Source organism: Globicephala melas, chromosome 1 (genome assembly GCF_963455315.2).
Source record: "Globicephala melas chromosome 1, mGloMel1.2, whole genome shotgun sequence".
Lineage (NCBI taxonomy): Eukaryota > Metazoa > Chordata > Mammalia > Artiodactyla > Delphinidae > Globicephala > Globicephala melas.
In genome coordinates, this window is record NC_083314.1 from 35,840,838 (window position 1) to 35,901,785 (window position 60,948).

Below are 60,948 nucleotides of genomic sequence, written 5' to 3' on the forward strand. Positions count from 1 at the left end.
ATGTAACTAAATTATTCTCCAAAGAAGTTCTAATTTAGTCACCCACCAGCAGGGTATGAAAGTTCCATTTGCGTCACAGCCTTATCAATGCTAGACATTGTTGCCAATACGAACTTTAAAATTTTGCCAATCTAATGAGTGTAAAATAATATGGGTTTTAATTTGTAATTCCTTTGTTACTAGTGAGATTGAGCATCTTTTCATATGTATTGGCTATACAGTTTTCCTTTGCTAGGAAACAAGAGTCAAATATTTTTATCCAGCGTAGAAAAACTTAATGATCTTTTTTTTATTTGTTCTATATACAATGGAACTTGAAATGACTACTAATTACCAGTTAAAATTATATGTTAACTGGCAAGAATTTATAGACTTTCTGGGAGATTTACAGTTTGGGGGATGACAGATTGTCTAAGTTTCCTATTTGCTGTCACTGCTGATTTTATGGATCTTTGCTCAATAAAAACCAGAATCAAAAGTGAGATTGTATACGTTGTGTGCTTTAGTATATTGACCCTATTGTCTTGTGATTACAAGCTGTAGACCCTTTATGAACTTTGACTTTTTCATCTACTTGCTATATGTGCAGATGTCAGCTATCTATTTCTATCAAATATGTATAAAAATACTATAATCCCAAATTGTTTTGTATTACCCAATGATCTAAGAACTTTAAAAAGGGATTTTTCATAATCTCTAGGTCCATGCCAATCACATTATTTCATTCTTTTTTATGGCTGAGTAATATTCCATTGATATACGTACCACATCTTCATTATACATTCCTCTGTTTATGGACATTTATGTTGCTTCCGTGTCTCGGTTATTATAAATAGTGCTTCAGTGAACATTGGGATGCATGTATCTTTTTGAAATATGTTTTTTCTGGATATATGCCTAGTAGTGGGATTTCTGGATCATATGGTAGTTCTGTTTTTAGTTTTTTGAGGAACCTCCATACTGTTCTCCATAGTGGCTGTATCAAATTACATCCACCAACGGTGCAAGAAAGTTCCCTTTTCTCCACACCCTCTTCAGCATTTATTGTTTGTAGACTTTTTGATGATGACCATTCTGACTGGTGTGTGGTAATACCTCATTGTAGTTTTGATTTGCATTTCTCTAATAATTAGCAATGTTGAGCATATTTTCATGTGCTTTTTGGCCATCTGTATGTCTTCCTTGGAAAAATGTCTATTTAGGTCTTCTGCCAATTTTCTAATTGGGTTGTTTGTTTTTTGATACTGAGCTGTATGAGCTGTTTGTATATTTTGGAGATTAATCTCTTGTCAGTTGCTTCATTTGCAAATATTTTCTCCCATTCTGTGGATTATCTTTCCATTTTGTTTATGGCTTCCTTTTCTATACAAAAGCTTTTAAGTTTAATTTGGTCCCATTTCTTTATTTTTCTTTTTATTTTCATTACTCTAGATGGTGGATCCAAAAAGATATTTCTGTAATTTTTGTCAAAGAGTATTCTGCCTATGTTTTCCTCTAAGAGTTTTATAGTATCCAGTCTTACATTTAGGTCTTTAATCTATATTGAGTTTATTTTTGTGTGTGGTGTTAGAGGATGTTTTAGTTTCGTCCTTTTACATGTAGCTGTCTAGTTTTCCCAGCACCACTTATTGAAGGGACTGTCTTTTCTCCATTGTATATTCTTGCCTCCTTTGTTGTAGATTAATTGACCATAGGTGCAAAGGTTTATTTTTGGGCTTTCTATTCTGTTCCATTGATCTATATTTCTGTTTTTGTACCAGAACCATACTGTTTTGATTACTGTAGCTTTGCCATTTACAGCAACATGGATGGACCTAGAGATTATCATGCTAAGTGAAGTAAGTCAGACAGAGAAAGACAAATATCACATGATATCACTTATACATGAAACCTAAAGAAATGATGCAAATGAACTTGTTTACAAAACAGAAATAGACTCACAGACTTCAAAAACAAACTTATGGTTACCAAAGGGGAAAGGTGGGAGGAGGGATAAATTAGGAGTTTTGGATTAACACATACACAGTACTACATATAAAATAGATAATCAACAAGGGCCTACTGTATAACACAGGGAACTCTACTCAATAATCTGTAATAACCTATATGGGAAAGGAATCTGAAAAAGAATGGATATATGCATATGTATAACTGAATCACTTTGCTGTACACCTGAAACTAACACAACATTGTAAATCAAATTTACTCCAATATAAAATAAAAATTAAGTTAAAAAGGAGATCTTTCAAACTGTTTATAAAATTAAGGTTTTATCATGTTTATTGCTGCTACTGCTTTTTATTGTTTTTGAGTTTAGAGGCATTGTTTTTATTTTAATTTTCAGATCCTATGAACTCAAGTGAACATACTGATTTAGAGCTTTTACAGAGGTGTTAAAATTGCTGTAATAAGCTTATCAACTTTTTATGTATATAAGTATTCTTGTCATGAACAAGTTAAAATTTTCACTGGGTTAGTTATACTATATGTCATATTAATTACTAATTTTACAGATTATAGATTTTGACAGAAATTCAAAACTACTTCACTTGATTACTCTTTGTCTTATTTCCGATGTTGAGAATAATTCTTTCTAATTCCTCTTAATACACAAACTGAACTCCATCTTATAAAAATTTGCTTCCTGTTAGAATACCAAATACTCTTGGGCTTATAAAGATGCCTTTATAAACTCATACTTTGCTCTTTGTAAGCTTGTATATATATTTCAACTAACTACTGATAAACTGTATAATTTGGCACTGTCTTTCCTCAATCTTCAAATCTTCAGCGAAAAGTTTAAAAAATACACTTGATTGCTGAGTGAATTAGGGAAAGTGATTTTTTGAAAAATAAAATTATGTCTTAAGTGTTTGGAATTTAAATTAGTGTTATCAGTAAATTAGTCTGTTAAAGTTATTTTTAAAGTGAACTCTCTGCAAGGAACATCAAATGAGGATTTCTTCACATGTCAGGCAGAAATGCGAGACAATGAGCTGTGAGATTCCTGTGTCTTCTTGACACCAAAGATCTTTGTTTAAATGAAAATTTGGATAAACCCCAAGTAAGAGAAACAAAGGAACCATTAAGAAGGTTGGAGAAGTCTGGAAGGAGTGTGAAAGGACACTTTCCTCCACTACTTACTGTCCCCTCACTGCTCTTCTTAATCAGGCCTCCTCAGGAGGCAAGATAGGATGACAAAAAGGACAGCAGTCAGTCTCCTTTCCCAGGGCCTTCACGAGGATCAGGGGTTCTGCACTTCTGAAAACTGTAATTGGTCAAGCCTTTGCTTCAATAACCTATAAACACAGGATCACAGGATATAAGTTAAATATAGAAAAATATGATATGTAAATTCATGAGTTTTGCAGGTAGGTAGATCCAAATGGTAGGAAAATCTCTTCTGCCTTGACTTTAAAGGAATGAAAACAGAAATGGCGATGAAATGAATGTTTATAAAGAGTTAGGCAGCCTGCAAAGCCCCTGTAAATGTCCCTGTCCCCTAGTCTCCTGACCACCCCACACCATTATCACCACTAGCACCACCACCTGGCCTCAAGGCTCTGAATTAGAAATTGATGTTTGACCACTTTCGTGGACATTTCATTCATTGATTAACATTATGTGATAGAAGTATTCTGAGGCAACTTAGTATAGGAGGCGCTTGTTTTAAACTGGCCACTCACTGAAATAATCAAGCAGTTTGGGAGGGGGAAGGAATTGTCCTAGCCAGAATCTAGACACTGATTCTACTCAGTCTGAAACTACATTAAATCTGCTTTCCAAAAGAGAAAGAACATTCTTCCTTAGGTGACTCCTGTATGAACTTTTTAACTATTGAGGTCCAGCATTCCACACCCCCAAGCCAGTGTGGAAACTCCCCAAAGGAGCAGTTCCTCTTCTGCTTTTTAAATGAATTGACCATATCTTTTTTCCCCAAGAAATCCCTAGGGATTCTTTCCTTCTTTCTTTCACACACATTACTTTTGTTGTATTCAAGAGACCACATTCCAAGTAATGTTAATGTTAATTAATTAGATGGTAAAAATATTGCAGTTCTTTTAAAACTCCATATCAATGTCATGATAGGATTAGTGTCATGATAGATTTTTTTTAACACTATTTATTTTAAGTTGTGAAAAATTAAATTTCATGGAGAATGATTTTCCTCTCTTGTAGCTATCTGGGTGCTCTCTATCATGCCTATACACCCCCTATACATATGTGTTCTTGGCAATACCCCAGGAGGTTTGTGTCCCAGATCCTGTCACCACTGAACATCACAATATGCAGATGTGGTAGCCCCACTCTTATAATGGTGATTGCTCCATGCTGGAGCCATGTGCCCACCCACAACCTATGGTAACCTAAGCGTAAATATAATTTTGTCGTAGGAAAGGGGGACTGGGGATTATTTATGATGACTTGAAATCAATCTCCTTTATAATTCACCAGAAGTTTGGAAGTTCCAAAACTGCTCATAGTCATAGATAAATATCTTTGGGTAAATCATAGACTGGGAGGCATTTTGCGAGGGAGTTCTGGGTTGATTCATTCAACAAACTTAGCATGACTTTTTTTTTTTTTTGTGGTACACGGGCCTCTCACTGTTGTGGCCTCTCCCGTTGCGGAGCACAGGCTCCGGACGCACAGGCTCAGCGGCCATGACTCACGGGCCCAGCCACTCCGCGGCATGTGGAATCTTCCCGGACTGGGGCACAAACCCGTGTCCCCTGCATCGGCAGGCGGACTCTCAACCACTGCGCCACCAGGGAAGCCCTAGCATGACTTCTTGATCCATCTGCAGTAATGACCCTATAGATTTCCCTATTGTGGATTTTCATATGAATGGATCATATAATGTGTGAAATTTTGTGACTGGCTTCTTTTGCTTAGCATGTTTTCAAGGTTCATCCAACTGTAACATGTATCAGTACTTCATTCTTTTTATTGAAGAATAATATTCCATTGTATGGTTGCTTATCCTTTCATCAGTTGATTGACATTTGGATTATTCCCACCTTTTGGCTATTAAGAACAATGCTACTATAAACATTCGTTTACAAGTTTTATTATGAACACATTTTCATTCTCTAGGGTATTTACCAAGGAGTGGAATTGCTGGGCTTAATCATTTGAGAAATTCCCAAACTGTTTTCCAAATAACCTGCACAATTTTATATTCCCACCAGCAGTGTAGGAGAGTTCTGATTTCTCCATATTTTTAAAGCACTTTTGTTATCTGATTTTGTTATTTTAGTCATCCTTGTGAGCCTTGATTTCTGTTCTCCGTGGCTCAAGAAACTTTTAGAATCAAAGCTCAAATTCTCCCACACCCCGCAAAATACCTAACTGGCTTCCCTCTTTCTCTTTTATTTTGCCCTGATAATTTCACTTACATATTCTGGTTACATATACTTAAATGGATATCTAAATAGATAAATAGATCCATACACACACACACACACACACACACACACACACACACACTAGCACTTAGAATTGTTTTCAGTAGAATGATTTGTCTAATTTACCTAGGACATAATATAACTGAAAGTAGAAATTTGTTCTTTTGTCCATTTTTTATTGGGACCTTTTTATGATTGATAGTAGGAGTTCTTTACATATTCTGCATAATAATCTTAATTTTAGTTATATGTGTTGTAAATGTCTTATGCAGTTTATATTATTTTACTCTTAATACTGTCTTTTAATGAACAAAATTCTTAATTTTAATATAGTTGAATTCATCAATCTTTTCCTTTAGGGTTTTCATTTGTATGTCTATTATAAGAAATATTTCTTTACCCCAAGGTCATAAAAATACTGCCATGTATTTTCTTTTAAATATTTTAATGTCTTTCACATTTAAGCCTTTATCCATTCGGAATAGATTTAGTCTGTGAGGTTGGGATCCAATTTCATTAATTCATTATGTGTAACTGACTGTCCTAACAGTGTTTATTGAACAGTCCCATCTTTCACCAGTGATATACAGTGCCACCTGTGTCATATAGCTCTCTTCTATATATGACGTCTTTTTCTTTTTTTCTCATTAATTTGCCTGTGTATTTATAAATACCACACTGTCCTAAATATTAAGAATTTATGTCTTGATACCTAATAGAACAAGTTTCACCAAGTGCCACATTAACTGTTTCTGTCATTTTGCTTTTCTTGTATATTTTAGAATTATATTACCAAATTCCTTGAAAGCTGTTATTAAATTTTGACTATAATTGCATTTAATCTATAGATCAGTTTGTAGAGAGCTGATATATTTTCTTTGTCAAGTTTTCCTACCCATGGGTGAGCTTACTTATCCACTTATTTAGGGCATATTCAACTTCTCTGAATAATATTCTATAATTTTCTTCATAAAGATTATTCACATATTTTGCTAAATGTAGTAAGCGTCTTGTCTTCTTTGGATTTAAAACGGGATGCTTCTAATAGTTCACCATAAAAAATGGTATTAACTGTAGGGTTTTTTTGCAAATACCTTTATCAGGCTAAGGGAGTTCCTCTAAATTCTGATTTATTTGAGAGGGATTTTTTTAAAAAAAATATGACTTAAATTTTATTAAATACTTTGATTATGAGTTTATATTTGGTTGATCTTAATCTCTGAAAAATCTGATAGCCTCCATCAAGTATGCTTCCTCTGAAGGAATGTGTTTCCTGCAGTCAGAAGCTGGAGAATCACAATAGCCCCCTTTTAGGTTACTCAGCTTAATTCAAGAATTTTAGATGGGGACTTCCCTGGTGGTCCAGTGGTTAAGAATCGACCTTCCAATGCAGGGGACATGGATTGGATCCCTGGTCGGGGAAATAAGATCCCACATGCTGCGGGGCAACTAAGCTTGTGCACTGCAACTACTGAACTCACGCTCTCTGGAGCCCGTGTGCCACAACTAGAGAGGAAAGCACGCCACAACAAAAGATCCAGCATGCCACAGTGAAAATCCTTCATGCCACAACTAAGACCCATTGCAGCCAAATAAATAAATAAACATTAAAAAAAAAAAAGAATATTAGATCAAATTATCTACCTTTTGCAAATCCTTACATGCAAACCTTAGTCCCTTGATTGCAGTAAAACTTGACATTTGCTCTCAGGGAACCTGCCTTTTGTGAATACCTATAATTCACTGTTACAGTTTCAGTTCCATTTAGATTTTTTAAATTGGCCCCACAGGCAAAAACATATGTATTCTGGATTTTGTTTATTAATAATAATTAGAAAATCCTCCCAATGCATACCTAGTGTCTTAAGTGCAGTAGAGGAAGAAAACCCTGTGCAGCATCCTCATTCCTCCATTGGATTCATATATTTTTTAAATTCAACAAATTTCTATTGAGGGTCCACTATGTACCAGACAATATTCTTGGAACTAAGGAGTTTGGTCATGGATAAACAAAGAGACAAAAAAAAAAAATTCTGCCTTCATGAGTCTTACATTATAAACACAGATAAACAAGATCATTGTAAAATATATAAAGCATTCAATAGGATTAAGTACTAAGGAGAAAAAATAAATAAATCAAAGGGAATATGAATGGAAAAGTAGGTAAAAACATGAGCTAGGCTATCCAGGGAAGACCAGGCTGAGAAGGTGTCATAGAGTAAGACTAGAAAGAAATGAGGGAGCTGGCCATTGGGATATTCAGGATAAGAGTCTTCTGGGCAGAGCACACAAGACCCTCTGTGGTCAAAAAAGCTTAGTTAGAGCATTAAGGGTCTACTCTAGAGCAGCAGAAGTCTTTGCGATCAGAGGGGGGAAAGAAAGGGAAGTTAGCAGAAGATATACTCAAAGAGGTTAAAGGGAACCAGGTCATATAGGGCCATATAGTTCTTACTTTGAATGAGACAGGAAATTATTGGAGAGTTTGGAGCAGGAAGAAGTAATTTTTTTTCTGCCAAAGGTTTAAATAGAATCACTGCAAAACACTAGACACTCAGCACACTTACCTGCTGAGAACTTGGGTTTTGGTGTTGGTGAGAGGTGTTTATTTGCAAAAGAATATACTTTGGAAATCCAGGAATGAGCACAGGAGTAAACACCAAATGTATCATGGATTTACCTGTAAAATCAAGAAAATGATACAAGTGCAAGAACACATGGATGAATTACTTTATAACCTGGGTGTATTGTACATAAAGCTTTCTCACTATGGCTCATAATCCAGATACAATAAAAGAAAAGATTGATCAACTTTTGATAAAAGTAAAAGAAAATGTTTACAAGGCAAAATCAACATAAATACACATCACTTGCACACCCCTCAGAAGGGCAAAAATTAGGAAGTTGGATAATGTCTAAGACTGGCAGGGATATGGAGGCAGAAGAAGCCTGATTCAGCTGTTGGTAGGACTGCAGACCGATGCAGGGGGGCCAATAGTAGCAGTGTGTATGGTCGAATAGTACAGGCACTCTGTAACCCAGTAACACTGCCCCGAGGTAAATTTCCCAATGAAATTCTTTTATAATTCCATATGGTACATATATAAGGATGTTCCTAATAGCATTGTAATAGCAGAGAGTTAAAGGCAATCTAGGTGCCCAACATCACAGGGAGTAGGTAAGTGAAATGTGGTACATGTAGCAGTCAGAAGTAACAGATTAGATGTACATTTAGCAAAATAGATGGATATTAAAAACATAGTGTTGATTGAAGAAAAGAAATAGAACAAGGCCTATATGATGATAGCATCTATGTAAATTCAAAGCAGATACCCATAAAACTATATATTTTGCAAGAACATATGCAAATAAAGGGATACACATCAAACACATTAGAATGGTTATTTATGGAGAGGAAGAAGAAGCGTGAGAGTGAAGAAGGGAAATAAAAGCAAATGTCATGGAGTCTTCTGAGGCTCACCTATAGGTAATTCTCCTTTCCTCCTAAATGTATGAGAGGATAGCACTTCCCTTCCCCCCTCCACCCTTTACTTGGGCAATGTCATGGGGTTAGTTCTGTCTTAAGAGTTGTAGGTGGAATTCATGTGTGTCAGTTCTAGAACAGAGCATTTAATTTCTGGTGGGAGATCATCCAGTGCTCTAGTCCCCTACTGCAAATAATCATGAAAGCACACATTGCGAAGAAACTTCCATCAGCCTGGATCTCTGAGCGAATACAAGGAGCTGAGCACTCCTCCAGGTTCTAACCCACTAACAGTCATTGGACAGGTAGTTTTAGTGAAAGATATACTTTTGCTGTTTTAAAATTCTGGGATTTGGGGGTGTTTGTTAATACAGCATAGTCCTAGCCTATTCTGATTAATACAGGGAATAATCAGTTAAATAAAACCAGAGGGGGGTCTTTCAGGGACCAGTGATGCTGAAGAGAATGACTAACTCAAATGTATACACCTGAGCTTTCCCCTACCCCACCCCAAGTGAGATGGAGAAAGAAGACAAGGTAATTGCCTAAGATCACACTGCCTTGAATTAGGGCATGATAAAAACCCTCAAAAGAATGAACAAGAATAAATGCTTCACCAGCCTAGAATTCAATGAAGTTTTCACAGAGTTCCCTGTGCCATTTCCAGAGATAGGATAGAGACTTGTAGGCTGAGGAGTATGGCTACTGGTTTTCTCAAGGATGAAAATCCATCTTACCCTACAAGGGCTGAAGAGTGAATCCATGTTAGGCTGAAGTTTCACCCCATTCAACCTTAAAAAAATAAATAAACAAAGTCAAAATATAACTGACTTACTGGGAGAAAATATCTGCAAAAACTGATAGAAAAGTGGACAAAAGCATGAACAGAGAATTCACAAAAGAGCAAAAAATTAATTGCTATTGAACCTATCAAAATATGTTCATACTCACTCATAATAAGAGAAATGCAAATTCAGAGTACACTGAGATACAATTTCTCACCTATTAGTTTGGCTAAAATTAAAAACTATGATAACAACATATTTGTTTAATGAGACTGTGGAGAAATAGAGTGCTCGTATGCAACCCAGGTAGAAATGTAAATTGATACAACTCTTATTAGAGAATTTGGCAATATCTAGCAAAACAAAATATTTGTTTACTTTTTAAACCAAGAATTCCACTTTGAGGAATTTGCACTGAAGATAAACTTCCAATAGTAGAAAAATAAATACATACAAAGTTATCTTTTATAGCATTATAGAGAATTACAAAACATTAACTACAACCTAAATGCCCATATATAGGAAAATGCTTGAATAAACTATGGTTATCTACATGAGGTCCTATAAGCTATAAAAGAATGAGGAATACCTCTGGACTTATGAATTCCAGCATATCTCTTAAGTGGGGGAAAAGTGCCTAAACTATGCTTTTTTTATGTAATAAAGAGAGATAAGAAGACATACGTGGTCTGCTCATTTGGGCAAAATTTAAAAGATATATCCAGAAACTACTGAAATTGGGTACCCATAAAAAGTGGGTGGAAAGGAAGAGGACAGAGTAGAAGTGGTGGGCAAAAGGAACATGTCGCTGATCATATCTTTTTATATAGTTCTGACATTTGAAACTATATTAATGTTTACTGATACAAAAATTAAAAAATAAAAAAGGATGTGGAAAAAAACTAAAATGGAATACAAAGAAAAACAAATACATCTATCAGTATAACATACCCACACTGCAGGGAGGAGGTAATTAATCTAAGCAAATTTTGGACAAAGCAATGTTATTTTTATGCTCTCAGGCTAAAGGCAAAACAAAATAATTTTAAACTAATAGGTTTTATTTCCACCATGGTATAGGATTAGCAATTCCAAAACTTCTTTCTGTGTATTCTAGGACTGAGTAAATAAGTTAATAGATTGTGGATAATGGGAACTAGGTATCTCACTGCTGGAAAGGGAGTTACAAATAAGGAAAAAGGGAAGGTTAAAATAACATCCATGGTATTGACCTTGAGTTTGAAGAACTGATATAAATTCATGACTTATACATAAATATGAATAGAAATAGATTTAAATAGGTATAGGGATATGTATACAAACATATGTTTCCCAGCTCTGCTTTCTGAGAGAGTCTAGAAGCAATGTTACTCCAATGGCAGTGAACACACTTAGTATCCAGATCTTGGTTTTCAAATACGTTTCTCTACCAAAGGAACCAGAATCCTTTGGAGAAGTGACAAATTCTAGTGCTGGGTCTGGAAAAACACAAGGTGAGCCTGGGACATCTTGTTTTGCCAGAAAAGAAATGTTCAAAGAATGAGGACAACCAGTCAAAATGACACAGGAGCTACTTTGAGGGCTCCCACCAGCCATATCAAGGGCAATCAAAATAAATAATGATAGTAATAGATTATGACTCATTAAATAAATGAAGTCTATATTGATATAGATATTGAGTCTGTGTTGATATAAATAAATGAATAAACAAATGGGAGAGAAGGGAAATCTTTTCTTTATAGTGGAATGTCAATAATAAATATAGAAGTAATGACTGAATGAGAAAAAAATACAGTTTGGCAACCATCATGGTAATAATCGATTTAGGCAAGAATCATAAAAATATTAAAACTAAAATTAGTGGGTAAAAATTTGATGAAAAATGGGATATCTACATAGTTTTAAAGAATCTCTTCATAAAATGCTTATTAATTACAAAAGGAAAATATTAACTTTACACTAGAACAACTGAGCAGACACCACTTTAACTAAGTGATCAAAATTAACACCATCCATAACAAGACAAATAGATAATATATGCCTCCTGCTATAATGTACTGAAAAGGACATAATCTCCCTTCTGTGATGTTCCTGAAAAAAATGCATAATCAGAATCTAATCTGATGAAGAAACATCAGACAAAACCAAATTGAGGCAAGTGCTGGACAGCCTCCAGGATGGCTCTGAGTGATCCCTGCTTCCTGTTATTCTCATCCATGTATAATTCCTTCTCACACTGAAAGGGGCTGATCTGTGTGTCTATATTAATCAAGGTTCTCTACAGAGAAAGAGATATAGAGACAGAGACACAGAGACTCATACACAGAGACAGAGAAAGAGACAGAAAAAGTGACAAAGAAAGAGAGACAGAGGCAGAAACAGAGATTTATAATAAATAACTGGCTCACACAATTATGGAGGCTGATAATCCCCAAGATCTGCAAGGTGAGTTGGCAAGCTAGAGACCCCCAAGAGCCAACAGTGTAGCTCTAGTCCAAAGGCCAGCAGGCTTGAACCTCTGGAAGAGCTGATCTTCAGTTCGAGTCTGAAGGCAACATAAAAGCCAATGTCCCAGTCTGAGGGTAGTCACACAGGAAGAATTCTCTCTTACTCAAGGAATGTTCAGCCTTTTCTTCTATTCAAACCTTTAACTGATTAGATAAGGCACATTAGGCAGGACAATGTGCTTTACATAGTCTACTGATATTACATGTTAATTTCAAGGATTCCAGTCCAATATGGTGACCTGGGAGGCTCCTGAACTTACCTCCTGCCATGGACATGCCAAAACACCCATTCCCTGTCTTTCTCTGAAAGAGGCCTATTTCCATATCTTAGAAGATATAACCTGAAGGTCAAGCTTCTATTTTAACACATATCTCGAGGTGGATTGCAATCCTCTCCAGAGACCAGGGACACTTGCAGGCACTATCTTCATGTTCTCCCCGTGGCCAGCACCAGGTTGCTGGTGTCGTCCTGGAAAGAGCTTATGTACACATCTGGCATCCTGGCTTTTGCGACTGCCATCCAGGGGATGTACACCTTGGATAACCTGGTTCTGATGGCCAGCACTGCTTGAGGTCCAGTTCCACCGGGCTGTAATGAACAAAGAAGCACTTCTTAATCAGCTATCCCTACCCCAACCCTCCAGGCTTAGTCCACAGGGAGCAGACAGAAATGGCCATCTCCTAGTCTTTCCCTAAAAGAGGTCTATTTGCCTGCTTTAAAAGGTGCTGCCCAAGTGTCAGGCTTCTAATTTAGCAGACACCTAGCAGACTGTGATCCTCCCTGGAGACCAGGGATGTTAGCAAGTGTCATCTCCATGTTCTCCCTCTGGCTTGCTCCAGGTCACCAGTGTCTACCTGGAATGAGTTTGAACACATGTCTGTCACCCTGGCTTTTGTGGCTGCCACCCAGGGGCCTTTTATCACCTGCTTCTGGTGGAAAGCAGGGCTTGTGTTCATGTTACCACAGACTGTAGCAAACAAAGAAACAGTTTTTAACCATCTATCTCCCCAGGGCTCAGTGCAGGGGGAGCAGACAGAAATGCTCAGCTCCCAGTCTTTCCTTGAAAGAGGTCTACATATACACTTTAACAGCTGCTTCCTGAGGTTCCAGCTTCCAATCAGCATGCTTCTAGGTGATGACTGAGATCCTTCCCTTTGGGACACTGAAAGATCTTGACACACCCACATCTATTGGGAGCCTCTGAGAACAAAGAGGTGGCTTGGGCAAAAAAGTTTGAGAAACAACCAAGAGCTAGGGCTGGCATGAACAACATGATTCATTTTCTACATAAAACCACTCTGTCAAGACTGGAAGAGGTACCTGTTTTCTCTAATGCACAGAAATCAACAGAGAGAATAAAGAAGATGAAGGAACAGGAATATGTTATAAACAAAAGAATAAGATAAAGGTCCAGAAACAGAACTTAATGAAAGGGAGATAAGTGATTTACCTGGAAAAGAGTTAAAAATAATGATCATAAAGATGCTCACTGAGATCAGGAGAACAATGCATGAACAAAGTGAGAATCTCAACAAAGAAATAGAAAATATATGAAAGAAGAAAACAAAAATCACAGAGCTGAAGAATACAATAACTGATATGAAAAATTCAACAGAGTGGTTCAACATCAGGCTAGATCAAGCAGAAGAAAGGATCAGTGAACTAAAAGCAATTCATGCAATGAGTAAAGAGAAAAAAGAATGGGAAAGAATGAAGGAAATTAAGGGATTTGTGGAACACCATCAAGTGGATCAATATTCACATTATAGGGGTCCCAGAAAGGAAAAACTCGAGAAAGGGACAGAAAGCTTATTCAAAGAAATGATAGCTGAAAACTTCCCTAACCTGGGGAAGAAAACAGACATCCAGATCCAGGAATCCCAGAGAGTTCCAGTTAGATTAATCCAAAGAGACTTATACCAAAGTACATCATAACTGAATGGTCAAAAGTTAAAGACAAGGAGAAACACTTAAAAGCAGAAAGAGAAAAGCAATGTATTATGTATAAGGGAACCCTCATAAGACTAGCAGCAGATTTTTCAGCAGAAACTATGCAGGCCAAAATAGAGTGGCATGATATATTCAATGGCTGATCAAGAATGTTGTATCCAACAAAATTGTCCTTGAGAATTTAAGGAGAAATGAAAAGTTTTCCAGATAAGTAAAAGTGGAAGAAATTCATCACCACAAGAACAGCCTTATAAGAAATGTTAAAGGGACTTTCTCAACCTGAAATAAAAGGGTGCAAATTAGTAACAGAAAAACATATAAAAGTATCAATCTCACTGGAAAAGATAAATATATAATTAAATTCAGAATACTCTGATGTTGTAATGGTGGTGGATAAAACACTTATAAATCTAGTATGAAGTTTAAAAGATAAAAGTAGTATAAATAACTATAACTACAATAATTTGTTAATGGATATAATAAAGGTGTGAATTGTGATATCAAAAACAAAACATATGGGTGGGAGAGTGTGAAAATATAGAGCCTCAGTACGTGCTCAGTCTTAAAGTGTTATGAGTTTAAAATAGACTATTATAAGTACAAGATGTTTTACACAAGCCTTGTGGTAACCACAGCACAAATACCTATAACAGATGTACAAAAAGTAAAGAGAAAGAAATCAAAGCATAACATTACAGAAAGCCATCAAATCACAAAGGAAGAGATACAGAGAAGAAAGGCACAAAGGAATTACAAAACAGTCAGAAAATAATTAAAATGACAAGAGTAAGTCCATACTTAACAATAATTACTTTAAATGTAAATTGACCAAATTCTTCAATCAAAAGACATAGAGTGTCTGAATGGGAAAAAAAAAAAGAGCCAATTCTATGCTGCCTACAAGAGACTCATATCAGATTTAAGGGCACATACACAGTGAAGGAAATGAATGAAAAAAATATATGCCATGCAAATGGAAACTAAAAGAAAGCAGGGGTAGGTATACTTATATTAGACAAAATATATTTTTAGTCAGAGACTATAAAAAGAGACAGATGGTCAATATATAATGATAAAGAGGTCAATCCAACAAGAGAACATAATATTTGTAAATATTTATGTCCCTAACATAGGAGCACCAGAATATATAAAGCAAAGATTAACAGAGCTGAAGGGAGAAACAAACAATACAGTAATGGTAGGGGATTTCAAAACCGCACTTTCAGCAGTGTATAAATCATCCAGACAGAAAATCAGCAAAGAAACATTATACTTAAATGACGTTAGACCTGATGGTCTCAACGGAAATTTATATGTTCTATGTAACAGCAGCAGAATACACTTTCTTCTCAATATGGAACATCTCCCAGGATAGATCATATGTAAGCCAAGAACAAGTTAATAAATTTAAGAAGATTGAATTGATATCAAACATCTTTTCTGACCACAAAGACATGAAACCAGAAATCAATTACAAGAAGAAAAACTGAAAATTCCATAGGTATGTGGAAATTAAACATACTACTGAACAACCAGTGGGTCAAAGAAAAAAATCAAAATGGAAATTAAAAAATATCTTGAGACAAATGAAAATGGAAATAAAAATACCAAAACTTACAGGATGCAGTAAATGCAGTTCTGAGAGGGAAGTTCATAGTGATAAATGCCTATATCAAGAAGAAAGATCTCAAGTAAACAATCTAACCTACACCTCAACAAATTAGAAAAAGAAAAAACACAGCCCAGAGTCAGCAGAAGGAAGGCAATAATAAATATCAGAGAGGAAATAAATAAAAGAGAGACAAAAAAAAAAAAAAGAGAAAAGATCATTGAAACAAATAACTGTTTTTTGAAAAGATAAAAATATTGATAAGCCTTTAGCCAGGCTCATAAGGAAAATAGAGAGAGGACCCAAATAAATAAAATAAGAAATGAAAGCAGAGAAATAACAACCAATACCACAGAGATACAAATATCATAAGAGAATACTACAAAGAATTATATGCCAATAAATTGGACAACCTAGAAGTTGACAAATTTTTAGAAACATACAACCTTCCAAAATTGAATCAGGAAGAAACAGACCATCTGAACATGCCAATCACTAGTGGTGAAATTGAATTTGTAATTTAAAATAACTTCCAGCAGACAGCTTCACAGGGGAATGCTACCAAATAGATAAATACCTACCCTCCTCAAACTATTCCAAAAAATTGCAGACTACAGGGCACTCCCAAGTTCATTCTATGAGGTCACCATGACCCTGATACCAAAACCAGACAAAGACACCACAAAAAAGAAAATTACAGGCAATATATTTGATGAATATAGATGCAAAAATCTCAGCAAAATATTAGCAAACCAAATTCAACAATATATAAAAAGGATCATACACCATTATCAAGTGGAATTTATTTCAGGGATGCAAGGATGCTTCAATATTCATAAATCAGTCAATTTGATACACCACATTAACACAAGGAAGAATAACCACATCATCACCACAATAGATGCAGAAAAAGCATCTGACAAAATTTAACTTCCATTCATGACAAAAACTCTCATTAAAGTTGGTATAGAGGTATATATCTCATATATGTTGGTACATATTTCAACATAATAAAGGCCATTTATGGCAAACCCACAGCTAACTTCATACTCAATTGTGAAATTGAAAGTTTTTCCTCTAAAATCAGGAACAAGACAAGGATGCTCACTCTTGCCACTTCTATTTAAACATAGTATTTATTTAGCAACAGCTACAGCAATCAGACAAGAAAAAGAAATAAAAGGCATCCAAATTGGAAGGGAAAAAGTAAAACTGTCACTATTTGCAGATGACATGATACTTTATATAGAAAACTCTAATATCTCCACCAAAAACTATTAGTGCTAATAAATGAATTCGGTAGAGTTTCAGAATACAAGATTTATATACAGAAATTTGTTTCTTTTCTATATACTAATAATGACCTATCAGAAAAAATAAGGAAACAATCCCATTTACAATTTTAAGAAAAAGAATAAAATAGCCAGGAATAATCTTAACCAAGGAGGAGGAAGACCCATACTCTAAGAACTATAAAACATTCATGAAGAAATTTGAAAATGATACAAGGAAATGGAAAGATGTCCCATGTTCCTGGATTAAAAGAATTAATATTATTAAAATGTCCATGCTACCCAGAGTAATCTACAGATTGAATGTAATCCCTATCAAAATACCTATGATATTTTTCACAGAACTAGAAAAAATATCTTAAAACAAATTATATGCTAAATCTTGAGAAAAAAGAACAAAGCTGGAGATCTCATGCTCCCTGACTTCAGACTATACTAAAAATCTACAGTAATCAAAACTTCATGGTACTGGCACTAAAACAGACACATTGGTCAGTGGAACAGAATACAGCGTCCAGAAATAAACCCACACACATATGATCAATTAATCTACAACAAAGGAAGCAAGAATATGCAATGGGGAAAAGACAGTCTTTTCAATAAGTGTGTTGGGAAAATTGGACAGCTACCTATAAAACAATGAGAATAGAACATTTCCTGACCCCATATATGAAATAAACTCAAAGTGGGTTAAAGACCTAAATGTAAGACCTAAAACCATAAAACTAGAAGAAAACATAGGCAGAACACTTTTTGACATAAATTGGAGTGATATTTTTTTTGGATCTGTCTCCTAAGACAAAAGAAATAAAAGCATAAATAAACAAATGAGACCTAATTAAACCTTTTTCACAGCAACAAAATGAAAGGACAGCTTACTGAATGGGATAAAGTATTTGCAAATGATATGACCAATAAGAAGTTAATATCCAAAATATATAAACAACTTATACAACATGATATTTAAAAAAAAAAAATCAAAAAATGGGCAGAAGACCTGAATAGACATTTTGCCAAAGAAGATGTACAGATGGCCAACAGGCACATGATAAGATGCTCAACATCACTAATCATCAGAGAAATGCACATCAAAACCACAATGAGAAATCACCTCACGCCGTCAAAAAGTCTACAAGTAAAAAAGTTTGGCAAATATGTGGAGAAAAGGGAATCCTAGTAAACTGTTGAGATTGTAAATTGGTGCAGCCACTGTGGAAAACAGTATGGAGATTACTCAAAAAACTAAAAATAGAATTGCCCTACGATCTAGCGATTCCACTGTTGGGTATCAATGTGAGGAAAATGAACACACTAATTCAAAAAGATACATGTGCCCCAATGTTCATAGCAGCATTATTTACAATAGCTAAGATATGGAAGTGCCCATCTACAGATTAATGGATATCATTTCAAACATTTAATGCCATAAATTTCTCTCTACATGCTGCTCTAGTTCCATCCTACAATTTTTTGTATATTATGCTTTTATTATCATTCAGTTTGAAAATTTTAAATTTCTCTTGAGATATTTTTTCTTTGACACATGGGTTATTTATAAGTATTTTTTATAGGTATCTAAACATTTGGTGATTTTCTGGGTATCAATATTTATTGATTTCCAGTTTAATTTCATTGTGATCAGAGAATATATTTTCTAAGGTATCAATTATTTGACTTTTTTGAGACCTACTTTATGGATCAACATGTGCTTTATATTGGCAAGTGATACATGTGTGCTGAAAAAACTAATAGATTCATTGCAGTTGGGTTATTTAGCAGTCACTTGGTGTTGTGTTCTTTGTTTTCACTTTTGTGCTTTTCATTAAATGCATGCACATTTAGAATGTTTGTTTTCCTGATGATTGTTTCTTTTAATATTATGTATATTCCCTCTTATGCTCTTGTGAAATTCTTTGCCTTGAAGTCTACTTTGTCTGATATTAATGTAGACATGCCAGTTTTCTTGTTGTTACTGTTTGCATGTTATAACTTTTCAATTATTTTACCTATCTTTGTCTTTATAATGCATTTCTTGCAGAAAACATATGGATTTGCAATAAACTGATTTTCTAAGAAAAAAACCAGATGAATGGATAAAGAAACTGAGTAATATGCAACGGAATATTACTCAACCATAAAGAAGAATGAAATTCAGTCATTTGCAGCAATATGGATGGACCTAGAGGGTATTATGCTTAGTGAAATAAGTCACACAGAGAAAGACAATTACTCTATGTTATCACTTATATGTGGAATCTAAAAAAATGAAACTAATGTATATAACAAAACAGAAACAGACTCATACATATACAGAACAAACTAGTGGTTACCAGTGGGGAGAGGGTGGGGGGAGGGGGGAGATAAGAGTATGGGATTAAGAGACACAAACTATCATGTACAAAATAAATAACCTACGAGGATATATTGTATAGCACAGGAAAATGTAGCCATTATTTTGTAATAACTTTAAATGGAATATAATCTATAAAAACATTGAATCACTATGTCATACACCTGAAACTAATATAATATTGTAAATCAACTATTCTTCAATAAAAATAAAATAGAATAAAGTAAAATGAAAAATAACTGTACAAGACACACATAAATGCAAAGATATTCTGTGCTTATGAATTAGAAGACTTAATATTGCTACACTATCCATACTACCAAAAGTGATCCACAGATTCAATGCAATCCTAATTAAAATTCCAATGGTAGTTTCAACATAAATAGAAAAAATGATCCCAAAATTCGTATGAAGCCACAAAATACCCCTAATAGCCAAAGCAATCTTGAGAAAGTATAACAAAGCTGGAGGCATCACACTTCCTAATTTCAAACTATAAAGACAAAAATTCAGCTTTTTACTTTCCGGTGTAGGGAAAACCCCAGTTCTTCCCCACTATGTTTTTCTTTCTTGTGTGTCTCCTTTTCTTTTAATAGAACACTCCTTCTGACACTTCTGGTGACCAAATGTGTGGAGGATTTTCCTCACATCAAGCAATTCTCTGCAACACCTGCTGAGGTCCTACACTACAATTCTGACACTACCTACACAGAGATTGCATTAGATCTCACAGGTTAGGGGCTCAGTTCCACAAAACTGCCCCCTCACCCCAATTCAGATGTCAGTCAGAAACCCAGTTAATTTCCTGTGGCCGTGACCAACTGACTATAGATTGGAGGTTACAAATAACCCCTCCTTGAGTCTGATAAATTTGCTAGAGCAGCTCACAAAACTCAGGGAAACACTTCCTTACATTTACCAGTTTATTAAAGGATATAATAGAAAATACAGATAAACAGCCAGATGAAGAGATACATAGGGCAAGGTCTGGGAGGGTCCCAAGTGCAGGAGCTTCTGTTCACACGGAGTTGGAGTGTGTCACCCTCCTGGTGTGGATGTGTTCACCAGCCTGGAAGCTCTCTAAGGCCATGCTATTGGGATTTTATGAAGGCTTCCTCATGTAGCTATGGTCAATTATTAACTCCATGTCCATCCTCTCTGGAGGATGCGGAGGGGAGGCAAAACTTCCAAGCTTCTAATCATGGCTTGGTCTTTCTCATGACCAGCCTCAATCTGGATCCCATCCAGAGTCACGTCAAGGGAATAAAAGATGTTCCTCGTGCTCTTATCATGGGAATTTACAAGGGTTTTATGATTCCTGTGTCAGGGGTGGGGTCAAAGACAAATATCAGAACAAGAGATCCTCCTAGTACTCTTAACAGTTAGACAATTTCAAGGGTTTTAGGAGGTCTGTGCCAGGAACAGGGGGCAGAGACCAACATATATATTTTATAGTATCTCCTATGAACTATATTACAAAGCTATAAAAATCAAAACAGTATAATATTTGCATAATAACAAACACAAAGATTAATGGAATAGAACAGAGCACTCAGAAATATACCCACACATATATGCTTAATTAATTTACAACAAAGGAGCCAAGAATATACAATGGGGAGAGGACAGTTTCTTCAATAAAGGGTGTTGGTAAAACTGAACAGCCACATGCAAAAGAATGCAACTGAACCCCTATCTTACACCATACACAAAAATCAACTCAAAATGGATTAAAGACATGAACATAAGACCTGAAACCATTAAATTCCTGGAAGAAAGCATAGGGCCTAAGCGCCTTGACATTGGTCTTGGTAATTTTTTTTTATTTGACACGAAAAGCAAAGGCAACATAAGCAAAAAATAAACAACTATGACCACATCAAACTAAAAACTTCTGCATAGCAAACATGAAAAAATGCTCAATATCATTAATTGTCAAAGAAATGCAAACCCAAACCAAAATGAGATATCACCTCACACCTGTTAGGATGGCTACTATCAAAAAGATAAGGGAAAACAAATATTGGAGAGGATGTGGATAAAAAGGAACTCATATAAATTATAAACTGGTGCACCTACTATGGAAAAAGAGTAGTTCCTCAAAAAATGAAAAATAGAACTGCTATATAATCCAACAATTCCACTTCTGGGTATATATCAGAAGGAAAAGAATCACTATCTTGAAGAGATGGATGAATAAGGAAAATGTGCCATATATATATATATATATATATATATATATATTCAGCCATAAAAGAGAATGAATCTTGCCATTTTTGATACCATGGATGAACTTTGAAGGCATTATACTAAGTGAAACAAGACAAGCAGGGAGAGACAAATACTGTATGATCTCATTTATATGTGGAATCTAAAAAAACTGAACTCATAAAAAGAGAACAGACTGGTGGTTGCCAAAGGTGGGGGGTGGGAATCAGGGAAAATGGGTGAAGGTGATTAAAAGGCACAAAATTCCAGTTATAAGATAAGTAAGTTCTGGTTATACAATGTACAGACTATATTTAACAATACTGTATTGTATATTTGAAAGTTGCTGAGAGAATAGATCTTAAAAGTTATTATCAGAAAAAATTTGTAACTATGTGAGGAGATGGATGTTAACTCAACTTACTGCGCTAGTCATTTGCAGTATGTACATATATCAAATCATTATGTTGTATACCTTAAACTAATACAATGTTATATATCAATTATGTATCAATAAAACTGGAAAGAATTAAAATAAATATATCAGTTACCCCCCAAAATTAATCTCATCCAAAAACATCCTTACAGAAACTCTCAGAATAATTTTTGACCATATATCTGGACACTCATAGCCCAGTCAAGTTGACATAAAATTAACCATCATAGTATCCAACAGGATATTGTGGAAGTAATACAGTGTGAATTCTGAGAATAGGTTTTAAATGACACTGAGGCTTCTGCCTTTCTCTCTTGTTCTACAGGAAGCCAGCTGCCATGTCACAAGACACTCAAATAGTCCTAGGGCAAGGTCCTCCTGGTGAGGATATCCGGCCTCCAGTCCACAACCATGACAGTGAGTCATCTTAGACTTGGATCCTCCAGTGTCAGTCAAACTTTCAGATGACTGTAATTCTGGCCAATGTCTGCACTGCAACCTCCTGAAAGATCCCAAGCCAGAACCACCTTGCTTAGCTTCTTTTAAATTCCTGACACCCAGAAACTGTGTGAGATAATACATGTTTATTCTTGCTTTAAATTAATAAGTTTAGGGTAATTTGTTCCTATGCAATAGATAACTGATTTAAAAGTCATTCTACAAAAATAATTGCTGTGTACTCTTCAAAAATGTCAAGGTCAGGAAAACAGAAAAGACTTAGGATCTTTACCAGATTAAATGAGAAAAAAGATAATCAAGTGCAATGCATGATCCTAGAATGATCCTGGACCAGAATAAAAGGGGGGGGTGTGTGTTCGTGTGTGTGCACCTGCGGGCACCCGCCCGCCCGCACGTGTTTGCTATAATAAGGAATATTAGATGATTGGAGAAATCTGTACAATCTGTCCCTTATGTAATATGTTAATTTCCTCTTTTTGATCATTGTACTGAAATTGTGTAAGACTATGCTCTTGTTTTTAGGAAATACATACTAAAGTATTTAGAAGAGGGGTATCATGCTTGTAACTCATCTCGAAGAGTTCCAAAGTAAAAAATTATATAATTATACTTATGTACACATATAAATTATATGTGTATATATCTAGATCTCTCTATATATATAACTATACTATAGCTATTTATCTAGAAATAGAGATGGAGAATGATAAAGAAAATACAGTAAAATGTTAACATTTGGAGAATCGAGTGATGGGTGTATAGGGATTCTTTGTATTATTTTTGCAACTTTTCTGTAGTAATTACTTCAAAAGAAAAAGAAAAGAGTAGCAGAGCTGGTTGCTGTTCCTAAGTTTCCTTTGTAAATAAACGGTTTTCAAACGGAGGGTTGGAAACATTAATAACTTTTGAAATGAATTTAGCGAATCCAAACCAGAATTTTCAAGAGAGAGGGGGAGGGGAGTGAAGGGGAAGGGAGGGAATGGGAGGAAAGGGGAGGAGTGGAAAGGAAAGGCGTTGATAATAGAATAGAACAGAATAGAATAGAATGGAAGCGAGCGTTGTACATTAGTAAAGCCAGTACTATTTTGTTTCAGTTCTCCAGAGAGACAAAAGTGGATGCACTGGGTGGCGTGGTCAAAAACGTTGGAAAGCCACTGCACTGACGAGTAGAGTCTGAGCCAAAGACTGAATCAGAGTTCTTCTGCCCGCCCGCCCCCGGCCAACCCCTCGCCCGCTCTGCAGCCCTCACCGCGTGGTCCCGCCCCCAGCAGCCAGCAGGTGCGCGCCCAAGCTAGCACGTGGTGCCAGACACTACTTAAGGGCCCACCTTCCCCTGCTTGCAGCTGCCCCCTTCTCCAGCCCTGTCATCCCGGAGCTGCCGGAGGCTTGCGGGTCTCAGACGCATCCAGCCGCTGGGGCTGCAGCCTTGGCATGGGCGCCTCGGGTCCGCTCTGGGTTTTCTTGGCTTTCGCCGTGCCAGGGGTCCTCGGTGAGCTGGGAATGGGAGCACGGAGGTAGGGACGCGTCTGGGGCTGGGACGGACTCTGTGCCGCGATGCAAAGGAGACAGGCAAAAGTTAGAAGGCGGGGAAGTCTTGCATGCCTCGCTCGCTTTGGGGGACCCCGAGATCTCTTGGTCCTGAACGTCCCCGCTCGCTCCTCCTGGGCTGGGACCACTAGAATTGCAGGCTGCATCAGAGACGCACTATGTGATCTGCACTATGTGATCTGCCCAGTGTGGCTTGTGGCGTGGCGTGCCCGCTCTGTGCCCTCCGGGCTCCCCGCCCCCGGGACTCAGCAGGTGCTCAGCGCTCTGGGTCTGGAGGTCTTTGAGCTCTAACGCCCGGACACGTATCCGAAGCCTACTCGTGCTGAGTGCATGCGAATCTGTTGCATGCTCCGCTAGGCGCGGGAGTTTCTGTGCACACTGAACTCCCTCCTGCCTGGTAAAAGCAGCACAGCCTCCTGCTGCCTTCCCAGAATAAGAATAATGTCTGATCCCCAGGCGTGGGTCTAAACGACAAACATCTGGAGTTATTTAGAAAAGTTGATACGTGAATAAAAACTGCAGTTCTTTGTGTTATTTACCTTCTGTAATGGTAAGAGCTCCAGAAGGTGTCATTAAATGTTTATTATAATTTTCTTCCTTCAGACTGGCTTAATTTTAAAGAAGTATTGTAATTTTTAAAGATTGGAGTCTCTAAGTGATAAGATAGGTATAACTTTTTAATAATTTTCAGAGTACATTGGATTCCCAGTTTATTAAGAAGTTTACTGTATACAGACCTCAATACTGTGTGACTTTTGGCAAGTCATTTTGCTCCCTTGCCTCAGTTTCTTCATCGGTAAAATGAAACTAGAGATAAGCAGCCCTACCCTTACTTGGCTGCCCTGAATATCAGATGAAATTAGGCAAATGAAAGTTAGATGTTGGATGTCACTACTAGATGCCAGTAATAAGACGACTGTCTGGACCTGTTTTGATGGAGTCAGCATTTAAGCTTGACCACGCCCAGCTTGTTAAGGGACAGTGCATACGTTTGTTCTATTACAGTTCACTTTGTCTGCTTCCTGACATTCAACTTTATCCTGACCCTTAACTGAACATTTCCCCAAACCATTATCTTCATCTCTCTCTCTCCTGCATGTTAACTCTTTGAACAAACACTTTCACAGCATTCTCTAACACCTCCGTGTGTCACAGTTCCCGACCTGACTTCTTACCAGAATTCCATTCCTTTTTCTAAATTTCAGAGAGGATGCTATCAATTGAAAATAACTTCTTTTCCAGTCCTGTCAATTCATTGTACCCTACAAGGATGCCAGAGCATCCCCTTCCAGTACCAGAGCAGGACCACCCTTTCGGTCATTTAACTCCAGATGCACGAAAGATCAGGTCTACCTTTCTGTCGACTGTCACAGCTAATGTGCTTCTGTTGTTTGTCTTATTCTTACACCAATATTCTAACCATATTCATTATGATTACCTTTGTAACAACCTCCTCTCTTACAGGTAATTCTGATACCAGTCTTTAACTTTTCCAATGGTGAAAACTAAAATTTAAAAACATTTTTTTTCATTATTCCACTCCCTTGCTCAAAAATCTAAAAGGGCTTCCTACTGCCTTTGGAATTAAAAAAAAAGATCTGTCTTCAGCCTTTCAATCCTTTGGTAATTGGCTCTCACCTAAGCATGCCCCTCCTGATTCCCCACTGCTTCCTATCACAAATGCACTGCTCATCTTCTTGCCTGACTGACACCCCAAAGTCCTTTGCTCATGCTATACCCACGCCCCCTCCTGACTTTTGCATGATGGTTTGATTTACATATATTGTGGAATGATTACCATAGTAAGTTTAGTTAACATCCATCATCTCATACAGATACAATAAAAAGAAAAGAAAAATTTTCTCCTTGTGATGAGAACTCTTAGGATCTACTCTATTAACAATTTTCCTATGTATCATAAAACCATGTTAACTATAATCATCGTGTTGGACATTGCATCACTAGTATTTATTTTTCTTATAACTGGAAGTTTGAACTTTTTGACCACCTTCCTCCAATTCTCTCTCCTCCCACTCCCTGCCTCCAATAACCACAAATCTGATCTTTTTTCCAAACTTTGTCTTTTTGTTTTTAGATTCCACATAAAAGTGAGATCATACATTATATGTATGTCTCTGTGTGACTTATTTCACTATTTCACTTAGTATAATGCTTTCAAGGTCCATCCATGTGGTTGCAAGTGGTAGGATTCCCTTGTTTTCTTAATGGCTGAATGATATTCCATTGTATATATTCATCCACAACTTCTTTATCCATTCATCTATTGATGGACACCTAGGCTGTTTCCATGAGTTGGCTATGTTTCCATTTGTAAATAATGCCACTGTGAACATGGGGGTGTAGTTATCTTTTCAAGTTAGTGTTTTCATTTCCTTTGTATATATCCCCAGAAGTGGAATTGCTGGATCGTATGGTAGTTCTGTTGTTAATTTTTTGAGGAATCGTGGAGCCTTTTAAAAATACAGGTTTCTGGGTTCCATCTCACCTTCCAGAGATTCATATGTTTGGGGTGGGGGTGGCCCAGGAAGCTGAGATTTAACAAGCACTCTGGAAAATTCTGAAGCAAGTGTCTTAAAGAGCAAATTTCCTTCTCAGAGTGTTTTCATTTTTCTCCTTTTATCTATTTGCATAAGCCAATTCAAATTTCCTGTGCTCTTAAATTTCACTCTTGCCTTGACTGACTGCCTCACCTTAACCAACACTAAGAAAATAAAATCATCAAGTAGGAATTCCCTTATTTTCCAATCATCTACCTCCATCTGAGATCAGATCTTTTTCTCTCCTCTGGTTAAAACCTGTCAAGGGCTACCCATCACATTAGGACAAAATCCATGCTCCTTAACCTCAACTCCAGGCCTCTGCTTCTCTGAAGTTCTCTGTACTCCTCCCTCACTGATTCTTCTCCAGCCACACTGGCCTTCTTTCTATTCCTTAAGTGGAGTCATGTTTGTTTAGCTATGCACTAGGTGTTCCTCTCTTAAAATGCTCTTCTATGGGTCATCCCTTACCTGTCTCCTCAACATTCAGATCTCAGCTCCACTGACACTTTTCTGCGACGCTCTGACTCTTACCTGAAGCAGTCTATTCCCCAGGTCACTCTCTATCACATAACCATGTTTTATTTTCCACAGAGCACCTATCATCATATAAAACCTTCTTATTCATTTACTTGCTTGTTCCCTCACTGGTATACAAGTTCTATGAGATCAAGACCTTTATCTGTCTTTATTGCCTGATGAATCTCAGTACATGGTATTACCATCAACCAAGTCACTCAAGTCAAAAGCCTAAAAGTCATTACTGAATCCTCTCATTCCCTTAGCCCCACATTTAAGTACAACAGTCACCCATTTCTCACTGTCTCCTTGTGCTCAAGCTTCATTATTTTGGTCTAAGCTACTATAATAGCTTCCAGACTGCACTCCCTACTTCTGAAAGTAAAAGTCCAGTCCATTCTCCATCCAATTGCCAGACTATATTTTTAAAAAGTTAAATCAGGCCATGTGACTCTCTTGCTTGAGCTCTCCAGTGACTCCTACCCAGAATAAGATGGGGACATCCTCCTGTGGACTACGAAGCCCTGTGCAATCCTACCTTCTGGGCTTTTTAACTCGATTCCATTTCACTCTGATCACTAAGTTCCAGCCACACTTGCTTTCCGTTTACCCCTAAAGTATAGTAAATCCATCCCTGCTGTTAGGCTTCTGCCTAAAATGCTTTTATCCAGCACTTTACCTGTCTGGCACCTTCTTATCCTTCAGTCATAACTCAAATGTCTCCTCTTCATAAGCCTTCTTTAACCATCATAACTGAAGTCATATGCCATCCTGCCCCCTCCTTTTTCCATTGCATTACATTTTGTTACATCACCCTGTTTATTTCCTTTACCTACCATCTATTTATTTATTGGTATTTATTTATGGTCCCTCTCCCTCTATTGGAATATAAATTCCATGAATGTGAGAGCCTTGTGTCTAATGTTCACTGATGCATATTCTGTGCTTAAGACAGTATCTGGGTTCATATGCACACCCATCATTCAAAAATGATCAGATAGACAGGAAACCCAGTGTTATGTTATCTGATCATAATAATTCTCATTATCAATAATAATATTTCCTTCTACCTGCTATCTGACCTAAATTTCAGGGTTATTTTGATCATCTTGTATATTTGTTCTTCATTCATTTCAAATGGATTTCTAAGCCAGTCCAGGTAAATCCCCTTAGACACAAATAAAGAGTTAAATGTATTTCTGTTCTCTAGAAAGTCCTTTGCCTTTTAACATGGTTCAAGGGATGTGTATGTCAATGTTTTGTCACTATATTCTATTTTAGATCCAGTCATGATCTACACTGATGTTTACTCCTGATTTTAAAAAGATGTGAAGAGGGTCCAATGACTCTTAAGAAAATTAATGTTACTTAATGGTTCATAGGCTAACTTTCCCTTTTCTGATATGGAAGAGAACATGATTGCTGGAAATTCTGTCTTGTGACCTGGAATTTTGGCCATATCATTACTAATAAGAGCTGGTGTCCCCCGAGAGAGAGATGTCCCTAAGTCTCATTGAAGATAAAAATTTCCCATTGTTTCTCATCCAGAAAGTATGATTCTTATCTCCTTTCACCTTCTACTTTTTTTGCCTCAAGATCTTGGTTACTTCTCGGTCCATGTCATCACTATTGATTAAATCTTGTAAACCCAAATTGGTTTTCAGATTGTGGAAAATTATTTAGGATTGTTCTTATTCACATTGGATAATTACAGGTTAAATCATTTGATTAGGGTGAATTAGTACAAATAATGGCAGGGTCGTGAAGTTGGTCTTCATTGAGGTCAAACCCTGACTTTCCCTATAGAGTCTTGCTGTTTTGAGAAAGTATGCATTTGGAAACATTTGTAGGTGTTAATGGAGGAAACCAAAGGAGTTGAGGAAAGAAATAGGAGACCTACAGTGGGATCTTGGTCCCAACAGTAATGGCTATTCTTAGATCCTGTCCATATGACTTCTCCAACAGAAGTGTTGGGCCACAAAAAGGCTGGGTCTGGCCACAACTTTGGGAGTTCTGTGTTTACCTTTGTGTCAGTTAGTCCATGTTTGTTCTTTGACTTGCACCTGTATCAGTTTCAGATTTGTTTGAAAAAGGAGATTTATAAATTTGATATTCAAATATACCACCATTCTGGAGTTGAAACTTGAACTCTCTTTCATACCTAGAAAAATTCTTTTCCAGGTACATCCTCAAGTATCTGGGTGTTACAGTTTCTTACCCATCTCCTAGAATAAGATTTGTTTCATCTTCATCATCATCATCATAATTATTTTAAGTCACAGAGAAGTGTCTTGAAAAAACTGGCTCCTTTTATCTGGTACCCATCAGGAAGTATTAACTCTTTTGGGGGTATATTACTCTACTAGGTTAATGGAATAAAATAATAAAGAATAAAAAACAACCCTATTTTCTTCTTGCTAGGACCTAAAGGTTTAATGACTAAGATAGTAATGTTAATTCATTAAAGTAATTTTAGAGGATCATGCATGTGATGAGCTGTCAAGGTCTGATATACTTGTTTCCTGTGCTTTTCCAGAAAAGTTTTTACTTATAAGGTTTTAGTTTTTATTTATGAGGTTGTAAGAAGATAGAACAACTCCAGGGCCTTTATGGAATTTTACTAAAAAATGATTTTCTCCAGCTCTTCTTCTGAAGTCTATCCTAAAATGCCTTTGAACTCCCGAGCTTATTTCTCTTGCATTCAATATGCATTCATACCGCAATATCTTCTTTGACCCAGAAAATATTGACATCTTGGGTTTACTGTCTAAAGATCAAAGTTGTCATTGTAACTGGTGACAAAACAAGCCGAATAGAGATTTTAGTCTCTCTTAGTTTTGATATTCCTGTGGTCTTTGTCTCTAGGTCAGTGTAAGTTCCTGCCAAGGTATCCTTTTGCTAAGCCTAAAATTCAGAGTGATCAGTCTGAGTTTGCTGTTGGGACAACTTGGCAATATGAATGTCTTCCTGGGTATGTCAAGAGGTCATTCTTTATCACCTGCCTAGAAACCTCCAAGTGGTCAGATGCTCAGCCAGTCTGTAAACGTGAGTAATCAGTAATAGAAGAATCTTTGGGTCTATAGCATGTCTCTATGGGCTAACCTATTATTTTCAAGATAAAAGATGAGAAAGTTAGTAAGTAATCTCAAATGAAAAGGGCTCCTAGGTTCTCCATGTTTTCTTTTACTCCTAAGGGTATTAAGTATCAGGTATTGGGGTTAAGTCGCACAGCTGGCCAACCCTGTTTATCCTATAATCTTCATGACCTTGTTCTATGGTCTCTGTACTGTGTTACAGTTAACTTAGAAGTTAGTATACAAGGAATATTAGTTTCACCTCATATTAGTTTTCACCCAACTCAATTCAAGAAATATTTTTGAGTAACCACTGGGTATGAAGCGTTAGGCTAGATGGTGGGGCTTGGAAGAGATATAAAAATTAATCTGCTAGTCTCTGTCATTGAGGAAGTCCTATGTTATTTGTAAAGACTGATTTTTAAACAAATACTGTACTATGGTGTAATTTCTTTTATTTATAGAGATAAAATTTTATGATATCATAGAGAAGTAAATAATAAGTACTATCTAGAAGGATAGAGAAATCTAGGCATTACAGACAGAGGAAACAGCATATGCCAACGCATAAAGGTATGGAAGAATATGATGTCTCTGGAAAACAGAAAAATTCAGAGTGGTTAGAATATAAGGTGCATGATGAGGAATAGTAGTTGATTAAGTGTATTGGAGTTTAAGTGTGGTGGGCCATGCATTCTTTTCCAATAAACAATGGTAATCATTGTAAGTTTTTGAAAGTGGGGAGTGGCGTGACCACATTTGTACTTCTGAAAGATAATGTGTGCAGCAGCATAGAAGATGTGCTGGACCAATGGCGACCAGCATTAGAAAGGTAAATTTTATTACTCGATGATCCAATGAGAGATTATAGTGGTGGCAAAATAGTTGGCTTGGAGAGAGATTTCTGGAATCCAGTCATGAAAACTTGGTGATCTATTGAATTAAGGACAGGGGGTAGAGAAAATGAGTTACAGATAGGAAATGATGACTGTGAGCTTTTTTTTGTTTTAAGCCATAAGACTTGGTAGATGTTGCCATCAACTGACAGAATATAAAAAGGGGAAATAGAGATTATAAATTATGGCTGACTACAAATAATGTTTGCATCCATGCTCAGAAACATACACTACATGCATTAAACAAATAGTGTTATGGTGTTGACTGATCCTTTGGAAGACAGAAGTTTTGTAAATGCCCCAAATTTCTTTGAATAAACATAAGTAGACTACTCAGCAAGTCCAGTCAGGTTGGAATTTAATGTAAAACACAAAACATCCCCCAAATCCCAGTCCCAAATCCTGTTTTGTCTTGTTCTCCCTTATAGGTAAATCATGTGTGAGTCCTAGAGAACTCCTCCATGGCTCTGTCCTTGCACCCAGGGGTATCGTGTTTGGGTCAACAATTACATATTCTTGTGATAAAGGGTGAGTCGCCAGGAGACATCTCCAGAGTACATGGATATTAGAACACTAGTTTCAACCCGAAATCACCCATCTTCCAAAAGAGAGCTGAGTAATTGCCACCCACCCTTAACCATAGATAAGTAAAAAGAGAATCACCTCTCTGATTTGCTCCAGAGGCAACTCTTCAGGATTACCTAGTAGAGAGGATCCCTAGAAGAGAAAAAGATTTGGGCTATTCTTCTTCCAATTTTAAATCTTCAGTGTTACTGACCAGGAGGTCAAGTTTCATTTGTCTTTAGGTTGTTGAATCTTTTGTATGAGTCCTTAATCTGTCACCATTATTTGTCATATATGATATTCTATTCTTTGCCATTCTTTCAGTGGGAAAAGAACTAAGCTTTCCTAAAATGTCCAGCTGGGAGATGATCACTCATCTCTTTGTCTTTAGATATCGACTCATTGGTGACTCCTCTGCCACATGTATTATCTCAGACAATATTGTAACCTGGGATAAGGAAATGCCTTTTTGTGAATGTGAGTAGAATTTTCCCTTTATTGCACCTAGGTAATTCCTCTTGTCCCCCTCCAAAGAGAAAGTGGGCATCTACACATCAAAATAAGTACCCAGGTGGGTTACACTTGGCTTGAGTAGTTCTGAACACAGATCTGTGGTTTATCTTCTTCCATGCCCCCAATCCCATTACACATTCCTTTGCTTATTGTCTTTTGATGATACATTATCTCATAGTGAATAAGTGCTCAAATCTAAAATATGCCACAAGATTACACACTGCCAACTTTAATCCATGCAAAACGTTCGCCAACCTAGGTGCCTTTTTTTAACAGTTTATCTGTACTTTGGGGTTCAGGACTGGTGACCAGATCAGATTTTTGTGGGTTTTTATCAGGCCAGTTCTGTGTATCTTCCTACCTTGCTACTTCCCATTTAGAACCATCTTTGAGATGAGGATACAGAATTTCAATAATAGGGGTTAATTGTAGGCTAAGTGGAAGTTTGGTTTGCAAGAGTTAAGACAAAATTCCCAGAAGGTATAATATTTAAATGCCTTCTCTCTTTTCCTATGTACCCCATCCTCCCCAAGCTATTCCTTGTGAGTCACCCCCAGCCATCTCCAATGGAGGCTTTTACAGCAGCAGTAGCGAGGACTTTTACTATGGAATGGTGGTTACTTATAAGTGCCATGTTGGACAGAATGGGAAAAAGCTGTTTGACCTCGTGGGTGAAAAGTCAATATATTGCACCAGCAAAGACAATCGAATTGGCATCTGGAACAGCCCTCCCCCTCGGTGTATTCCTGTAGTCAAATGCCCAATTCCAGAAGTTGAAAATGGAATTATGGAATCTGGATTTAGACGCTCATTTTCCTTAAATGATTCTGTGATGTTTAAGTGTAAGCCCGGCTTTACCATGAAAGGCAGCAACACAGTATGGTGCCAACCAAACAGCAAATGGAACCCTCCACTGCCAAGGTGCTTCAAGGGTGAGTTGGGCTGAAACTTTGGGGACATAGAAATAAATTGAGACTTTGGGAGGAATAGATACATGGTACCTATGAGAAGAGGAGGATAAAGACAGTGTATGTAGTTGGGTATCCTGGTTAAAGAATTTAAAAGTAAACTTTGAAAGTAGTATCTAAATGTTGAAGAGTTGGGAAATTTACTATATTCTGGGACAGTGCTAGATATGCATTAATGTAGGGGAAATTAGAAGACATTTTAAAAAAATGCAGGTAGTACCAGAGCTAATGATCAGAGATTTTAATATGATTAAAATCATATGTGATTGCCAACAAACACATGAGATTGCCAACAAACACATGAAAGAATGCTCAACATCATTAATCACTAGAGAAATGCAAATAAAAACTACAATGAAATATCATCTCACACCCGTCAGAATGGCCATCATCAAGAAATCTACAAACAATAAATGCTGGAGAGGGTGTGGAGAAAAGGGAACCCTCTTGCACTGTTGGTGGGAATGTAAATTGATACAGCCACTATGGAGAACAGTATGGAGGTTCCTGAAAAAACTAAAAATAGAACTACCATACGACCCAGCATTCCCACTACTGGGCACATACCCTGAGAAAACCATAATTCAAAAAGAGTCATGTACCAAAATGTTCATTGCAGCTCTATTTACAATAGCCAGGAGACAGAAGCAACCTAAGTGTCCAACAACAGATGAATGGATAAAGAAGATGTGGCACATATATATAATGGAATATTATCCAGCCATAAAAAGAAACGAAATTGAGTTATTTGTAGTGAGGCGGATGGACATAGAGTCTATCATACAGAATGAAGTAAGTCAGAAAGAGAAAAACAAATACCATATGCTAACACATATATATGGAATCTAAAAAAAAAAAAAAGATCATGAAGAACCTAGGGGCAAGACGGGAATAAAGATGTAGACCTACTAGAGAATGGACTTGAGGATACAGGGAGGGGGAAGGGTAAGCTGGGACAAAGTGAGAGAGTGGCATGGACATATATACACTACCAAACGTAAAATAGATAGGTAGTGGGAGGCAGCCACATAGCACAGGGAGATCAGCTCAGTGCTTTGTGACCACGTAGAGGGGTGGGATAGGGAGGGTGGGAGGGAGGGAGATGCAAGAGGGAAGAGATATGGGGATATATGTATATGTATAACTGATTCACTTTGTTATAAAGCAGAAACTAACACACCATTGTAAAGCAATTATACTCCAATACAGACGTTAAAAAAATCATATGTGATTAGATTTTATTTAAATGAGGATAAAATAAACTCTCAATCCTATTGGCCAGGCCAATGGGGGAAATGGGCTGATCAGAATTTGATTCAAATTACTATAGGTATTATACATTCTCCTATTGAAAAATGTAGCCTTTATGGAATAAGGCTAGAGTTAAGATCAAGTCACTTCCCCCATTCCCCCTTTCTCCCCTACTCTTATTGAGAAGTGCCTGACTTACTAAAAACCTGGCAACATTGGGAGCGCCTCCCATAAGGCTCAGAAACTTCATCAGTGGTTTGGGAAGCAGGAAGAAAGAGGAGATTTTTGGTGGTAAAAATGCATTATAATAGTTTGATTCCCTTGGCTACAACATTAATGAGAGTATATCCATTTAAATGAAATGGGAAAATGATGAATGGGAATAATGTTTCCTGGCATAGATCAAGGTACAGAAGGAAGATAGATGCAAGGTTGATCGTGTCTAAAATATGTAACACATGTTAGCCCCACTGCACCTCACCCAAAATAGTGTCTGCCTTATACTTTGGAGAATTGACATGACCACCTTCATCCAACTCCTGCCAACCTCAAGTTGGCTTAGGTTGTAGAGAAGAAAGTTCTTATTTCAGAAATAAAAGGACTCTGGTCCTGTTCTTTTCTCAGGGTGTCTACCACCTCCACATATCTACCACGGTAATTATAACAGATTGGATGAGGAATTCTTTGCAGTTGGACAGGAAGTGTCCTACAGCTGTGAGCCTGGCTATACTCTCATTGGAACTAACCCTATGCAGTGTACCTCCTTGGGAACCTGGAGGCATCCAGCCCCCAACTGTGAAGGTGCCTAAAGGTCTATTCCATCTCAAGGAAACTTAGCTGTTTCCTGACTCTTCATGTGCCAGCCTTGTCTCTTTTTTCCTAGCGAAATCATGTGATGCCATTCCAGACCAACTTCTCAACGGTCATGTGGTAGCTCCTCCTAATCTCCAGCTTGGGGCAGAGGTTGCATTTGTTTGTGATAAGGGGTGAGTGCAAGGTGATGGGGCCTGACTTGGGGCCTATGATCCATAGCTAAGCATTGCAAAGTGTGACCTTTAAAGGTAGTTAAAATTCTTTTCTCTCCTTTTCTTTACCCTTTATGATTAAGAATTCTGTTATTAAGCAAATTCCATTGATTTTCTCCAAATGTGTATATTGTGCATGGCCAGCCAAAGCTGAGAATTATCCTTTCATCATGTGCAAAAGCAAAGTTTGGGCTCCGAAGTTAAGGCTTCTATTATGGAGTCTGAATAGATGTTGGGGGTTCAGTAAGAGGAGCTCTTTGAAGTGAGATTAGGGAACAAAGTCTTTGATGTTTTCTTTACTAGGAACTGAGGTTATGGTCTTCTAATGGTCAAGAAAATCTTGATATTTGGATGCCAAAGAGGAAAGAGAGAATTCAAGAAAAGAACAGATCATTAGGACTGTTTTCTCTGTGTTTTTAGCTGGTCTGAAGTCCTCACATAGCTTGGCTGATTCACAATCTTAGACATTTTCCTTAAGCCAGAAATGCTTATAAAAATAGAGGCCATTAATACCATATACTTGAGAGAAGTGATGAATTCCATGCAACCGAGAATTGTTTTGTTCTGGTGATGATTTGCTGCCCCTTATTGTTTAAGGTACCGGTTAAATGGCCAATCTTCTAGTCAGTGTGTCTCAGAAGGAATGAGAGTACTCTGGAATAATAAGTTTCCTGTCTGTGAACGTGAGTAGAAAGCAAAAATAATCGAGTATGGATCGTGCCTCTTGATTTTTGGTGTATTCTCATGCATTTATCAATTATAAAATCTTATCAATATGAACATATATATGCCACTTTTCTGTATGTTCTAGAATGCAGAACAAAGCTAAATTTATTCAGTTGACTACATATGGTATTGAGTATTCTATGTGTATAAGGATAAAGGCTCTCGAAAGTTACCCCTACTGAAAATGAATAACACTGATGTGCTGAAATGGTTTGGCTGTGTCTTCTTATGCCATTTCCTCATCTGATGAGCAATTCTTGGAGCTAAATGGAAATCAACCAGAAGTTTTGGAGGTTGGCAATTTTTCCTTTATTCTAAGACTCACTCAGGAAAGGTGTGCATATACCAACACAACTATAAACAATTAATATTCTTCATGCCTATTAGGACAAATAAATAAAAGGTATGAGGTCACTATTCCAAACCTCTGATCACTTCCTGTGGGTCTTTCAACTGGGACCAGCATCAAAGGATGACAAATGACTTGCAGTGAGGCTGCAGTATCTTTTGTAACGGGACAGAATGTGGTCTCACTACTTATAGCACCAGCTGTGTGTATGAAACAGGCACTGCACAATTAGTATGTTCCAGGTACTGTACTTGCCCCTTCCAGGTAGTTTTATGTCACTGGATTCTCATTACAACATTGAATTATACTAGACTAGGAAACTGAGGCTTAAAGAGGGTGAGACTTGCCTAAGGTCACACAGCTATTGAATGACTGTGGGGATTTGAAACCAGGTCTAATGAGCCCAGATTTCATTAGTCCATGTGCCTCTCCACGTGTGATTAGTATGTCATTAACATATTATTTTCATGTACTGTTTGCCTTTTGTTTCATTATTAAAGTTGATTGGACACAGAACTATTTAATAAGTTCTGTTTCATTGTTATTGTTTGGTCAAGATGGCTTATAGTCCTATATTGCTTTGTTTGCTGAGGATCAAGAGAAAGGTAAGAATTTAGGAACTTGGGGACAGGCAGGGACTATGAGTAAGAAATAAATTATACAAATTTCTAAGTCTATTTCTGAAAAAGTGACATGACCTATATTTGGACTTTTATCTAAATTTGAATCTTATTGTCATGATCAGTATGACCACATATTTTCTTTTCTACTTTGCAGGGATTTTTTGTGACCCTCCTCCTCGTATCAAAAATGGGCGGAATAGTTATCATCCTAGTCCCATAGCTGTTAACGCTGTGGTGAGGTACAGCTGCTCGAGTGCCTTCCGCCTCATTGGAGAAAGTATTCTTTTTTGTATAACTAAAGACAATGTAAATGGAATCTGGGATAAAGCTGCTCCTATCTGTGAATATTACAATAAAAATTCTATTTGCTCTGAGCCCATAGTACCAGGTGGATACAGAAATAAAATGTCTAGACCACCATACAGACATGGTGATTCTGTGACATTTACCTGTAATGCCAACTTCACCATGAAAGGAAACAAAACTGTTTGGTGCCAAGCAAATAAAACATGGGGACCAACACCACTACCAACCTGTGAGAGTGGTGAGTAGAATGAAAATAAAACTGATTCAGGAGCTTGGAGCCTCGCATTTCTGTGCAGATTAAGTTTGGTATCATTCTGAAGGAAGAACAGTGTGGATGTATGAATGGTAAGGGTGGAGGGAGGAAACAACGGAAAGGGTGAAAATTACAGTTTCCTGGCTTTTTCTTGGTTGTAGAGGGATGTAAATGTTCATTCAACAAACATCAGTAGAGCAAAGAATTTTAAACTGTAATGGAAAAATCTAACTAAACACACCTAATAATTGAATGGAATAAGTCCCACAAGGATGGGGGCCAGAGTTTGTTTGGACTGCGGGAATTGGGTTTTACAGTTTTCAACTGCATATCTGGGTTATTGTTAAAACGAGAAGAAATGTGGGCTCTAATAGCAAAAACACAATGAATAGATTTAAAATTGATCTATAAAAGCTGTTAGTATAGTCTGGCAGAAATGATGTGCTGTTCTCTTTGGCCTCTATAAATACTTTCTGAGTGATCCACTATTTTTCAAACTCATGTCCTAAGCCATAACATTTCAAATCAAGTAACTTTGAAAATAAGAACTACTGTAAGCTCTTCCTTTCCTTATTATTTGGTGTGGTTTATGTTGCTGCTGAACTCTAAATCTGAATTTCAGTTATGTAATTATGGGAACCGGCAATATTTGACAAAAATTATACCATCAAAATAAGGTATTTATTTTCTTAATAAAGAACAATATTGATAAATTCTAAATTGATTAAAGGGTCGAAAAATTATTATTAGAAAAATATGGTTCTATCTGTCTGTAAACAGATATATAATCTTGGAGGGAGGGAAGATCTGAAGATAGTCTCAAGTGGGGTGACCATGCAAAACAATTAAAGATTATAGATAGGATTAAAGATTATAAAGATTTAGATAGGCCTATATATATTGACATGGAAAGATATAGATTATTAAGCAAATAAAGCAGGGCCTAGAATAATATGTATTGAGTATACATACACACCCAAAATATGTGTATAGATATATCACATATAGGATCCAGAAACACTATATTACTAGTATCTGGCAGGATAACCCCATAAATAACAACATGCTACTTTTGGAGCAGAAAATAGGCTTAAGGGTAGAATGAGAGTATGAGTGAAAATGGACTTTTTTTTTGGTAATTGAAGTTTTTCACGCTGCAAATGTGATTCATAAAGTGTAACTAAAAATAAAAAATAATGTACTATTTGTGGTATAAAATGGATATAATTAAACCATACCTGTTTGATCTTTAAAAGACTGAGTTGAAAATTAATGACGACTGCTTAGCATAGACCATGTATCATTTATTTGGATGTATGTACTAAGTCAAAATACAGACTGTGAAGGAGCTATCTGATGACATTTTTCCTAATATGTGTGTGTAAAGATATCTCCCTGGAGTGTCCATCACTTCCCACAATCGCCAATGGGTATCACACAGGGGAGAGCGTTGATTCCTTTGCCCCGGGATTGTCTGTGACCTACAGCTGTGAACCTGGTTACTTGCTTCTTGGAGAAAAGACCATTCGCTGTTTGTCTTCGGGAGACTGGAGTGCTGTCGCTCCCACATGTAAAGGTACCCTAAATTTACAATCAATGTTAAGAATTTGGGCTACTATGTTACTTGCCACACTTTGCTCATCTCTGGCTTGTTTTCTTAGAGGCAGAGTGTAAGCCTCCAGGACCATTTCTCAATGGGCAGTTAAAGAGGCCCACAAGTCTTCGGGTTGGTGCAACTGTGAACTTTTTCTGTAGTGAAGGGTGAGTGTCTAGAGGGCCTATGAGATTTAATTCATTTGACTTATGTGTGCATGGTGTGTACTGTGAAACCTGCAGAAGGTTTCTCTGTGACGGTCGATGGGCAGCTTAAGGTTGTGAGAGATAATGCCAATAAAAGGAGTTGGTGCCCACAAATTAAGTGAATTTGGATTTTAAATAGAGGGTTTTGTTCTGCCTAATAGTTCTGAATGACCTCCCTTTGTCTCCAGGTATCGATTACAAGGTCAACCTTCTAGCCAGTGTGTAATTGTTGGACAGCGTACTTTTTGGACCAAATTTCCAGTATGTGAAGGTAGGTTAAGTGACTGTGGTTTGCAACTAGTTCCTTGGCCAGAGGTTCAACAGGACACCACATTCTCAGCTTAACTGAAAGTTTTCATGCATTTCTTACTATATAGGATCTTATAGAGCAAAGATCTCCCCCAGAGATCTTTAGATCTTTAAGGGATATGTTCTTCACTGAAACATCCTTGAATTACCTCTTTGTCCTTTGCTTACTCAAGTAAAACAGGGTTTCTAAGCTTTTCTTTCTCTGAAAACTATGTACAATTGCCAGCCAGGCCATGCACATAAAGGAGATTATATACTTGGTAAAAGAAATCAAAGGATCAGCAAAGTAGATATATTCAGGAATAAAGTTTTAAATCATACTTTCTGAATTATATTGCTATAGCCACTTTGACAGATTCATTACAGATTCCAATATTACTGTCCCTGAACCCAGGATGTGAGAGTGGCATGTAGCAACACCCAAGACATTCTTTGTTTGTAGTACAGTCGGAATCTTGTCATCTCTCTCTGTAATTTCCTAGAAATTCTTTGCCCACCACCTCCTCCTATTCTCAATGGAAGACATACGGGCAGCTCTTCAATGAATGTTCGGTATGGAAGCACAGTCACTTACACCTGTGACCGGGGCCCAGAGCAAGGAGTGAACTTCATTCTCACTGGGGAGAGAACTATCCGTTGTACCACTGATAGTCAGAAGACTGGGACCTGGAGCGGCCCTGCCCCACGCTGTGAACTTTCTGTTTCTGAGGTTCGGTGTCCACCTCCCCAGATCCTAAGAGGCCAAATATCATCCGGGCAGAAAGATCAATATTCTTATAATGACACTGTGGTATTTGCTTGCGTATTTGGCTTCACCATGAAGGGCAGCAAGGGAATCCGATGTAATGCCCAAGGCACATGGGAACCATCGGTACCAGTCTGTGAAAAGGGTGGGTATTCCAATGCTCGGAACAGGTGCCACTGATTCATCCTTCTGAAGCGTTAGAGAAGGGGTTATGGACTTCAGCAGGGCCTTTTCCAACTTCCAGTCCCCTCAATTTTACAAAATATAGTGAAGATAAATTATAAAGAAGGCTTTTTAAACACTGTCTCTCATTCATTTTGTAGGATTATCCTTGGGGGAAAAAATCATTAGGGACCACTAAGTTGCCTATTTCTTTAAAGGGGAAACAACTGGGAAAAATGTTTGTCTTAACAGTGATTTCTTAAAAGAAAAGTGATTTTGACTTCAGCAAAATAACCCTACAGATAGGTCAGAATCTCCCATTAGAAATGTACAAGATGATTCCTTGTACAACAGAGGAATTGGAGCACCCAGTGGGAATGGAAAAAAAAAAAATCTGCAGCTGCCTAAATGCAGAAAAAAAATTGACAACCACTGGTCTAAAATTACCCAAAATTGGGCTACAAGATTACTTCTGTACTGTACAACTGCCACCAGAGTGGAATTGTAGCATAAATGTCACTTTCTGTGGCTCAGTTTCTTTCTATCATTGTTTACATAAGAAAAATTCTCTGTCTTTCTTTTAGATTGTCAAGCTCCTCCTAAAATCCTCCATGGGCAAAAGGAAGATAGACACATGATTCGCTTTGACCCTGGAACATCCATAAAATATAGCTGCGACCCTGGCTATGTGCTGGTGGGAGAAGAATCCATACATTGTACCTCTGAGGGAGTGTGGATACCCACTGCCCCAACATGCAAAGGTTCCAGGCTTTGAATGTCGATGTTTTTTGGTTTTGAGATTGCCTTGAGTTGATTTCTCATCCTCCTCTCTTTTCTTAGTGGCAGAATGTGAACCTATAGGAAAGCAAGTCTTTAAAAAACCCAAGAACCAACTTATTAGACTAGATGTCAACTCTTCTTGTGATGAAGGGTGAGTGAGGACTGTCTCAGTCTGAACTAGGTCTGGTTTATCAGTTACACTGCAAGCTCTGTGTAGGAGTTTATCTCAAAGACCCCCCTGTCACGTGTTCATGGAAGTGTTGATAACTATGTTTCCATTAACGGAAACCATGCTGTGCAATGAGTGGGTCGTGCTGCTGCTGGCTACGTTTTTGTTCCTATTGATTCCTGTACCGAAAGTAATGTGTCTGCTATTGAGCCAATAGCTCTTGCTTAGGTTAGTGGTCACCAGATGGCAAAATGTCATGACTCTTTGTCCCTAGGTTCCGGCTAAGCGAGAGTGTTTATCAGCAGTGCCAAGGCACAATTCCTTGGTTTATGGAGATTCGTCTCTGTAAAGGTGAGTAGAAAAATAACAAAGGATCTTGAATAATGTGAGATCTATAAATATGAATAACAGAGAGTCTAGAATCCTGTGAGATTTCTGTTTTAGGCATGTTATGGGATTAAGAATATTAGATTCCATTCTATTCACTGTGTCAACAGTTATAGTTGCACAGTTTTGCTTTCTTTTACTTCAAAGCCTAGCAATCACTTAATTTAAATGCATTTAGTTACTGATTCTCTTTTGTGATATGGGAGAATAAGAGTAGTAAGGTCAATGAGTATGTGAGCCACCATCCTTAATTTTGGGTACACTGTAGTTTAGTGGAGAGAAAGGGAACTGGTGTGGGATCTGAAGTCAGGTTCTATTTCTGCTGCTTATTGACCGGGGGCAATTTATGTAACTTCTCTGAACTCTAGCCTCTTATCTGTAACATTAGCATCAGACTGCAGACCTCAAAGTTATTATAATTAAATGGTACTATCCCTCCTTTGCAGATGAGACAATTGCCTGTCAAAAAGTAGATGTTCAATCAACAATAAATATTCTTGGCTAGCCTGTCATATCACCACAGCAAAAAAATGTACCATCTCAAAAAAGTTTAATTCTATCCCCCGTGCCTTTTATTGACCTGCTGGTTATTAAAAAAAGAATTCTTTTCTTAATTAATAATTTGCTATCAGACTTTACTGCCTCACAATATGATATTGATCTACATCTTCACTTTTAACACATTACAAAAATCTTTCCTATGAAATCTTTTAAACTGAATTTTGTGTCATAATGAGCTTTGATAGAATGCATATCATCACATCTCACCCATATCCTTCAAGAAACCTGATAACAAAAGATTCATACCAGCCTCATTTCTCTTCTTTGGTGTTTAATACTGGAACAGAATTGTACAGTAACTTTTCATCTCTCCAGATATCACCTGCCCACCACCCCCTGTTATCTACAATGGAGTACACACAGGGAGTTCCTCAGATGTCCTATATGGTACCACAGTCACTTACACATGTAACCCCGGGCCAGAGAGAGGAGTGAAGTTCAACCTCATTGGGGAGAGCACCATCCGTTGTACAAGCAACGATCAAGAGACGGGCATCTGGAGTGGCCCCGCTCCTGTCTGTAAACTTTCCCTCCCTGCTGTTCAGTGCTCACATGTCCACATTGCAAATGGATACAAGATATCTAGCAAGGAAGCCCCATATTTCTACAATGACAGTGTGATATTCAAGTGTAATAATGGATTTACTTTGAAGGGCAGCAATCAGGTTCGTTGCAAAGCCAATAACACCTGGGATCCTGAAATACCAGTTTGTGAAAAAGGTAAAAACTCAGTGGAGAGGAAAATGAGGTATTTACTTGTTTATTCTTGTTTGTTATCTCCCACCCAAAGCTAGAGTTATGGAAAAAAGCAAGGGGGCACAGATTACTGTCCCATTTCTTCCATTCTGTAACAAAACAGTCTATGTGTGTTGTTGTATATATTCTTTATGCAAATGCTCCCTTGGATCTGGGATACAGTCAGGGTAGATAATTGAGAGGAACTTTTTTAAGGTTCCAGGTTCCTTCAAAAGAGCAGAAAGCATTCAGTAATGAATAAGAGCTTGATGATCTTTGGCTTAAAAGTTTCAGACTGTCTATTGTCAAACGTTGTATACTTAGTGTTCTTGAGTTTTTGTTGGTATTTATGTGGGAAGTTTTTTCTTTAGGCTGTCAGCCACCTTCTGAGCTCCACCATGGTCGGCATACAGGTGGAAATAGGGTCCTCTTTGTCTCTGGGATGACTGTAGACTACACCTGTGATCCTGGCTACTTGCTTGTGGGAAACAGATCCATTCACTGTATGCCTTCAGGAAATTGGAGTCCTTCTGCCCCTCGGTGTGAAGGTACTTTCAGTTCCTGAGTTGTCTTTCTCTTTTATATCAGGCATGTATAAGTAATTCCAACTTTGCTCCTCTAGAAGCACCATGCCAACCTTTGAAAGAAGGTCTTCAAGAGGTTCCAGTTGGTTCACCTGTGGTACCAGTTAATATGTCCTGCCAAGATGGGTAAGTATGATTCATTCTCAGAAAGGGTGTCCACCTTGCTTTGTGCATTAATTCTAGCCTCAGTTTGTCTTGGTGACTCCCTCTAGAGGTTCCTCGTTGTCACACTAACAGAGATTGTGAGGTTCCAAAGGCCTAAGTAGCATCTCTGACTTTTCAGTCCTTTCTTGACATGGAAATGGCTTTGCTGGGAGTAACTCTTAAGTCTAAAGTAGTTTGCTTACTTGAAGGGCCAGGAGTTTTGACTCCTTTCTGCCAAATTTCTTATTTAGAAGTGCTTCTGTATTAGTGGTTTGAGGAGGCTAGGTTTCAGAGATGTGATTTTTAGGAAGAGAAAACGTATTATAATCTCTCTCTAGGTACCGGTTGACTGGACATGCTTATCGGAAATGTCAAGATGATAGGAATAGGGTTTGGTTCCAAAAGATTCTACTTTGTAAAGGTAAGTTAAAAAAAAAGTTGTCAGTGGGTTGTAGGGGGTTAAAGAGAACAGGTCACTACAGAACTAATCTATACCTTAACAGTCGATGTGTTCTAGCTCAGTGTACATAAGAAACATGTTTTAGTGTTTGTATGGTACTAGCATTGGGAAACAAAATTGTCAAGCAGGAAATGAGTACAGTTGGCCCTCTGTATCTGCAGGTTTCATATCCATGGAGTCAGTCGACTGCAGATCAAAAATATTTTTTTTTATCCTGAAAGCTTCCAAAAGCTAAACTTGAATTTGCTATGTTCTGGCTACTATTTACCTAGCACTTACATTTTATTTACAACTATTTACACAGTGTTTACATTGTATTAGGTATTATAAGTCATCTAGAGATGATTTAAAGTATATGGGAGGTTGTGCGTAGGTTATATGCAAACACTATGCTATTTTATATAAGGGGCTTGAGCATCCTCAGAATTTGGTATTGATGGGGGATTCTGGAACCAATCCCCTGTGGATACCGAGGAATGACTGTATTTGCCATATACCTGCTAATTGCTCAAAATTTTAAAAATAACAAATATAGACTATTTCTCTATTTCATGAGAACATAGCTGTATTTATTCCTTTCTTAATACTTTACTGTATTTTCTGAACTTTTTTTGGAATGAGTATGTGTTATTCATGTAGTCAAAAATTTAATAAAGCTTTTTAAAAGAAAGCATAATCTAGCATCTAAAATTTAAATAACTTAATAGCTACATGCACTACATGCAGTTGCATAGTTTTATTATTTAGTTTTATAGTATCTGATTGAAGACTGTCCACCATGGTGTACTAGCTGAAGTAGAATTTCCTAATCTCTTCTGCAGTTATCCACTGTCAACCTCCACCAGTGATTAACAATGGGAGGCACAGGGGTGTAATGGCAGAACACTTTCTGTATGGAAATGAAGTCTCTTATGAATGTGACCAAGGATTCTATCTTCTGGGAGAGAAAAGTATACGGTGCATAAGTGATTCTAAAGGACGTGGATCTTGGCGTGGACCTCCCCCACAGTGCATAAAATCTCCTCCTGTGACTCACTGCCCTAATCCAGAAGTCACACATGGATACAAGCTGAATAAAACTCGTTCTTCATATTCCCACAATGACATAGTACATGTTGCCTGTGATCCTGGCTTCATCATGAATGGGAGTCACTTGATTAGGTGTCATACTGACAACAAATGGGTGCCAGGTGTACCAACTTGTATCAAAAAGGGTAAGATATTTTCAGGACTAAAATATGGGATGTTGCACAGAATAAAGAAAAAGGGTTTTGAACCTGCACTTGCCATGCCGCCTAAAGAAAAGCAAGTAAAAGCTAAGGCAGTCATATTATTTACAAAATACCTGCCTTGCGTTATCTTCTCAGCCCATTCTTTTTTTCCCTTTTCTTTCTAAGCTTTTTGAAAAAAGGTACATGAAAGGATAATGGTTAACTTTGAAACTGATGGAGTCTCCCAAGTTTATTATTTTTATTACTTTAGAATGGGGAAAATGCACATACCATTTTGGGCAAATGTTTGGCAGTAATATTGCTTGATAATTTGATATTTAAGGCTGTGATACCAGCCAGAAAGGGATCTTTGAGTATTCTGGAGAATGGAGCTGGCCTTAAAACTCACTGAATTGTCTTGTAATTTTAGTTATTATCGGTAGTTTTATTCCTATCAGTGGCTATCTACAACAGAGGCTGCCACCTGGCGACCAAGAACTGAGTTCAAAACTGTTTTCTTTGGCTAGCACAGTATTATTTTAAATGAAACCCATCCCCACCATCCAAGGCAAACAGTGAACCTGTGATACAGTGAGGGCCCCCTCTGCTTTCCTGCAAGGTACCATTATCTTGAATTGGGCAGTGGCTGCCATTTTTAGAAGGACAGGTGCTCTGTGACTTACCATATCTGGTGGCTTCACTTCCTGTCTCCTGTAGATATTTGAGGGTGTGACACTTGACTACAGCCTTTTTACCATTTAAAGAGAAAAGAAAAGATTACTATTCTCTGATAGACTACAATTGTGGGCTGTAACCACTGATGTTTCATTATCTTACATTTGACATTTGTCTTCAGATCATATATGATATAGGTAGGAAATGCAAATCTCTGTCCTGTACTGTTTGGTTTGGGCTAAATGAATACTTTTGGATACTGACTATTTGGCTTGTTGCCTGCCTTCTTTCTGTATCGCTATCACCCATTTGCTGGCTATGCGTTCCTCTGTAATAAATTAAAGATCTTTTTAAATTGGTGTCTAAGCTTTCTTAGGATGTCAACGTCCGTTTATGATCCCCCACGGAAATCATACCGGTGGAGACATAGCTCGATTTTCTCCCGGAATGTCAATCCTGTATAGCTGCAACCGAGGCTACCTGCTTGTAGGAGAGGCAGTCCTTCTTTGCACACATGAGGGAACCTGGAACGGACCTGTCCCTTATTGCAAAGGTGTGTTGTTTATTTGTTTTCTTATTTTTTAAATAAAATTTTTCCCAAATAGATATATTCAGTTAGGTACTTTCAACTTAAAGTAGCCAAATAAATGCATTAATTGGATCATTTAATTAAATGCATTTAATTGGATTAATTTAATTGGATTAATAGATGAAATCATCTAAATACTGCAAAATAAGAAAAGTGGCTGAGGCTCTATCTGAGCTATCACTTATGTAGTCATTTAAATATGGAAAGTTGAAGTCTTTATGTAAATCAAACAACTAAAGTACAGATTGAATTTACACTGTGGTTACAGTTATGATAAGTGTGCATTTGACAAAATACTCATAAAAAGTAAAGTTATCTTTTGAATATGTTTCCTCTAAGTGGTGATCGGATTTGGGTATATTTTTATAAAAGTTTCAGAATGTCATTTTCATTAGCAGTGCATATGAAATATGAGTAATGAATTAATACTGAATATTAGTTGAGACTTCTTACCATATGCCAGATTCTGTGCACAGCACTTTGCATGCATTATCTCATTTAATCCTCCTGAGAACCATATCAGTGATTGGTGCCATTATCCCTGTATTATAGATGAGGTCCCAGTAGAATGGAGAGATTTGTAACTTACACAAAGTCCCACAGCTAGAAAATCCTACAGTCAGGTTCAAATCCAAAATCTCACACTATTGGCCCCTACACTGGAAAGATGAAAGAAGAAATGAGGAAGCATTTACATGTAAGAAGAATTGGAGAATAAGAGTCAAAGTTGATGAAACAAAAATTCAGAAGTCTTAATGTTACCCATTCAGCCCTCATCATTTCTCTAAGAATCCATAAAATTTACTCAACATTATTGGTTTAGAAACTAAAGCACAAAGAAGGAAAGTAATCTAGTATGATTACCTGGACGTTCCTGAGGTAGATGGCTGACACTAAAAGGCTATGCCTAGGACATCATTTTGTGTTATTTCAGTGAAGTTTTACTAACTGAGAATAAACTAAATTGGTTCCATAAACCTTTCCATTAAGGGCAGTATCTACGTTCTTGGTAAAATGTCAAAATATGACTCAGCTTCAACTAGATTTCTTTAATTTCAGAGGTGAACTGTAGCTTCCCAGAGCATATAAATGGAATCCAGAGTGGTCTGGAGCCTGGAAAAATGTATCAGTATGGAGCTGTCATCACTTTAGAATGTGAAGATGGATATACCCTAGAAGGCAGTCCCCAGAGCCAGTGTCAGGAAGATCACGGATGGAACCCTCCCCTGGCTGTTTGCAAATCCCCAAGTAAGTGCAAAGGGCTTCACTGCAGCTCCTACTTGTTTCACTGGAAAGAAGAGAGTGAGCAGTATCCCTCAATGTTAGGGACTCCTGGGTTTTAAATTGACATAGGTCTGTGACCAGTGGTATAGTAACAGACGAATTTGAAGTCGGTGGTCTATTGTAGTAAAAGTGAGACTTTCTAAGAATGGGAGAAGGAAAGAAAGAAAATAAAGAGAGAAGAGCACTAACTTAAAAGGTGCAAAACTAACAACCTTATAGAGTTGTCCTTTGGTATCCTCAGGGGGATTGGTTCCAGGACCCCCTTGGATACCAAAATCTGCAGATGCTCAAGTCCCTTATATAAAATGGCATAATACTTGCATATAACCTGTGCATATCCTCCCATATACTTTAAATCATTTCTAGATTACTTATTATACCTAAAACAATGTAAATGGTTGCTGGGCTCGCAGTGTGAGTTTTGCTTTTTGGAACTTTCTGAAATTTTTTGCTTTTTTGAATATTTTTGATCTGTGGTTGTTGAATCCACAGATATAGACTGTATTTTGAAAGGAGTTGCTGCTGAGACTTCTGTTATTGCTGAATCTTGATTTATAAGTGCTTAGCAATATGACAGGGGCCTCCAAAAATATGTTAACCAACCTGTTGTAACAGTTAATGTTTGCATTCTGACCTGAGAAATCCCTGATTATAAAGCTGATTTTATTGTTTTTTTGCATGGATGAACTACCCCAACTTAATTAAGGTGGAAAAAAAATGTAAAGGCGAAGGGAGTTGTTACATAAGAAATGAAGAAAAAGTGGGTAGGGACTTCCCTGGTGGCACAGTGGTTAAGAATCCGCCTGCCAATGCAGGGGACACAGGTTCGAACCCTGGTCCGGGAAGATCCCACACACCACGGAGCAACTATGCCCGTGCGCCACAACTACTGAGCCTGTGTTATGGAGCCCACGAGCCACAACTACTGAAGCCCGCGTGTGCCACAGCTACTGAAGCCCATGCGCCTAGAGCCCATGCTCTGCAACAAGAGAAGCCACTGCAATGAGAAACCCACACACCACAACAAAGAGTAGTCCCCTCTCGCCGCAGCTAGCGAAAACCTGCATGCAGCAACAAAGACCCAATGCAGCCCTAAATAAATAAATAAATACATTTATTAAAAAAAAAAAAAAAGAAAGAGTGGGTATAATTCAGGGTTCCAATATCTCTTTTTAAGTAGACTTAGAGAGGAGGGGGCTGAGATTAATTTCTGGGACATTACCATGGGACTTTGAGATATGTGGAACCATGCAACTAGACTAATATTTTCATGATTTTGTATTCTCCTTAGGCTCACTTGTTCCTCTTATTTGTGGTAAGTTTTCTTAAATACTTGAAGAAAACTTCTAATGGTGATTTATAAAAATGTATGTAAAATGTGAGGCCCTATATCCTGACTGCTAATTTTTTTTTTCACTTTAACTCATAAGAAGTTATCTTTCTTTTAGTGTTCTAAGTATCTTTTAATGTGCACTTCACATCACAAACTGTCACTTTTGGATAGCATGGAATAAATGACTTGAACAGCTATTCCCAGTTTTTAAATTGAAAGTTAAAGTTTACCAAAAATTTAGTTTAACTCTTGATCTTTTGCATGATTTGGTTACTATCAAAATAGGCTGGCTTATTCTGCAGTAACAAAATATATTTCACAACCGAGAGTTAAATGTTGCTATGCAAAGTCATGGGATCCTGGTGTCCTGAGCTCCTAATTTCACCCCAGTGACAAGAATATTACTGATAAAACTGAAAAGAACAGAAAAGCTCAACAGAAACTTGACTGGAGCCCTGTGGTCAAATGGTTGGTCCTTTAGATTAAATATGGACTGGATTGAATCCAAAACTTTAGGCCCACATACGATGATCTAGGAATTCAGTATTTATATGGCTGAAGAAGAACAAGTAGAAAAGTCACGTAACATTTTCCCCACCACTAGGAATAGGCCCCACAGTCACTTCAAAACAAGGTAGGTCACATTTTTCTAGCATTTGATACTCTGATTTGTTTTCTAGGTTTTTCGGCAGGGGTAGTCACTCTTTTCTGCTTGGGTGCTATCACCTTACGCATGATATTAAAACACAGAGAACGGTAAGTTCAACGCATGCTTGATCAAAACGCACAAAAGATTTTGACTTCTTGCCTGAAACTAAACACAGAAGGACAAGTTAAATGAAATAAATACTGCAGTGGGATAACTGCAATAAGGTATCTTGTGTTAAATAGAAGGCCCTTTCTGTAAGAACTTAAAAGATAACAAACTAATTTTATTTGAATGGTGTTTATTCAGATCAGATTACGTTTATTTATACATAATAAAAAATCTGGAAAACAGAAAAAAATCCCAGTCATAACAACTGTAGGTATTTGGTACGTTCCTATACAGGTATGATCATTTTTCTTATATTATTTATCTTTTTCCTTTTAAAACTGAAATTTTGGGCTTAGAGTCTCCTGCCTTAATTTTTTTTTCATTTAGCCTCATGTACAGATTTTTTTTTATTAAATCAGGTTTTCTTCTTACCTACTTAATTGCATATTTTTTCTATTATATGTATCTATATTGTGGAAATTTTAGGTTGCTTCCAGATTTATTTTGATAATAAATAAGATATGAGAAACACCTTTAAAGAAACTTTTTCCACATCTCCTTATTTCCTTAGCCTAGATTCCTAGAATTGCTAGGGATAAGTGTATGAACATTTAGATGCTTAGTAAATATAGCCAAATGACTTTCTAGAAGGTTAGTTCTAACTTGATCATATGTTAACATATGATAACATCAAATAATTAACATATCTGGATGTATTGTGTTTCTGGATTCTTTTGTTGTTGTTGTTGTAGTGATCTGTCTATTCTATCACAAACCACTTTGTGTTTACATAGTATAGCTTTCTACTATTATAATATCTGATAAAGCAAGAACCCCGTCACTATAATTTTTTAAGCTTTTCCTCTCTCTTCTGTTTGTTTTTACAGGAGTATTAGATGATTTGTCATTTTCTAAAAACAGATATGTTGTGATTGCATTTAAGTTTATAGATTAACCGTTGAAAACTGGCACACTTTCTGTAATGCTTTCCCATTCAGAAATTTACTAAGCCTTTCTATTTGTTCAAGTAATCTTTTCTCCCACTTGGTTGTTTTCATGACTCCTTAAATATACTACTAGGTTTCTATATTTTGCTATGTTTTATTAACCAGAAATTAGACATACTTTTACATTTTAACTTATTCTTTTTAGAAAACATTTGTATCCATAAAGTAATGTTGCCATAGTGGGTCATGTGATATTTGGTGAGGACACAATCAAATGGACAGTGCTTGGGAATTTTAATCAGAAAAGTTTCCACAGTGGAGGAGATATTTCAGATGCATCTCAAGAGAGTGTAAACAAGGGGAGAAAGGTATTCCAGGTAGAAGGAGCAGTTTGAGCAAAGACCCAGAGGCTTGTCATTCCATCATATATTATGAGAACTACACAAGCAGTTGACATGACTGGGAAAATAGTATGTGTGATGGTGATTGAAGGTGAAGGTGGCATAGGTTTATGTGGAGGAGTGGCATAAAAGACCCCCCTGACCATATAAACCTTGTGGAAATTACAGAATATTCTGATAGGTGCAAAGGATACATTTTTAGCAAATGATATCATCAGGTATCAGCCTGGAAATGTTCCATGTACTCAGGTTCTTAAGTCTCCATACATGCTAGTGTTAGGGAGGATAATTATGTGAAGTCTTACCAAATCTCAGGTAACTTCCAGTGGGGGATGACCAAGTCATGTCACCCTAAACATGTCACCCACAAACTCCAGCAAAATTACTTTAACATGCCCAGTCACTTGGATCTATCTAAATGATCTGATTACACTGTTCACAGTTCTATAATGCCTAGTGCAGGCATCAGACATGAAGGGGTTACATTGAAACTATGTAATAGTGGCATCTTTGAACCTGAATAGTTTGCTCTAAGCCTGGGAGGGTCTGAGCACAGTTGGTCTTGCAAGGGTCTACATTTGAGATGTACTTTTGGCAGTAGTGTTTATCAGAGTATGTATCACATTACCCTGGTTTTGTGAATGATTTCAGGAGAAACAGTGCTCTCTGATCAAAAAAGATTGGGAAATAATTCATACTACATTTTTCTCATGGTGATTCACAATGACCATGAGAATATTTAAAGTCCTACAATAAAGACGCCTGTTTAATTTTTTAAAAACTAATCTCTCAAACTAGTTGGACTGCAGAACTTTTTTTTTTTCTCATATAATGAATGCTTTTAACATCCCATTGAACTAATGTTTAATTTAACAGTTTTGGGGAAATCTGGAAAGATGGTCAAGAGCTAGATCATCAAAAGCCTTGCATGTGATGACAAGGAATTGGTGTTTATCCTGTAGAATCTTAAGCAAAGAAACAATACGTTCAGATTTGCATTTTTAAAAGAAGGGGCGGTACTGGGCTGTCAAACAAAGCAGCAGTGGTGGGGCTCAAGAGGATGGAATAGATGTAAGAAATACTTTCACTATGAAGAAGATAGGCTTTCCAGGATTTAGTGAATTGATGAATGTGGGGAGAAGGGGACACAAAGAATGAGTCAAGCAGATGTCACTGGGTGGACCCAATGGTTCATCAAAAGAAGGGAGGGACATGTTTGTGGGGAAAGATGATGAGTTCAGTTCTGACCTACTACTTCCAGGCACCCATGACGTAGGAATCAAGAGAGAGGACTGGACTCAGGTAGATGACATTTAAATCACAATTGAAGCCTTGGTACTAAACAGAACATAGAAGATTAAAATAGGGATGAGAACAGATCTCAGAAGGACAGTAATGCTTAAGAGGCAGGAGGGGAAGGAACAGTCAGAAGTAAGATGAAAGGGGAAAATAGTTTCACAGAATTCAAGACAGAAAAATGTCTCAAGAAAACAAAACTAGGGATGTCATTTGCATGGCTTTCCTCACAGGAAGTTAGAAGATAATTTTAGCCAAGGGTAATTTAAATAGAAATTTAAGAAAAATAGAAAATGTGGTCTCTATCTCCTCCCTTCCTGCTTCTAAGTTTGCTATCAGAGCATTGCATGTGTAGGAAAATTTGCAAACTTCAGGAATGCCTACAAGCTCAAACAATTCATAATGTTCCAGTCTGATTATTAAGGTTATTAACATGTTTTTATCAAATACTATATTTAAGTGTCTCAGTTGATATGAACCAAATATATATGTTAAACTAAATTCTTAAGCATCACTCACTTGTTTTATTTCCATTTTCTAACTGACTTCAATTTAGTTTCTGATACTTGATGTAGACATTTGAGTTGCCTTAAATACTTTTTGTAAGTAAGATGAGTAATGAATCATTCGAAAATTGATGTCTAGTAATAAAATTAAATATTTTTAAAAGTCATCCTAACACGTGAAGAAGAGACTATGTTATTTTTTTTCTTGTCTTCTAAGATATTTTAATAAAACCTAAATCTCACATTAACCTAAAAGTTACCATTTTGTAATAATTTTAATGTATATTCCCCTTAAATATGTAAGTTGACCTCTTAAATATGATAGTGAGTGACAGGCTGTAAGTACCCTCAACAGTAATCTTTCTTCCCCAATAATTTTGTATTACTTTATCTCAGAGTTCTACATGATATTACAATCACATTTTATTGTCCTTTGCTAATTTTGGCAAAGAGTTTTAGAAACACAGCAAAGTACATGTGCTTTCAAAGAATAAAAGTAAAAATGTCTTCAAAATAATTTAAAGCTTTTAGTACTGCATGACTATGTAAGGATTTTGAATTAAACATCAAATCTAAAAACTTTCTTTTTAAGTTAGATTGGAAGATTGGTTCCCCAAAGGTAAATTTATGATCATATTATAAAATGAAAGCTTATGACATTTTTTCAATCTGGGAGTCATAGTTATTAGTCATTAAGAGTCCTGCCTAATATCAACTTCTGTCTCGGATACTTAGCAGCTTAGCAAGTTGTTTTTATGGGTCTTTCCAAAAAACGGGGGTTACTTCATAGGATATTTAAGACAATAAAATGAAATCATCCATGAAAAGTACTTACCTGGTGTTGGGAATTATGGAAAGGAAACAACTTTTACACCTTTATAGTAATCATGGCCAATGAGTAAAGAATTTCTTTTTTCTTTTTTCTTCCATTTAGCAATTACTATACAAATACAAGCCGTAAAGAAGACGTTCGTTTAGAAACACTGGAAGTATATTCTGTTGATCCATACAACCTAGCAAACTAATCAGAAGACAAACGGGTATCTAATGAAATTTTAAATATTCTTATTAATTTATATGTCAAAATTTCCTTCAATTTAAATTTATCACTAAGCATAGTACTAAATATATATGGTTCTGTTGCACATCTTTACTAATCATGCACAAAAATTGTTAACATCTATTTCACATTGCCAACTATGTCCCTGTTTTTGTTAAAATTTATTCATCTATTCAACAAATATCTAAATAAATAGCAAAATAATTAAGAATAAGATAAATAAGAACATGATAAGTATTGTGGAGGAAAAGAAAGCAGGAAAGGGGATAGATAGGGCAGGGTAGTTGGAAGAGAAGTTCTCACTAAGAAAATGACATTTGAGCAAAGACTAATGTGAAGGAGCTAGACTTGTAAAGGAAAGAGCATTCCAGGAAGAAAGAACAGTAAGTGCAAAGATCATAATAAGGTGGTGTGTTCCTGCTGCAGTGTGGCCTTGCATGGACTGACCAAGGGAGAGAGTGGCAGAGACGAAACCAGAGAGGTACAGGAGGAGGGTGAGGATGGTGGATCCTACAGAGTATGCTAGGTCATTGTAATGAGCATAGTGTTTATTCTGAGATGGGAACCACTGGAGGGTTTTAAGCAGAGAAGCAAATGATCACTTTAACTGCTGTGTTAAGAAGAGAGTGTAGGTAGCCATGGGTAGAAGATGGGGAATCCCTGTGGACCCTATCACAGAACTCCAATAAATTGTGAGTGGCTACCAACAAGCTGGTGAGAAGAGTTCAGATTCTGCATGCATTTTTGAGATAGTGACAGTAGAGTTTGCTGACAATTTGTATCAGGATATGAGAGAAAGGGAGGAGTCTATGATGATGCCTGGGTTTTTTGGCCTGAGTAACTGGAAGGACAGAATTGCCATTAATTACGACAACTGAGAATGAAAAGCAAGACTGGGGAGAAAAATGAGTTCCACTTTGGAGATGTTAAGTGTGAGATAATCTAATAGACATCCACATACAAGTGCCGGAAAGGTAGCTGGATGTACAGGTCAGCACTTTGGGAATAGGACCAGGCTTGGCATACAAATTTGGGCCTTGTCAGTATATGGATGTACAGAATAATGAAACCGAGTAGGATCATCAAGGGGGTGAAAGAGGCTAGCGAAGAGGAAATGTCCAAGTGCTGAGCCCTGGATCCTCCAACATTAGGAGTCATGGAGTGGGGAGGAGCCAAAACAGGGGTGAAGAAGCAGCTCTGATACAGGACAGAACCCCAGAGTGTGGTGCTCTAGAGTCATGCAAAGAGAGAACTTTAATGAGGAGGGAATGATAGACCCTGTCAAATGCTGCTGAGAGATCGGGAAAGATTAGTCGTGAAAACTGACCATTGTGTTTAGCAGCACAAGATTTGCTGGTGAACTTGACAAGTGCAGTTTTGGTGTAGAGGAAAGAGGCAAATTAGAGCTGATTGAAGTGACCTTAAGAGAGAATGAAAGGAGAGAAATCGGAGATATTAACTCTTTCAAGGAGTTTTTCTATAAAAAGGAGCAGGTAAGTAGAGTAATGGCAAGAATAAGAAGTAAAGGGAAGTATTTTTAAGAGTGGAGGAATAGCTGTTATTCCTGTAAGCTGAAGAGAATATTTAGCAGGAAGGGGGAAAATGATGGCAGGAAATAAAAGGAAGAATTGCTGGAGCAACATCTGGGTAAGCTAGAAGGAGTGGGATCTAGGACTTAAGCAGAGGAGTAGACCTTAGATAGGAGCATGGCCTTAGTAACAGGAGGGAAGGTAGAATATATGGGTGCAGATGAAGGTAGGTGGGGAGATGTGATGATGAAAGCACATGTGGAAGTTCTCTTCTGTTGCTTCTGTTTTCTCGGTGAATAAAAAGAAAAATGATCAGCTGAGAGGGAGATTAGGAAAGGAGATGTTAGAGATTTAAGGAGAAATGAGAAGGTATTAAACAGTCACCATGAGAGTTGAAGCCTGAATGATAGGAAGTATAGAAAGGTTGACAGGCAACATGAAGAGTCCCCCTGAGGTTCCCAGGAGAAAAAGGGTGTGAACATTTGACAGTTTGCTAAGCCCAGGCCGTACGCTGAGGCTCTTTCATGCCTTATCTCATTTAGCCCTCATTATAGCTTTAAAAGGTGTGTATTATTCCAAGATAATACCTAGGTGAGCATATAATATCCCAGCTGAGAAAACCAAGGCGAAAAGGCTCTCTTGGCCAAAGACTTGGGGGTCAGTAATTAGCAAAGGTAGAATTCAAGCTCCAATCTGACTTCAAGCTGCTTTCTCCTACATAATCTATAAGATATAAAATAAAGATACCATCTCTGCCCTCTTGGAACTTATTTTAGTAACAAAAATAAGACATATACATATCATAGTTTAAGATTAAGTGCTAAAAACAAGATACAGAAAAACTGCTGTGGCAGTTGAGGAAGAAAAGCTTCCTTGTTGCTAGTGAGTCATAGCCAAAGAGAAGAAGAGAACAGGAGAGACTACCAGAGTGATCTCTAAATCCAAAGCCGTGGGAACCCAAAGTAAAGTTATTCCCTAAGTGTTTGTTGAATGAATATTTGAATGAGTGAGAATGAAACCATTGCTTCAATTTCTCCCTCATTTATTTTTATTCATATTTATCAGTATAAAATTTAATTATTATTTGCTTTACTTCATGTTATATGAAGAAGGACCACTTAATTGAATGATACCTTCTCATAGGCTTGATGCTCCATTATTTATAGCACTTTTAATTGGTATATATAGAGAGAATGTTAAAGCTCATATTTAAACTTCGAGTTATACCACTGCCTTTCATGCTGTCTCCTAAATAGAAATTCATCTATTTCAGTATGCCTTGTTGCTTGGAACCCAACTGAACATTGGTTGGAGAGAAACCTAATATCAGCAAGTCTGTTGGCATGGTCTCAACATCAGTGAGATTATTTCATAAGTTTTAGCTCCTATATGCACTTAGCCTCAAGCAGAACAAAGAAAATTTGCTTGATGATAAAGATGGAAGCCCAGTTTTACTGCTACGTGCTCTTCAAGGACTTTTTGAAGCCTCACCTGTGACATACTTGGAGCCAGGCTATGGATATAAACAGTTAAATAGCTCTGAAAATTGTCACCTTTTTCAGGAAGGCACTAAAAAGAGCTGTCCTTGTGTCTAGACTCTTCTTTTTATAATCAGCGTACTCACTGTTACCATATACTTTTGGTTGTAATGTGGTTTAAATTATTTAAGCAAAGTATGAAGCATATCCTGTGGTTATGATGGGCATACATTTTGGGGGAAGTCTGATTTTATTTTAATAGGAGTATCTTTCTCTGATATAGTTAAATGTTTCACTTTTATTTCCTCTTGGTTTGAGTTTTTCTCATCATATATACTTTACCTTTGCATAATCACTCAGTAATTCCAATTTGCACAATTTTTGTAAATTATGGGAGTCAAGTTTTAATTCTGAAGTTTAATTCTGAAGTAACTGTAGTTGCTTGTAAAATGTCATTTGATAATGTGTACATTCATCATTCAAATAAATGTTGTCTTTAAAGAAAAACACTTGCCTTATGTGATTTTTTTTTTTTCTGGAGTCAATGAACTCTTGAATAACGACATAGTCTTAGGGTTTTTAGAGTTCCTGATTTAATGTCGATGCATTCTGGATCCCACCACTTCGTCATGTTAGCCAAACTCTCAACCCCCAAACTCAGTTCCCTCATCCTCAAGGCTTAGCAAGCCAATACTTTCCCCCAGGGCACTCATTCTCTCCTTCCACACTCTAAATCCAGCTGTCAGTTTGCTCTGTTCCACCATTTCAATTATTGAGAAAATAAGATCTTGCTCATTGGCTACCACAGATTTACTCTCCCCATTTTCTCTCAGACTGTGTATGCTGTTTGACATCTTTTTTTTTTAAAGAAATTGTGGTTAAAAAAAATGTAACATAAAATTTACGATCTTAACTATTTTTAGTGTACAGTTCAGAAGTATAGAAGCGTTAAGTATATTCACATTGCTATGCAACAGATCTCCAGAACTTTTTCATCTTACAAAACTAAAGCTCTATATCCATTAAACAGTAACTCCACATTCTCTTCATCCTTCAGCCCCTGCCAACCACCATTCTACTTTTCCATTTCTATGAATTTGACTACTTTAGATACCTCATATAAATGCAACCATACAGTATTTGTCTTTTTGTGACAGGTTTATTTCACTTAGTATAGTGTCCTCAAGGTCCATCTATGTTGTAGCATGTGTCAGAATTTTTTTTCAGACTGAACAATATTTCACTGTATGTATAGACAATATTTTTTATTCCATTCATCCATCAGTGGACATTTAGGTTGTAATGCTGCTATGAACATGGGTGTGTAGATATCTCTTCAAGACATTGCTTTCAGTTCTTTTGGATATATACCCAGAAGTAGTATGCTGTTTGGTATCTTATTCATTCACAGTCAGTACCATTTTCCTTTCTACAACTCGTCTGTTCTTGCACCTCAAGCCATCTGCTCTATTATACCTTCATCTCTACTCTATTCTCCTTCTTTATCATAGCAGAGGATGAAAACATCACAGGATAACTCTATTTCCTCTCCCTTTACCTTCAAGCTTATTTATACCCACTCATCCTTATTCTCATTTCCACCTACCACTTTTTACAGACTATACAGTTCTCTTCTCATCCCTTTCTGTTTCTTCCAGGATATTGCTCCCTCAGTAATACCATCTCTCATCACTGGCTTATTCTTTCCACCTACAAATATGTTCAAGCCAGTACCCATTCAGCTGCAAGTGACAGAAATCCATCTCACACTGGCTTAAACCAAAAAGGAATTTTATTATGCCACATGAGAGAAAAGGTCAAGCATGCAGCTGGCTTCAGTTAAAATGGGAATTAACTATTCAAATCATATCCTCAGGACTCTGTTCCATTCCCTGGTTCTGTTTTTTTCTTGCTGGACTCATTCTCTGATAGACACTCCCTAAAAACGGGCAAAATGTTTGTTCACGATGCCAAGTGCACGTCTCGTCAGCTTAGCATTCCAGCACAATGAACTTCTTTTGTCCAATAACTCCTGCAAAAGTGCCTTCATTACCTCTGATTTGTCCAACTAGGGTCACATGTCCCCATTTCAACCATTTACTAGGATGAGAGCAGTGAAATAAGCAGATGACAAGGCCTAGGCTGCTTGTCCAGGCTTAGAGCTAGGGATAGGATTGATCTACCTCAGTTGTTCTCAAGTGGGGCACTCACACCTCCTCCCTGCAGAGGACATTTGGCAATGTCTATAGATGTTTGTGATTGTTACAGCTGGAGGAGGGGAGTGCTACTGGCATCTAGTGGGTAGAAGTCAGAGATGCTGCTAAACATCTTATAGTGCACAGGACAGCCCCCCAAACAGAGAATTGTCTGCTCAACGTGTCAATAGTGTTGTATTTGAGAAACCTTGGTCCACCTGAACCACATGGAACTGTGGAAAAGAGGAAAAATCAGGGGCCCAATTCCTTTCTCTCTTAAACTATCTCCCTTCTCTTTACCACCAAATTTTCTGAAAAAGGGGTTGACCTTAGCTGATTTACTCATTTCATTTATTCACTTAACAAACAATTGTAGAAATCATTCTTGTGTGCTAAGCAGTGTTTTAGGTTGTGGGATATAGCAGTGATAAATGGACATGTTCTCTCATGTAGCTTTTATTCTAGTGAAGAGAGGCAGACAACAAGCAGATTGTCAGATGGAAATAAAATGAAAACATAAGTAAAATTTTAAAAATTATATGAAGCAGAGAAAGAGGAAAGGAAGTTCCGAATGGACGTGCAATTGTAAATAGTGGCCAGAGAAGGCTTCACTGAGAACATCACATTTGAGCAAAAAAACTCAAGGAGATGATGGAGGTAGCCATGCAGATAGATATCTGGTTGGAAAGTGTTCCAAGCAAAAGAAACATTAGATGAAAAAAAACCAAAACAAAACACAATAGAACAAACAAAAACAAACAAACCAAAAAAAATCAAAGAGGGACTATGTCTGCTGCATTTGGAGAAATTTTTTTGCATGCTTATGGTAAAATCCAGTAGAAAGGGGGAAAATAATGATTCTGGAGAAAGAGGGGAATTCCTGGAGTGATGTCTTCGAGCAAGTAAGAACAAATTGAATCTAGTGCACCAGTGGAGAAGTTAGCCTTCGATAAGGGTGTGAACAGTATAACCATACTAAGAGGAGATAAGGAAACTATATAAACCAGATAGAGGTATTGGTGTTAAGTAATGAGAGAAGTTTGTGGAAGTTTTCTTTGATTTTTTTTCTGGAAAAAAAAAAAGAAGTGAAGCTATAAACAGAGACTAAGAATGATGGAGGAGAAGTCAGAGTTCAATGTCAAAATAAAAAATTTGAAATAGTCTCTTGGAAGAATGAGAGAGTAAATGGACT

General features: G+C 37.2%; 1 protein-coding gene across 1 annotated transcript; it reads left to right on the forward strand.

Annotated features, from left to right (window-relative positions):
• The first annotated feature begins 23,917 nt into the window (after positions 1–23,917).
• Positions 23,918–58,030, forward strand: CR2 (complement C3d receptor 2). The gene is made up of 27 exons (XM_070043671.1): positions 23,918–23,975; positions 29,977–30,156; positions 31,510–31,609; positions 32,037–32,122; positions 32,692–33,090; positions 35,002–35,178; positions 35,261–35,363; positions 36,000–36,085; positions 37,255–37,644; positions 39,047–39,235; positions 39,321–39,420; positions 39,648–39,730; positions 40,251–40,658; positions 41,260–41,436; positions 41,516–41,606; positions 41,899–41,975; positions 42,888–43,292; positions 43,679–43,855; positions 43,930–44,017; positions 44,374–44,456; positions 45,317–45,709; positions 46,749–46,934; positions 48,030–48,218; positions 49,546–49,569; positions 50,268–50,343; positions 54,429–54,534; positions 57,357–58,030. The coding sequence occupies exons 1-26, from the start codon at positions 23,918–23,920 to the stop codon at positions 54,517–54,519; spliced, it is 4,416 nt and encodes a 1,471-aa protein (XP_069899772.1). The 3' UTR covers positions 54,520–54,534; positions 57,357–58,030.
• Positions 58,031–60,948: the final 2,918 nt, after the last annotated feature.

What these genes read in the sequence shown, in the direction of transcription:
- CR2 (XM_070043671.1), top strand. Translation starts at nt 23,918, where the DNA reads ATGGGCGCCTCGGGTCCGCTCTGGGTTTTCTTGGCTTTCGCCGTGCCA. An exon ending in GGAAATGCCTTTTTGTGAAT is followed by an intron (nt 32,123 to 32,691) that starts GTGAGTAGAATT and finishes ATCCTCCCCAAG; the next exon opens with CTATTCCTTGTGAGTCACCC. An exon ending in ACTACCAACCTGTGAGAGTG is followed by an intron (nt 37,645 to 39,046) that starts GTGAGTAGAATG and finishes GTGTGTGTAAAG; the next exon opens with ATATCTCCCTGGAGTGTCCA.